The sequence below is a fragment of the Pinus tabuliformis genome, chromosome 6 (genome assembly GCF_031772625.1).
Source record: "Pinus tabuliformis cultivar Carrire ecotype Pingquan chromosome 6, CPIR1, whole genome shotgun sequence".
NCBI lineage: Eukaryota > Viridiplantae > Streptophyta > Pinopsida > Pinales > Pinaceae > Pinus > Pinus tabuliformis.
In genome coordinates, this window is record NC_142292.1 from 832,184,012 (window position 1) to 832,256,100 (window position 72,089).

A 72,089-nucleotide genomic window follows, 5' to 3' on the forward strand; every position below is an offset into this window, starting at 1 on the left:
TCTAGTCTTCACTTCCTCCTAGAATTTCTCCCTATTCTAGTTCACAAATGTACTCTTCCATTTCCAACTCAACTTCCTTGAGTTTTTCCCTCAGCCACTTTACTTGCTTTTGCTGTAGCCTTCTCTGCATCTCATGCCACTCCACTGGCTTCTTCCTTAATACCCAACCTTGTCTCTGGTTTTCTTCTAGCCGCATTGTTAACACATCAAGTTCTTTTCTCATCTCAACCAACTCCTTGTCAATCTCCTCTTGACTTAGTCTCTTGCCATCTACTTCTCATATCCTCTGCTGTGGCTTCTCTCTGAACCTCTGCTATGACTACTAGTAGTCATCTTCTTCTCCTCTTTCTTCATGAGCTCCTCACTCATCTGCAACAAGCCTCTGCAACAACTAGTCCTCCTTGCTGCAATCTTACCTCACTAAGCTCTCCTCACTCAATCTTTTGGTAAGCACGGGTCCTCTGTCTGGAACCTCCTCTTGAGCAACACCTTTACTCCTTCTAGGCTTTTGCAATCTTTCACTCTTTCTTGAGAACACTTCAACTGTCCTCTCTCTCAGTCCAACTTCTTGTTGGATTCTTCAGGTTCACTGCCACTTCTCCTTCAGAGTGTTTTCCTTACTCTGCCTTCAAGAACACATCTGGTTCTCCTCTCACATCTTCTCTTGTTGTCCTTTGCTGAGATGCTTCATTTGCAACTACAATCTTCAATTTCAATTTGAAAAAAAACACACTATCTTACCTCCAAGATCTATGTATGATCTTGTTCTCCCATTCTTCTACACTTTGAATGGATTGTCCTCTATTTGGTCTCCAAGTCCTCTTTCCTTTAGAACTTGTACTAAGCAATCCTGCTCTCACTTTTCTTCAAGGAATCCTCTGTTCCTGTTTACTCCAAGCCTCTGCTGGAACTGCTACAATCTCCCAGGAACTTCAAAAGTTCCCTTACAATCTTCTTTTGTAGTCTCTATCATTCATCAATTAACTTATGCACATTGCCTTGTTCTGTGTGCAAACTCCTTTTCATAGGAAATCTTTCCCCGCTTTGATTACAATTTGCTATGATACCACTATTAATGTAGGGTTATCCCAGATTACACCCACAATATGCATGTAAAATGCATCCACACACCTGTCCCGGGTATTTAACTCTCAAAGGAGTAAAATCTTGAACCATAAATGGTTAAGGCCCCCTTTTAGTCTCATGCGGAATGATTCATAAACTTAACAAAGTTTAAACATATACCACCGGTTTCTTTCTATCGGAACTCAATCACCCTGCTTAAACCCTCATTAACCTTTATTTCCGACTTTTCATTCAAGTCTTTCTTATCGAGACTTTAAAACCCCTTCATAACCTTCGTTAACCCTTAAGGCCGCATATATATAACCTTTTCCCTCTTTAAACCTTGGTTACATATGTGTTTAACACATAAATCTTCTATCAACACTCTTCTCCTTTATAAACCAGTTACAAAGGAAACTCCCGCATTTCATACCTTTCCGCCTTGGTACAGCTTCTGGACAGCCCGAGATACACCTTTATCGCAATCGGGTATCGGCCTTCCGCGGTTCTTTAACACATACATGCCTCATCACCCTCCGATTCTGATATGTGACTATCAGAAGCGTTTAAATAATGCTTAAGCCTTTAACCCCTCAGGCACAACACTTTAACACAATACAAGAAATACACGGGGAAACCCCACTACAACCCCTTGGCTGGATCTCAAATATTATACACTCGCTGTTATAACTCCATCGGGTCCGCACCTTTAGTCGCTCCACAACACTACTTCTCTGAACTCCGATAAGCCCGATCTCCGATCACCAAAGCCTTCGATCAAATCTTGACTGTCCTTTGTATCCTCCGATCCAACTGTTAACATTACTCCCAACCGTTTAAACTTGCGCGCCTATTCTTCACCGTCGATCTGCACCCAACAAATCCGACGACTGTCTTTGATATCGGTTAGATAACAAGCGCAAGGATTAACCACTCGATAAAGTGGTTTCCTCTCTCTTCTCGCTGCCACGCATCTTTTGATGAGTGGAGTTGGCGCTTGTTCTTCAATACCGCTTACGGTTTTGAGGCCGCCCGAAATCCACTTTCACTGTTACAAAACCGCCGATGCGATATTTCGCCTTGCTCCTCGGCGACATCATCTGGACCATTGATCTTTCAGATCAAACGACTGTTATACACTGATACTTTACTCCTTCGCTCTTCCGATTCACTTAAGTTTTACGCCATTTCTTCAGTCCTTTTGTAGTTCTGTATTCTTTAAGGTTTCGCCCTTTCTGCTGTTTTACTGCACGATTCCTCCTAAACTTTGGCTTTGATCCCTCTAATGGATTCAACAATCCATTATGATCCTCTGAATCGCTCTTTTCCTCTGTGCAGTCCTTCAGAACTCTGCCTTCTGCTTCCGCTGCTCAGCTACCTCTTAGCTTTACTCTTCTGTGAAATCTCGCTTCGCTATTTCACCCCAGAGCTTCCCTCTATTTCCTCAATTGGATTCAAGGATCCATTCATGATTCCTCTGAATGATTCTGTTCCTCTGTGTCCTTCAGAATTCTGCTTGCAATCTGTTACAGAACCTACAAATTCACAAGTAATTCATTCATGAAATACTCTTCAACACACTGATACAGTCAGGAATAAACATCTATATATATAAATATAAACAGTCGATTACATATCCGAGACTCTGTGTCTCGCACAGGCTTGTTCTTCAATATCGTGGCCTCCCCATGAGCTCTGCCTGTAGGCTTACATTTATACCAGAAAGGTTCGTTGAACTAATCCTGGTTCGACTCCTAAATCCTCTATCCTCTACGCCCACTTCTAATCTCCATTTAATTCCTAAGAGCTCTCCTTAGTTCCTCGAATCATGGAACTACTTAAAGAGTCCTAATTGAATTTAGACTCTTTTGTCATTATTGCCCACTCATGTTCTCATTTATTCGAGAGCATTTAAAAACATCTCACATTATCTAATTAAATCACTTAAAAGCCTAAATATTACATTAACTTGAGACTTAGGAAACTAACTTCCTAAAACTACATGACGCCCTATGTCTACTTAATTACAATGATTTTCTCTTGGGTTAAATGCTCCTGCATCACCTTCTCAATTCTATAAGAGAAAGGCTAGCATATGGATCTGTAAATTCGGTTTTCAGTACAATAGTTAGCAGTTTGTCGTTTGCCTTGTAGCGGATTTTTCTTTGCAGAGGTAGCAGTAACAGGTTTTGACAGTCAATTTACTATGTTTCTGTCATATATTTTCTACAGTGCGTGTTTATAGATTCTAGCATTAATTACCGAGTTTTGTTTTGAGTGGCTTTAAGTTTTCTTCTCTTTAGTTTCCTGTAGAAATTATTGTAGAGTGTAGAATCTGTTTACCATGGTTAAGAAAAATTAACTGAAATTCATGGGGACAATGTTTTGTGAAATGCTTAATGTTTTGACTGCATTTTGCTAAAAGTATGTTTATGGATGCCTGATGTTTATCCTGAATTCAGAATATAGATCTTCAACTTAATCTAAAATCCTGGACGATCCAATGGAGTCTGAGATCTTATTTGGATCATTGATTTCAGACTGGAAAGCTTATGACAAAGCCATTGAAGTTTAAGTATAATATTGGAAAATTTCAGAGCCATAAATAAGCAAATATATCCAGACCTTACAGGGAATGGGAATGCCCATAAAGTCCTCTTATTTGTATCCCAGAAAAAGTACCAGTGGGAAGGTATTACCATGATTAGGGAAATTTTTTGAGCATATACTTTGGATAGCCTTCAAGAGCATTGTGCACACTTCTGGCTGATTTGGGTGCCTTTCTGTTGTGGCAGAATCTTACATGCAACAAATTCAAACAAGTTATAATGTTAAATTTTGGAATTTTTTTTTTTTTTTTTCAATATTATTAGGATTTTTTTTTTGACTATTTCATTGGACCATAACTTGAAAGTCTTATTGCAGACTTTGCACAATACAATGCTCGGTGGATAACCTCCTCACAAATTTTCTACTATAATTTCTAGATACAGTGGCAATATTCATATAATAATTTTTAGATATTAACACAATGATTTCTCATTCAAAACTATTACATTTTATTCTGGAGAGGATGAAAAACCATCCACCAACCAATCAGGTGCCAATCAGTGCGCAATGGGTAAATAAAATGACCATGGGGAATGGGTGGTTCCCCAATGAAGCCCAACACTCCATGCCAGAATCACAATATTGTCCAGGCATTACAGAGAAAGTTGTGGAGTATCTATATACAGAGATCCAACATAATCATCTAGGGAAAGGCACCGTGATTAACAAGGCCGTGAGGTAGTGGGTGCAGAAATTGGAGGGTGGCACAATGATGACACAGAGCACATAATTAGGAAGAACCAGGTAGGCCTTGGTACTATCAAGTGGAACCTCTTTTCCCAAAGGGCGAGTACAACCGTGGCACTTACGTTTAGAACATCAAATCTATTTTGACAGACAGTCAAAAGGTATGTCACTGCCATGATTACAATCATCCTTATGTGTTAGGCCATTTTTGGCAAACCCTTAAATTAGATTAATTTTAAAATTGATTCATAAATCTGTGTTAAAGATTTTTTCCAATTTTATGACTAACCTTGCATAGAAATTATTGTGATTGGATCCTTTTTAAGTATCTACTGATATCCTTTCAAGTAATTCCTATTTTGCTTTATAATATATATTTTGTAAACTGTTTAAACATATTCTAATTTATCAACAAGTAGGAAAATAATATTCTTGTTAAATTCAAATAATTTTCCATATGAATTTTTGAAACATGTTTATTGTTGTAAAATCTAAGACGATAACTTCCTTCTTGGACGTGATTTTTAGGTTCCTGAGCAACTTGGCTTTATGTGGTCAACGACTGGAGACACTTGCAAGAATTCATTGGGATTCCGTGCTATAATATCCAACTCAAATTGTGATGTAGATCCAGGGAATATATCCAAGACTTCATATTGGTGTCTTATATGCTCATTTTCCCTTTCCCTACCAAGAGTTTTGAACTTGAATCTACCCTTGTGCCAATGTTGTTGCGTAGTGTCTTGGACAATTTGGAACTTGTCTTGATATATTTTGACTTTGATTTACTGAATTCTTTGGATGTTATCAGCATCAACTAAGCCATCGGAGCGAGTTTCAAACAGAGTCCTCATCAGAGCAATGATGACAATGGGCATGGCTCTTGCTGTCTTGTTCTTCTTATGGTACTATTTTTTGTACAAGAATGATGGGGTCAAGCAACCTTACGCTAAAATGGAGCAGTAACTCCTGCAAAAAACATATATCCAACAAGTATATTTGCTAATCTCTTTCAACCTATTTTCAACTTATCAGGTGGAAATTGATAAAAATCCCTCTCAAATGTGCTATATCACAGATGCTAAGTTGGTCATGTTCCATGGAGATTAGCCACATACATCTCAGGATATAATAAAGAGAATTGAAACACTTGATGATATTGATATATTTTGGTTTGGAGGCTTTGGTACCATGTAGAAATTGGTGATGGATGACAATAGTGCGTTTGCAGTGAAGAAAATTATGAACAATGGGGTAAAGATAAGATTGCCTCTTTGAAAGAGAACTTGATATTTTGGAAAACATCAAACATAAAAAACCTTGTGAATTTGTGAGGTTATTGCAATTGTCCATCGGCCAAACTTCTTATCTATGACTACTTGCCTCTGGGAAGCTTGGATGAGTTACTACATGGTTAGTATACTGGCAATGCTAAATTTGTGAAATTCATGGAAACCCTTCAAGATGACTTTCGTTCTGATTTTAAGGTAGCTTATAATATTTTCAATATTGTTTGGCGTCTAGAGTTTTGGTGTTTGGAATCAATTTGCAAGTATTCCTATCAATGTTGTCCAAACCATAGAAAAACAGAATCAACTCTGGAATGGAGTGCTCGATTGAAAATAACATTTGGAGCAGATCGAAATCTGGCTTATCTGCACCATGATTTCTATCCTCGCATTGTACATCGTGATGTAAAGCCCAACAATATATTGCTGGTTGAGAATTTGGAGTCACATGTATCAGACTTCAGTCTTCCAAATTCTTGGAAGACGATGAGACACATGTGGCCACCATTATAGCTGGCACATTTGGCTGCTTGGCACCAAGTACTGATTTCCTTTAGTTCTACCCCTTTTTAGGATTTAGAGATTCTGTATCACCAAAGGTAGTCATATATTTTTATCCAATGATAGTCAATTGAGAGAGTATCTGCAAAGTGGGTGAGCAAAAGAGGAATCTGATGTATACAACTTTGGAGTTGTTTTGTTAGAGTTGCTCAGTGGAAAATGACCAACATGCCAATAATTTGTAATCAAAGGTTTGAATGTTGTTGGATGGGTAATTTATGTTGTATTTTATCATTTTATAATTAAAATGATAATTTAATTTTAAAGTCATAGATACCATGATAATTTATTTTAAAGTCATAGTAATCTAAGAACTTGTTGTGATTTAAAATGCCCAGTATGCAATTTTTGACTACTAGCTTCACCATCATGATTAGACAATTGCATTTCTAATTGAGTATAGAATGGAATACACACTATGACATTGATATCCCCATTCCAAATGTAGGTTAACACACTATTTGAGGAACAATACACTGGAAGAAATTGTTGATACGCGTTGTGATTGTGGTTGTAAAGGCGTTTCTACTAATCATTGTGAGGTGCATAACTTCCAATCCTAAAGAACGTCCAACAATAAACCAAGTAGTTCAGATCCTAGAAGAAGATACAGTGTCTCCATACCTTAATGACTTTTATGTATCTAATTCAGAGTGACCAGATAAATTCAATCCCAGGCCTTCCATACCCATTTTGGCAACTGTTTTTTTCCCTCTTGGTCATAAACTCTTCACGACTTCAGTTGTGTTGTTCTGGTCTCCTTGTATATATTTGTGAGCCAGTGGCTCTCCGCAAATATATCACGTTGTGTTCTCCAGACTAACAATGGTGCAAAGCATTCAATATAATTCATTGCTATAATAGAAACCCTGCCCATCACTTAAACGAGGGTAGCCAACTATTTTTGTTTGAGTAAGTATTTGTCAGAACCAAAAATGAGTTTTGTTAGAATATGACAACAATCATTAAAAGAAAATGTAAATGTAAAGCTAATTGTAAATATTGTTAGGTAGTTTACGAACCAAACGATGGTTATCAAAACTATTGTAACAATGCCTACTTCATACGGTGATTGCAAGAGATGAGGGGGCAGAGTGAGTGATTTCCTCCAATAAGATCCTAGTGCGTATTTCATATGTTGATTCCGAGAGAGATGAGGGGCAGAGTGAGTTTGTTCCCACAATAAAATCCTATTTGCCTTGCCTGTGGATGTTTTGTTCACAAAACGTTAGGTTTTTACCAAGTAAATGTTGTGTATTGGTGTATATTTGTGTGTCATTTTTCTTGTGAATAAATTGATATACAGTCTAAGAAAGGTGATATTAGAACCCGAGGAACCAAGATCTATTTGAGTCTGAATAAGTCTGGATAAGAGAACTTTGAGGAAGAGTGAGGGCCAGAGTAACGGCCTCGGATACCAGAGGAACCTAACGATCAAGTGGAGGAGAACATGGAGGAAGAGTGAGGGTCGCAGATTCCAACGAAACTCAGCCGTTATGTGGAGGAGAAGTTTAGGAAGAGTGAGGGCCGCAGATACCAATGGAATACAACCATTCGTGGTGGAGGCTCCGACCTTGACCCAAGTGATGACGAAACCCAGGATCCGCACAACAAAACCCAAGACCCGTTATTATCAAAATTCAGATAAATTCCCACTCTTATCACATCCAATATTTGGTTGAGTATCATAGTCTAAAGAAATCTGATTAATCAACATTATTTGTTCACATATTTATGATTGAAGCAGACATTTTTCTAGATATGATCACTTGAATATTCTCATTAATTTTCACTATGAAATAGGGATTTTTAGGGTGGGTACGAATGTGGAAGGCTAAAGAAGCATTGCAAATTTATTAGAAGATTCTAGAGAGGATGCATATCAATTTTTTGATAGAATGTTTCAGAGATTGCTAGCATTTGTTATCTATAATTTTCACAACAAAATGTCTGAGCGTTTAGGTTGTCTGTAAATTTCAGATATCAGCCAGAAGAAGCAAGAATTGAAGCTTGGATAAATCTTCTGACTTCCAAAGCTGAAGCTGAAACCAAAAAGCTTGAGATATAGGGAGAGCGCCTATAAATATTTGTACACATTTACGAATATTTCTAGAATTTTGGTTATTTACAACATTTAGAAAAATTGAATAGATATGTTGATATTTAGGTCATTGACAGAATGCACACAGTAAATGTTATTGTGCAGGTAGGTCTGCATATATTTGTAAGCATGATAAAATGCATCACTTGAAAAGGACACATCAATGCATCTTAACATTTTTCTGTTAAAATATTCAATGATGTTTAATTATTTTTAAAGGAAAGAAATTGAAGTATTTTTTAAGCTTTATCTTTTGAACAAAATGTAACTTGTAGGCTCCACATTCTATGTTGTATCATATTTATAGTCTCTGCAATCATCTTAGAAGACTGGTTTATGTTTTTAATAATTTGCATAGAGTTAGTTGGCAGTGGAGTTTGTGTTTTTTTTCTTAATTTAAATTTAATTTTATAAGTAATATATTGATTGTTTTATAAATATATGTCTTTGACTAGTTAAATGACTTTTTATAAATATATTTTTATAATTTTTCACATTTATTAAATGGTTAATTTAAAATCCATGTTTATATTTCTCAACTTTTACTAAGTCATAAATAAAAGGCCCCGATGAAGTTGAATAGTTGGACAATTGAAGGACAAACAAGTCCGACTCTTCAGATCACTAGTTTTAAGAAGTAGGAGAGTTTACAAAATTAAAGGTGTGCAATTAATATTGTTAATTAAATATTTTGGATATTATTATTATTTTTAAAAAATTTAATTATATAATTTATTTTTTATATTTTTTATTATGATATTATTTTAATAATAGAAGAAAAATAATAATAATATTGGATAATAACAATAGAATATTATACAATATAGTTGATACAATTATAGGATTTTTTATATTTTAAATTAATATTATTTTTTATTTTTATATTTTATTATTTGAGTAAAAAAGATTTTTTTTAATAATATTGGATAATCACATTATGGATACAAGATTATATAATATAGTTGACATTAATTTTACATCCAACCTAGATTTATTAAATAAATTATATAAATTGAAAGAATAATTTTAATTTATATAATTTATTATGGATACAAGATTATATAATATAGTTGACATTAATTTTACATCAAACCTAGATTTATTAAAATAAATTATATAAATTAAAAGAACAATTTTAATTTATATAATTTATTATGGATACAAGATTATATGATATAGTCGACATTAATTTTACATCCAACCTAGATTTATTAAAATAAATTCTATAAATTAAAAGAATAATTTTAATTTATATAATTTATTATGGATACAAGATTATATAATATAGTCGACATTAATTTTACACCCAATCTAGATTTATTAAAATAATTTGTATAAATAAAAAGAATAATTTTAATTTATATAATTTATTATGGATACAAGATTATATAATATAGTCGACATTAATTTTACACCCAACCTAGATTTATTAAAATAATTTGTATAAATGAAAGCAAACATAGAAGTGGATCAGAATACCAATCTCATTGTAGCAGGAGATTTTAATCTAGTGCTGCATACTAATGAAAAAAGAGGAGGTAATTTCACACCAGATCCCTCCAGAAGCCGTTTGGAGACCATTATACAGGATCATGATCTAGTTGATGTCAGGCCCAAAAATCGTAGGTATACCTGGAGTAATAGAAGAATCGGTGCCAGCAACATAATGGAACGGCTTGATAGATTCCTTATCAGCATAGCATACCTTTCCACCTTCTCAATAGGCTATTCAAATATCCTCAATATGTCGGCTTCTGATCACTATCCGATAACTTTAAATCTCCAAAGTCACTGCCCTCTAGGGCCCATACCCTTCAAATATAGCGCCATATGGAACCAGATACCAGCTGCAAAAGAAGTGGTGCAAACGACATGGATCCAACATGTAGAGGGGTCCCCAAGTTATATCTGGGAAACAAAACTCAAAAGGGTAAGGCAGGCCTTAAAGAACTGGGCAAGGAACAACTATCAAGAGCCCGAAATGAACAAAAAGAAAATCAAGCAAGATCTAGAGGATGTGCAACAGAGGATCGAAGGGCAAGGGCTATCTTAGCAGAATAAAGAACAAGATGGTAGATTATATGCACAGTTGAACCAAATCCTTAGGGATGAAGAAATAAAATGGAGATTAAAATCTAGGCAACTTTGGTTGCAGGAAGGAGATAAAAACACAGCTTATTTCCACAAACAAGCCACTGTTCGAAAGCTCAGAAACACAGTAAGCACAATAATGGATAATGAAGGGAATCGATATAGCTCTCAGGAATCTATAAAGGAAGCAGCCACCAGGCATTTTTGTAAACTTCTGACTGAAGACAAAGGCGCAGAAGATTACTCAAACATGCTCCAGTATCTGCCTAAAGGGATCACACAAGAAATGAACAACAATCTTAGGAAAGAAGTAGAAGAAGAGGAAATCAAAGCAGCTATTTGGAGTTTGCATCCTAACAAAGCACCAGGACCGGATGGATTCCCCATTTGCTTCTATCGGGAATACTGGTCAATGATAAAAAAAGATCTATTAAAGATGATTTGTTGGGTGATGAAAAAAGGTAAAATGGGGGGATTCACCAATTCCACTTATCTTGCTTTGATACCAAAAGAAAATCGCCCTTCCTCCTTCTCGAGATTCCAGCCAATCTCATTATGCAACTCAGCCTACAAAATTATTTCAAAAATATTGGCAGCCAGGCTTAAACCCCTCCTTCCCTCCTTGATCTCTGAAAATCAAGGGGGATTTCTCCCTAACATGCACATTACTGATTCTATTCTCCTTGTACAAGAGACAATCCACTTGAGTTTAACCAGGAAAGAAAAAGGATTTGTTCTAAAGCTGGATCTTGAAAATGCTTTCGATAGAGTAAGGCACTCCTATCTGTATGCTGTCCTTCATAAAATGGGGTTTGATCCTTCCTTCATCACTATGATTGCAGCCTGTATAACTGGACCTTGGATCTCCCCCTTGATCAATGGGAGACCATGTGCAGCCTTCCAATCATCCCGTGGTCTCAGACAAGGTTGCCCCCTTTCTCCTTATTTGTTCATCCTCATGGCTGAATCATTCAGTCAAGCCCTGGACTATAACCGGAGAGTAGGATTAATCACTGGGATCAAGATCGAACATGGAACAAAGAACATCAATCATTCACAGTTTGCAGATGATACTCTGCTGATAGGAGGAGCATCCACTACAATAGCAAGGCGATTCAAGAAGCTCTTGGACCAATTCATGGATTACTCAGGAGGGAAAGTCAACCAGATAAAAAGCTGTATTTATGGATGGAACACAGCAAATCATACCATTCACAGTATTGCAAGCATATTTGGAGTTTCCTGCAGTCTAATCTGGAACCACTTCTCCTACTTAGGAATGCCAGTATGTTTGGGACCCTTGAGAGCTGATACCTGGAATGAGATCCTCGACAAAATAAAGAGGAAAGTGCAGCAATGGGGCACAATGTGGTTGAACCCAGCAGGAAGGCTAATTCTCCTAAAATCAGGTATTGCATCTCTTCCCATATACCGTTTTTCTTTATATCAAGCTCCAGCTGTTTTCCATCAGAAAATGGAAAGAGTACTCAGACACTTTCTTTGGCAAGGAGGGAAAACGGATAAAAACAAATTCAATCTAGTAAGCTGGAAGAATATAATCCAATCTCAGGAAAAAGGAGGACTGGGCATCAGATCCCCAAAGCTTCTCAACTTGGCCCTTGGAGCAAAAATTGTATGGAGATTGATCACAGGGCCTACAGTGTGGTGGAAGAAGGTTTTGGAGGTAAAATACTTAAACTGTACAAGGCAGCAGCTTTTGGAGTCTAATATTCCTAATAGAGACTGTACAAAAATTTGGCAACTTTGCAAGAAGGCTATACCATTTATGTAGCAAAATATCTCTAAGGTCCTATGCGGGGGAAACAATATCAATTTCTCTATAGACAAAATCCTAGGGCAGCAACCTATGGGATCAAAAGGAGAGGCAATCCCTGTCATAAACTGGCTTAATGATAAAGGACTCTTCCTCTTGTCCCAAATATCAAAATGGGGCTCCCACACTCATGCCTAGATAGGCTGGAAATTCCCGGATCCCCCCAATGTGTTAGAAACTAGCCTCAACGCCCTAAAGAAGCTCCTCCACAGCAAAGCTCCGGTTCAAGAAGGTACACTGGATGGGTATAGATGGGATCCAACTGGAACACAATACACAGTAAAAGCTGGACATCAATACCTCTGTGCCAGCACCTATCAACTGGAACCCTGGAACCACTGGAAAATAGTATGGAGAGCAGAGGCACCCCCCAAGGTTAAGTTCTTCATTTGGCTTCTTCTGAAAGGGAAAACATTAACATCGGAAAATCTAAGAAAGAGAGGCATAATGGGCCCATCTGAGTGCCCAAACTGTTGCAGATCAGAGGAAACAATGCAACATTTATTTATAGAATGTCCGGTGGCCGGTGAATGCTGGAAGAAAATGGCCTCAATGGGAGAAACACCCTGGGAGCCCCAGACCACCATCGCAGAAACGATTTATAAATGGAGGAAGAACTGTCCTTGGAAAGAGAAAAGAAGCAAACTGGATCAAAGAGTATGGAACACCATACCACTCACACTTCTATGGCGCATCTGGTTAGCACGAAATGGCAAGGTTTTTCAGGAGAAAGGCTTCAGCACCAGGAAAATTTGCCACAAAGCCAAAATGTTGGCTCTAGAATCAATTACAAACCACACCAGCGGCAAAATTGACGCAACAAATTACAGTATAGAGGAGAGAAATCTTCTCAGCTACGTTCTGGAGAACATATCCAGTGCTCAGGAAACCAGCAGGAGGGGGACAAAGGCAAAAGAAGCAAAAAGCGCATGGAAACTGAGATTAAAAGAAGAGGAATTCTCTAACTGGCTGAGTAACTACAATAGATTCTGCTTATTCTTTGATGGTGCATCTAAGTCGAATCCGGGTCTGGCCGGTGCAGAGGGCCTTATTTGTAATGCAAACGGAGACTGCATCCTTCATTATGAATGGGGACTAGGGGAGAACTCCAACAACAGAGTTGAAGGACTAGCCCTGTTCCAGGGTCTCACCCAATTAATCAAACTTGGGATAAAGAAGACAGTGGTGTTCGGGGATTCCTCAATAATCATTCGGCTTATGGCACACCGACAGAGTACACCAAATATTCTCCTCCAACAGATAAATCAACGAAATCAAATCCTTCACGCGACAATGGAAGAGGTTAGTTATTATCACATCCTCCGCAGTTTGAACAAGGAAGCGGATAAACATGCCAGCAGAGCATGCGAAAGGCCCATTGGCAGTCTGAGCTGTAATTCCAGCATGACATTCCAACCGTTACCATGATCCTTACATATCTAGTCAACAACAGGCGATCTCTAGCTGACAGAATCAGTGAGATAGATCAAATAATCCGTGCCGACGATAGAATAGGACATGTGGGTAGGATTTTGCCCAGATTTGCAATCAGGAATTCGCCTAAACGCATGAGAAACCACAAGCCTTCAGGTGAGAATTGTCCTTTCAGATCGACCCTTCATGTTATGTGAGATTTGCATCTGATCACTCTGCGGATATGCAATAGTCCCATGATGCTCAGTTTGACATCTTCCCGCCCCCGAAGCGCGCAGTTTAATTCTATTTATACATCAGAGAATAGATTTCTTCAATGTGTTAAGCAAAGTTGTTCGGGTAAGCATCGACACCTCAATGTTCCCATCCTCCTCATTTTAACCCGCTGTAATCGGTTTAGTGCTCAAAAGAATCGGCCATCCATTAAGCTTACTCGAGTTACAGTAGCTGAGACTTCAACCTGCTGTAATCGACTTAGTGCTCAAAAGACTCGAGTTTCAGTAGCTGAGACTTCAAACAGGAAATCGCCTAAGACAAATATGGACCGATCAGAAGACTGCCTACATTGTGCAGACCTTCAAGCAGAATTTGAGGAGGTAAGGGCGCAGCAGTGCATCTTGGAGGACCAGGTCAAGAGTTTGGAGGCAAGAATGGAAGAACAGTATATGATACTTAATGAGAAATACAGGGCATAAATTAATCTTTTTTTGCACAGAGTGTCCTCTCTCCATGAGCAGTTCAGAAACTTGGCGAATCGCTGTAGTCATGCAGAAGAGTCGATTGCAATCCTACAGTACATGATGGACAAAAAGATTAAGGATGCCCCCAGCTCCTCCAGTGCAAAACAGATGGATCCAGACCCAAATCCGGAAGAGTCCACGGCTAGGCAGATCAGTGATATTGAAATAGATTAAATATGTTGTGTAGCTGTAAATTTTGGTCTTTGCAATATGTTAGGATTTACAGTAGTCTAGGAAGTTTCAGAGGCAGAACTATTAGAACAAGGATCAAGGAAGGGACCCATTTTGTAATTCCTCTGATCCGAGACATCCAGAAAGTATTGTATGCATGGAGATCTGACTCCTTTTTTCAGCTCATAATATAGCAACCGAAATTTGTCTAAAAAAAAAATAATTTGTATAAATTAAAAGAATAAATTTAATTTATATAATTTATTATAGATACAAGATTATATAATATAGTCGACATTAATTTTACACCCAACCTAGATTTATTAAAATAAATTGTATAAATTAAAAGAATAATTTTAATTTATATAATTTATTATGGATACAAGTTGACAGTAATTTTACACCCAACGTAGATTTATTAAAATAAATTGTATAAATTAAAAGAATAATTTTAATTTATATAAATTTATTATGGATACAAGATTATATAATATAGTCGACATTAATTTTACACCCAACTTAGATTTATTAAAATAAATTGTATAAATTAAAAGAATAATTTTAATTTATATAATTTATTATGGATACAAGATTATATAATATAGTCGACATTAATTTTACACCCAACCTAGATTTATTAAAATAAATTGTAAAAATTAAAAGAATAATTTTAATTTATATAATTTATTATGGATACAGGATGATGATGATGATGATGGTGGTGGTGGTGGTTAACATCCGCTAAGACCAAACATTGGTCTATCGGACCTAAAGAAACAAATTATTTATTTTGATTTAAGATTTTATTTCTATGCTCAAAAAGCTTGGAGAGAAGCCTCTCAAGCTCACTATAATTTTGACATTGTAAAAGGCTAGGAAGGTCAGTGTTGTAACAAAGATTGTGACACTGAGATCTAATGTGGTTGTACGCGGGGCACTCTAAGAGGAAGTGGTTTTCATCCTCGATGTTCCTATTCTCACATATATGGCAGATCCTTTCCATCCATGGCGTTTTAGGAACTGCCCAACGACCTGTTTCACTATGGAGCTCATGAGAATTCGTTCTAATCTTTGCTATATTAATTTTCTTCTTTGAGCTAGTTAAAATAGAGAGATACTTTTGATCTTCTAGGGTGGCACTAATGACCTTCTTATAATAACTTAATTTTCTTTTAGCCGCAAAATCTTTCTCACACCACATTTTTTCTTTGAACTTAGAAGTAACAATATCTTTAATGTTATTTATGTTTTGCAATGCATCATTCTTGTTGATCTCCCAATAGTTTAACCAGGTCCTTGTGTCTTTATGCCACCACCGATTGAGCCTTAGGTGGTTTTGGCTGGAATTTAAAGCTAGCTTAGGAAGTCTATGATCATCTATGTTATTGAGTTTGTGCTTGTACAACAGAAACCTAATCATAGCTAGGCTCTCAATAGGGGAAATACCTGCTTCCATAAGGAGAATATGATAGGGTGTATTACTTTTAATTTTCAGGTTATAAGTTATAAAACGCTTCTGGATTTGCTCAATCTTTCTCCATGATTCTCTGGAGATGCTGCAACCCCAAACCTCACAGCCATATAAGATAACAGGAGTGACTAAAGTTTCAAAGAGGAACTTCTTTTTATCCCACATTACAAGGTTTGCTGTTTTACAATTATTTTCAAGACCAAAATAAGCTTTCCACCCCCCATTAATCCTTTTCTCAATGCTATGGTTCTAGTTGAGCTTGTGACGAATATCAATTCCTAGGTACTTGTAAGAATACACTTCCTCCAAGTTATTATTGTCATACATAAAATTAGTGTAAGTGTCCTTCTTGGATTTGATAATCATAACTTTTGTTTTGTCAGTGTTAACAGTCATACCCATGGTAGAGAAAAAATCCTTAAGAAGCCTGAGTTGCTTATCAAGATCAGATGGGCACCTTGCCAAAAGAACAATATCGTCAGCATAGAGAAGAAGGATGACGACTATCCCAGCTAAGATCGTGCCATCGCATGCTGCTTCCTCTAAATAGCTTCGAGCTTATCGATGTAAATGCCAAATAGGGTAGGGGAGAGGGGGCAACCTTAATATAGTCGACGTTAATTTTACACCCAACCTAGATTTATTAAAATAAATTGTATATATTAAAAGAATAATTTTAATTTATATAATTTATTATGGATACAGGATTATATAATATAGTGGACATAAATCCTACACCCAACCTAGATTTATTAAAATAAATTGTATAAATTAAAAGAATAATTTTAAATATATATAATTTATTATGGATACAGGATTATATAATATAGTCGACATTAATTTTACACCCAACTTAGATTTATTAAAATAAATGGTATAAATCAAAAGAATAATTTTAATTTATATAATTTATGATAATGATGATGATGGTTAACTTCCGCTAAGACCAAACATTGGTCTATTATGGATACATGATTATATAATATAGTGGACATTAATTTTACACCCAACCTAGATTTATTAAAATAAATTGTATAAATGAAAAGAATAATTTTAATTTATATAATTTATTATGGATACAGGATTATATAATATAGTGGACATTAATTTTACACCCAACCTAGATTTATTAAAATAAATTATATAAATTAAAAGAATAATTTTAATTTATAATTTATTATGGATACACGATTATATAAGACAGACCATTGACTGGCAGCTACGCGACAACCAGTTCACGGGGTTCTTGGCACCTGGGTTTACTCTGCGGTCCCCTTCGGTCATCCCAGCGCACAGGCTCTCCAACTTTCCGTCGGGCGGTCCCCTGGTCGGTTTCTCTGGGGCATCTCTGTATTGACAGGCAGCATGGGTGAAGAAGACCTCGTAGACTACGAGGCGGACCCCACGCCTCACCAAGACATCTGGGCACATACTAAACGACCTTCTATGAAACCCCGGAGTATCGAGCTTGCTTCTGAGACAGCTGCCTCATCCCTACACCCGCATCTGCCGCACTCAGGGAAGAAGAAACCCTCGGACTGTAACTTGGCCGACTTTCCGGCCCTCGAATGCCCGCCCCTTTCACCAGCAACGCTCCATCTTTTGGGTTCCTGCTTACAGACCTCGCCTTCTTTTGATTCTCCGCTACAGAACCCTCCTCGACCTGCCTTACCGAATCCCCCACCGCCTCCATCGACCTCACATTCACCCTCCGTCTCATTGATGCCGCAGAACCCACTGGATTCATTGCGCCCCCCCCCCCGGTTCTCTACTACCGGGCACTAGCAGTATTGGTCCTCGCTCCCCCATCCGCTCGGGCTGTTTTAACACTCCTTTGCTTCCAGTTCGATCTGCGGGATCCGCACAGCACAGCTCATCTGATCCGTGCCGCAGACTACTAAAGGACCTCCCCTTTGGTAAGCGCTCAAAGAAACTAAAAAAAGGCAAGTGCCTACGCGCTATAGATTCTGATTTCAACATCACCTTTGGCAAAGAAGCACAGATGCCGGATGTTTTGGAAACTGCCCGGAGAGTCCTGGCCGGTAGGGTAAGGGGTCGTACCTACTCAGTGGAAAGACTCAAGCTATGGGCGGAGGAGATTTGGGGCACTCTTCTTAAAGAACTACCGGAAATCAGGGTCCTCGCGAGGGGCTAGTTTGCATTGCACTTTCACAGGCCTGAATACACCCAATGGATTCTCTCCCAATACTGGCATATTGAGCTGGCACCAGTCCTGCTAAAGCGCTGGGATCCTCTTTTCGACCCGGAGCGTGAACAATTAGGGGCTGGACCCATCTGGGTTCGTCTTCCTGGACTGCCCATGCAATTTTGGACCCCGTATGTCTTCAAGAGAATAGGCGACACTCTAGGCACTTACCTGGAGCATGACAAATCCTATGAGAAAACTGGTATCATGACAATGGCTCGCATTCTCGTTCATCTTGACACTAGGCCGGGACTGGAGGAGAAAATCACCCTGCATCACAGACATTTCTCGCACAAGCAGCTGCTGGACTACGAAGGTGTACCATTTCGATGTCGAAGATGCCATAAAATTGGTCACCTCTACAAGGACTGCCCACTAAATTCGGGGGTGACATCCGAGGATACCAAAGGCCCCAGACAGCAGCCTACAGTGGACCAAAACATAGGAGTTAATATTCCTATGGAAGGGGAGCAGACTCAACATGAGACTCCAACAAAGCTGGCTACTGAAGGCGCCAAGAAGAACACCAGAAGAAAGGCTTCATCTACACCTGCCCCGCCGCGCACCCGCTCCAAGACCGCGGAGACTGTTTCATCTCACCCGGGTAATGTTTCTGCTCCCATCAGTTCTCATAATTTTTCTGATGTTTTGCATTCTGTTATGCACTCCTCTTTGCGGTCCCCTCAATTTGATCAAGTACCCTTTCCCTCCATCCCCTGCACCATTGCTCCCCCTCCACCCACCTTCTCCACCACACCCTCCTCTCACAAATTGGAGCTGGGCCTCCCCAAACCCTCTTCCTCCCCGGTCGGCTCCAGATCACACCCCTACCATCTCAGACCCCGGGCTCGATCCAGATTGCTTGGTCTGGGATCATCCCCTGGACGATACCGCAAGCCTAAAAGGGGTAGACCATCTAAAATCAACTCGGCCATACAAAACACTGTTGCTGATGTCGCCCAGGGGCGACAGTATACCATTGAACGGGCACTTAGAGCAATTGAGCCCTTGACTTGTGGTTCCCCATGATCTGGCTCTCCTACAATTGTAGGGGACTAGCCAACCCCAAAAAACGTTTGGCTCTGAAAAGACTTATGCATGAATCAAGATGTGATATAATATTCCTTCAGGAAACCTTATGCACATCTGAGATGGCGGTGCGAAGCCTACAAGCTCTTCACCCAGGCTGGACATTCCATGGATTGGATGCTAGTGGCCGTTCAGGTGGTCTTGCCATTGGCATAAATCCAAGAAAAAGCAAGCTCCTCTCCACTTGGGGGGGCAGAGGCTTCCTCGGCATGGACATCTTCATGGGCAAATTGGGGTTCCCTATCAAGATTATTAATATATATGGCCCCAACCAGAATAGGCTATCATTCTGGCAAGACTTTCTGAATGGCAATCATATTACACAGAATACAGTGCTGGGGGGCGATTTCAATTTCTCCCTGGGGGTTGGAGAATCCTGGGGACATCATGCCCAGATTGATCCTATCGCGGATCAAATGAATATGTTAATTGATGCGCATATACTTGTGGATATCCCTATGAATAAGAAGCTCCCAACTTGGCACAATCAGCGTACTGGTGAGGCAGCTCTGGGGCGACATCTAGATAGATTTATGATGCATGAGGATCTGATCCCTTTGTTCCCCCTATATAGACAATGGGTCAGCACAGGTGGTCTTTCTGATCATCATCTGATTCTTCTACAGGTCAGCGATAAAAAAATAAAGCCCCGATCCCCTTTCAAATTCTTTGCTGGATTCCTAAAAGAGCCGGACTACATTAATATGGTCTCGGATTTCTGGGCATCACAACCCCCCTGAGAGAGCAGCGGAAAGCGGTGGATTTCTGTGATAGACTAAATAAGCTAAAGAAACTGACTGAGACCTGGGCGAGGAGAAAGCGTCACAGCGATGAACAGATGCTAAATGATACTGAAGCACAGATAGCTCTATTGACAGACGAAAAAGGTACTGGCTACCTAACTGATGCCTCGAAATCATTACTGAACCAGCTGCTTGGACAAAAAACAAAGATTCTACAAGAAAAGGAGGAGCTGTGGAGGCTTAAAAGCAGAGCCATTTGGCTCAAAGCTGGAGACAGTAACACCAAATACTTCCATAACCTTGCAAATGGCAGAAAGGCATCAAACACTATTTGGAAATTGCCAAGTGAACCAGATGGTTGGGCTTCCACGCATCAGCAACTTGCCAAATTGGGGGTCTTACATTTTAAGCATCAATTCACTGCTCCGAATGACATCAATCTACCTGACATCATCAATCTTGCAGGTCATTTTCCTAGCTTTGTGGGTCAGGAGGATATTGAAGATCTCATTCAACCGGTTACCAAACAGGAGTTGGAAAGCACCCTCAAATGGTTCAAGAAAGATAAGAGTCCGGGGCCGGACGGATGGCCAGTGGAGTTCTATCTTGCTTTCTATGATCTGCTGGGCGAGGACTTATTGGAGGTCATTGAGGAGAGCCGGACCACAGGGCACATCCATCCCCCTATGAACTACACCTTCATTGCCCTGATACCCAAAACTGATGACCCTACATCCTTCAATGACTTCCGTCCCATTTCATTATGTAATTGCCTCTACAAAATTATTGCTAAAATCATTGCAAACCGCATAAAACCTATTCTGTCCTCACATATCTCTGCTGAACAGTTTGCCTTCCTCCAAAATCACCACATCCAAGAGGCCATTGGCACTGCCCAGGAAGCTTTACATTCCATAAAGCATAAGAACCTCAAAGGCATATCTCTAAAGATCGACCTTGCAAAGGCTTTTGACAAGGTTAATTGGCTCTATTTGAAGATGATTCTCACACATTTGGGCTTCCCCCACATTCTCATTAACTGGATAATGGGTTGCATATCTTCTGTCTCCTTTGCTATCCTCATCAATGGCTCGGCCTCTGCTCGCTTCAACATCAACAGGGGAATAAGACAAGGATGCCCTCTTTCCCCACTCCTCTTTCTTATTGTTATGGAAGGGCTTAGTAGGCTCATAGCAACAGCAAAAAGGAATGGAGACTTCAGTGGACTCAAAATCACTGAGCAGTACTATCTCACTCATCTACTGTTTGTTGATGACATCCTAATCTTCTTGAATGGAAGTATTCGGGACTCCATTGCACTAAATGATATTCTTCAACTCTTTTGTAAGGCTACGGGAATGGTGATCAATAGGGAGAAATCTACCAGGTCCATGGCGGGGTGCACATATCAGGAATCTCAGCTGGCGACACAACATTTCCCCTTCTTGGAAATCAATTTGCTGGATGGAATCAAATATCTTGGATTTAGACTAAGGCCGGATGGGTACAAAATAGAGCACTGGTCTTGGCTCATCAACAAAATAGAAAAAAGGATAAATTGTTGGCATCATCGTCTTCTATCTAAAGCAGGTAGACTCCTGCTGATCAAATCTGTTCTTGAGGCTACCCCAGTATACTGGATGTCCCTCACATGGATCCCAAAGGGCATCCTCCAAAAAATTCAACAAATATGCAACAGATTCCTTTGGAATGGGAACAAAAAAGGGAAGATTTTTGCCTGGACGAGATGGTCATTAGTCACTACACCAAAGAGATGGGGAGGGTGGGGACTAAAAGCTCTTTCGGAATTTGCACAAGCATTGACAGCCAAGCAGGGCTGGTCACTACTCAAACAGAACAGTCTTTGGGCTGAAGTTATCCACCAGAAGTATATTTGGCCCTCAAACATCATCGATTGGATCCGTAGACCCCATTGGAACCGACAAGGCATATCTGCGATCTGGAAGGCCACTCTAAATGCTATGCCTCTCATCAGAGACAATCTTTTATGGCGTATTGGTAATGGCTCTCAAGTCCGCATAGGCTTAGATCCTTGGCCTGGCTCTGGGAACGCGCACATACTGTCGGAAGGGCTAGTCCGATATCTAAACAACAGGGGCATTAAATACCTTGCGCAGATTGGAGATCAGCAACATACTTCCATCTTCTCACAGGCATGGATAACAGACCGACAGTGGCAACTGACAGATGAATGGAACTCAAACTGGAAATATTACATACAGGCGCTAACTGAATCGCACATCAGACTAAAAGAGGAAGGGGATGAGCTAATTTGGGCGGCTGCCAAATCTGGTAATTATGCGCCGAAGATCGGCTACTACAAGCTGATTGAGGCAAAGAACCCCGACTTGCATAAAAGCTGGTGGTCAGCTCTCTGGCACCTTCAAGCTCAACCAAGAACTCGACTTCTCATGTGGAACATTCTTGCAGATAAAGTACCTACCGGATCCAACCTCAGGAAAAGAGCATTTGCTGGACCAACATGGTGTGTCCTTTGCAGGAAAGAGGAAGAAACATCTCTACATCTATTTCTTACCTGCGAGGTCACAAAGGATATATGGAACCAGGTCACTCAGGCTCTCAATATAAATACAGCTTGGCAGGGGGAAGATATACCTTCGGCCTGGGATCAGTGGTGGAACGCAGTGGCTTCAGAAAAGTCCAGGAACTTACCGCTTTTGGTGTCCTGGTACATCTGGAATAGGCGGAATGCAATCATCTTTGAGGACTGCATCGCAAATTGGAACCTTCTCCCACCTTCCATATGCGCGGCATATACGGAGATCCCCTTTGAAAATAAACAGAACACCCCTAAGAACATTATGCCAGAAATCATCAACAAGGATATGCCGTGGGCATATTTTGATGGGGCAGCTCCGAGACAAGGCTGTGGGGGGGGCATACTATTTCATCTATCAGACTCACATTTTTTTCACCTGAGAATGGGACTTGGTCCTGGCACAAACAACCATGCTGAACTAATTACACTGAGACATCTTCTCTATTTTGCTTTGTCCAAAAACTGTCGGCAACTACAAATTTTTGGGGACTCAAAGATTGTGATTGATTGGGTTAACAACAAATCCATCTGTCATGCATATTCATTGAAACATATCTTGGAAGAAATTGTTTTTTTCAAAACACATTTTGACCAGATCACTGTTTCTCACATTTACAGGGAAAGAAATTCAACTGCTGACCGGCTCTCGAAAGAAGCGGCGGATCGTCCTCTAGGAGATTGGCTGATCGAGGAACACAAACCAGATGGGATGCACAGATTTTTCCATCGTCCATATATTGATGGCCTCCCACAGGGTGGCAATGCCCCCATCTAATTTTTGGCTCTGCTATGATATTTATTGTATATAACAGATACAACACAGATGTTTTCTTTTTGCACCTGTATAGCGGATATACTTTTACAGAACTGCTTTATTTTGTTTTGAGACATTGCACTTTTTCTGAGGGATACAGAACCACCGTATCTCTGTGGGTACTTTGATGTAATTTTGTTTCTGAACAGTGGTGAAAACCACACTACAGGATATGCCAATGGCATCAACAACATGTAATTTCTTTTAATAGAAATTATGAATTCTCTTTCTTCCGAAAAAAAGGATTATATAATATATATAATATAGTGGACATTAATTTTACACCCAACCTAGATTTATTAAAATAAATTGTAAGATTAAAAGAATGATTTTAATTTATATAATTTATTATGGATACAGGATTATATAATATAGTTGACATTAATTTACACCCAACCTAGATTTATTAAAATAAATGGTATAAATTAAAAGAATAATTTTAATTTATATAATTTATGATGATGATGATGATGGTTAACGTCCGCTAAGACCAAACATTGGTCTATTATGGATACATGATTATATAATATAGTGGACATTAATTTTACACCCAACCTAGATTTATTAAAATAAATTGTATAAATTAAAAGAATAATTTTAATTTATATAATTTATTATGGATACAAGATTATATAATATAGTGGACATTAATTTTACACCCAACCTAGATTTATTAAAATAAATTGTATAAATTAAAAGAATAATTTTAATTTATATAATTTATTATGGATACAAGATTATATAATATAGTGGACATTAATTTTACACCCAACCCAGATTTATTAAAATAAATTGCATAAATTAAAAGAATAATTTTAATCTATATAATTTATTATGGATACACGATTATATAAAATAGTGGACATTAATTTTACACCCAACCTAGATTCATTAAAATAAATTGCATAAATTAAAAGAATAATTTTATTTTATATAATTTATTATGGATACAAGATTATATAATATAGTGGGCATTAATTTTACATCCAACCTAGATTTATTAAAATAAATTGCATAAATTAAAAGAATAATTTTATTTTATATAATTTATTATGGATACAAGATTATATAATATAGTGGGCATTAATTTTACACCCAACCTAGATTTATTAAAATAAATTGTATAAATTAAAAGAATAATTTTAATTTATATAATTTATTATGGATACATGATTATATAATATAGTGGACATTAATTTTACACCCAACCTAGATTTATTAAAATAAATTGTATAATTAAAAGAATAATTTTAATTTATATAATTTATTATGGATAGAGGATTATATAATATAGTTGACATTACTTTTACACCCAACCTAGATTTATTAAAATAAATTGTATAGATTAAAAGAATAATTGTAATTTATATAATTTATCATGGATACAGGATTATATAATATAGTTGACATGAAATTTACACCCAACCTAAATTTATTAAAATAAATTGTATAGATTAAAATAATAATTTTAATTTATATAATTTATTATGGATACAGGATTATATAATATAGTTGACATGAAATTTACACCCAACCTAGATTTATTAAAATAAATTGTATAGATTAAAAGAATAATTTTAATTTATATAATTTATTATGGATACAGGATTATATAATATAGTTGACATGAAATTTACACCCAACCTAGATTTATTGAAATAAATTGTATAAATTAAAAGAATAATTTTAATTTATATAATTTATTATGGATACAAGATTATATAATATAGTTGACATGAAATTTACACCCAACCTAGATTTATTACTTCTAATTTATACAATTTATTATGGATACAGGATTATATAATATAGTTGACATGAAATTTACACCCAACCTAGATTTATTGAAATAAATTGTATAAATTAAAAGAATAATTTTAATTTATATAATTTATTATGGATACAGGATTATATAATATAGTTTTTATAGGATGACATGAAATTTACACCCAACCTAGATTTATTAAAATAAATTGTATAAATTAAAAGAATAATTAATTTATATAATTATTATGGATACAAGATTATATAATATAGTTGACATCAATTTTACACCCAACCTAGATTTATTAAAATAAATTGTATAAATTAAAAGAATAATTTTAATTTATATAATTTATTAGGGATACAAGATTATCTAATATAGTTGACATTAATTTTACATCCAACCTACATCTATTAAAATAAATTACATAAATTAAAAAAAATAATTTTAATTTATATAATTTATTAATGAAGAATTATAAATTCTAATGAAGAATAATAATTTATATAGAATTAGTTGGTGGAGGAAGAGGTAATTGCACTCCTTAGTGTTTTTCTTTTAGATTTATTTTTTATAACTAATATACTGATATTTTTTTAAAATATATTTTGTTGACTAGATAAATGACTTTTTATAAATATATTTTTATAATTGTTCACATTTATTAAATGGTTAATTTAAAATCCATGCTTATATTTCTCAACCTTTACTAAGTCATAAATAAAAGGGACTCGTGAAGGAAAAACAAGTGTGACTTTCCATATCATTAGATTTAAATAGTAAGAGACATTCAATACAAAATTAAAGTGTTTTCAATTAACATTATTAACTAAATATTTCTTATATTTACCTTAAATTAATATTATTGTTTTCAAAATTTAACTATATGGTTTTTTTGTTTTTGTATATTATCATATTATTTTAATAATAAAATATTTTTTCTAATAATATGGGATAATAAAAATGGAAGATTACAAAATATAGTTGATACCATTTTTGGATTTTTTAGATTTTAAATTAATATTAATTTTTAAAAATTTAATTATATATATATATATATATTTTATTATTTGAATAATAAAAGAAAATTTATAATAATATTGGATAATCACATTATGAAAAAATTGAGTGTTGTCATCTTTCTTCAACTAGTGTTATCCTCTATTTTGATAGAATCTGCCCTTGTCTGTGAACTTTGCCAAGGTCCTCAGAGTCAAGCCTTTGAGAAGGTCCTTTGACAATCCTTAGCCTGCATGTCTTTTTTCAATTCATCCGTATTTTTTCCTATGGCTTCTTTATTCTTAAAAATGCAACGAGAAGCTTCTCAATTTCAATGACTCATTTTGTCCTTCAAAAGTTTAAGTCTTTGGGCCATAACAAACATTCTTTTATCCAAACTGAATATGTTTATTCTACCATTCCTCTACTCTGTTTTTGAAGTTAGGATGAGATATCTAAATGTTTACAAGTATTAACGGCAAAAATTTGCAAGCTAGATGTACCCAAATTTCCTAATACCAATCTATGTTTAGATTTGGGATTCTTGGGGATTAGGATTCAAAACAAAAGTTACCTAGAAACCACTGGGAATTTGCAAGAAATCTCTCAGTCCCTTCTGCATTGTGATTCCTCTCCACCTTTCAATTAGTCCAAGTGAAGCGATCCCTCGTAGGAGTTGGATGCCAAAGACAACTAGTTGAAACGAAGTCCACAAACTCTAGGTTGGCCGAATTGAATCCTAAGCCTATGTTTTTCTCTGAATGTATAAGAGTTGCATTGAAATCTCTGTCAACAACCATTTTTCTTCCTCCAAACGGATTGAAACGCTTCTAGCAATTCCCAACATCTCTTCTTCAGAATCGGATCAGGAGCGTTGTAGACATCTTGTACAAAGAAAATATACACTGGCCACATAACTATGGACTCTATAATGAATCCAAAATTGAGAACTAAAAATGTGATAAATATTAATCTTTGAAGCATCCCACAAAATAGCAAATACCGAACCCAACTCTACCTACTTCTTTAGACTTGGTTGTTGTTTTAGCTTTTCAGCACTTCATTACATTTTTCGATCCAAGTCAATTTTTATATCACTACTGCCTCTTCTTTATTTCCCAATTTAACTTGAATTATTTCATTCCTCAAATTTTGACTTTTTTTTATGCTATTAATCCCTTTGCTAACAAGATGCATATTCAGCGTGCATAGAATGCCATTTGTCATTTGTCATTTTCACTTCGTCTTGTCTTCAAGGCATTTGGAATGCCATCATCATGAAAAAAATGTCCATGTCAATGGATATAAAGTATAATTTGAGGATGACCTATTTAAGCTTGTGTTAGACAAATTTTTCTAAACCCAATATACCATTATATCGCTCATATTCTATATTATTCTATATTTTAATTGTAAATATGTTTTTCATTTATAAATTAATATTTACACCATATACAGTAAAGGAAACGCGGCACATAAGAAATAATAGCATAAAAAAAAGTCAAAATTTGAGGAATGAAATAATTCAAGTTAAATTGGGAAATAAAGAAGAGGCAGTAGTGACATAAAAATTGACTTGGATCGAAAAATGTAATGAAGTGCTGAAAAGCTAAAACAACAACCAAGTCTAAAGAAGTAGGTAGAGTTAGGTTCGGTATTTGCTATTTTGTGGGATGCTGCAAAGATGAATATTTATCACATTTTTAGTTCTCAATTTTGGATTCATTATAGAGTCCATAGTTATGTGGCCAGTGTATATTTTCTCTGTACAAGATGTCTACAACGCTCCTGATCCGATTTTGAAGAAGAGATGTTGGGAATTGCTAGAAGCGTTTCAATCCGTTTGGAGGAAGAAAAATGGTTGTTGATAGAGATTTCAATGCAACTCTTATACATTCAGAGAAAAACATAGGCTTAGGATTCAATTCGGCCAACCTAGAGTTTGTGGACTTCGCTTCAACTAGTTAGGTCGATAGGCCTTCCCTTTGAAAGAGACTTTCGTCGTCCCTTTCATTCTGAGGATGACACCTGGTATTTAGGTCGATAGCAGCATTTTTCGTTTTCGTCTACCTTTTGCCTGTATCTTGACACCTGTCACTTCATATGGTCGTCCGATGAGACAAATCTACAGCATGCAAAGGTTTTGAACTTTGTTCCACTTGTGTTATGTCATGGTTTTCAGTTGCGGGCGAAATTACCTCTGTTCCACTTGTGTTGCGTCATGGTTTTCAGTTACACAGTTACACGCAGAATGGTAGGCATTTCAGTTACCGAGCTGAACTCGGACTTGAGGAAGCTTGCACTGAACATGATTGTCTTCATTTTTTCATGATGGGTTTCACTCCCTAGCCTCTCGAGGTTGCTGACTGTTCCAGAGCTCACGCAGCAGATGCAGGACTCTAAGAACATGACTTGAGGAAGCTTGCACTGAACATGATTGTCTTCATTTTTTCATGATGGGTTTCACTCCCTAGCCTCTCCAGGTTGCTGACTGTTCCAGAGCTCACGCAGCAGATGCGGGACTCTAAGAACATGATATGCAAGGAAACCATGCCATGAGCTTTGTTCGTCGAGTGCAGTAGAAAGGAGAAGAGCGTAAGGTGATTGAGGTATGTGTTTTGTCTTGCCTGAGGTAGGATGGAATTTGAGAGGGAAAAATAAGGTCCTAGGAGGGGCCTATACCTCCAGGCTATTCTGGTTCGGAAAGGGACGTCACTTTTAGTTCATTTTATTTCCACCTATACAGTCGGGCAAGCAGGCGTGGGTATAGCCAGCAAGACCCTATATTCTTCAGCCGGGCGAGTAGAGACTGGATTATATATTTCAACAAGCTAGCTGGACTTGGATTGTATAGAGCAAGTTAGGTGAGATCAGGTAGGTTATTCACTTTCATCAACATGTACTACCACCTACACCGATCATTCATTAAGATTTAAAACATATGGGAGCGTTGACATACCGGCGGGATTTGGAAGAATTCGGGACCGGGCTGATGAAGGAAACGGAAACTTTAAAGGATCTGGCGACCCGGGCAGTAAAGTCTTTGCAGAAAGAAGAAACCGTCCGTACAGAGGAAGGCGGGTCGAAGGTTTCAAAATTTTCCGGTGTGAAAAATGCAGAGCAACCTAGGGTTAGGAAGGGTTCTCCATTACATATAGGAGAATCCAGTGTTAAGGTTTCGAATTGTTCCAAGTCTGATAGAGTGAAAAATGATGCTGAAGATGAGGACGCGTGGGGCGATGCCGCTGAAGATTCGAGTGGTATTGATCCTGTAAAAAAACAGAGTGCAGCAACAAATTCTCAGGTCCAGGGTTCGAGGGTTGTTGATATTCGGAAGATTATGAGCGCTGCTGCAGAAGATGATGAGGATCTGAGTTGGGATTTAGATGAAGATGCGGATGATGCTAAATCCTCTGAAAATCATTAGAGTTCACCATGTTATGCTTACAGGTTTTTCTGTTGTGTTTTAGGTTTTTGATGTTGGATCATTTCTAACTTTGTAGCAATTTCTATTTGCTATAGCTCTGTGGATTATGTATATATTGAATGCTGCAGGAAACTCCCGTTTTCTACCCAAAGTCCATTGAATATTGCCATAAATAGCTGCCTACATATGGCCTGTAAATTTATTAGAAGCAGTCGACCCATTGCATTATATTCCCAAAATATGAAAACAAATAATATTGTTATTGCTGCTGTTCGTTTCAATAAGGCTGATGGTGGATGTGTTGATTTCAGGCCCTTTATTGGTTTAATCCTGGCCATTTACGTGGGATATCATCTATGTTATTGACTTTTTTGAGAAAAGTGTGAAATTGATTGCCATAATTCTTGAAAATATGCTGCATTGGAACATAGGAAGATTTCTCTGTCGATTTGCTTTTACCAGGGCAATCGGCTTACCGATGGGCAACAACAAATTGACCCGCTTCAGCAACGATCAAAGAGGGTGATCACTTTGCAACAATCAAAGAGGGGGGAAATTTAGTAAAACATATTTCCATAAAGGCTCTCGCAATGCGCAAGATACTGAAAACGTATGGCAAGGTCGATCTATATGGACATTAATAACAAGAATTGGTTAATTTTTTTCTGTATAATTTTCAATACTGATGATTAATCTCAAGGCAAAATACTCTGATACAGGAGTTCATGTTCTCCTTCCTCCATCTCTACTTTATACTTTATCGTACAGGGTTAGCTTTTTTGTTTTGTTATTTGTAGTTTTACTAGATGAGATTTTTATTTTATGTATTTTTTTTTCATTTTGAGAGATGCTTCAGGTATCTCCTAGGTATGAGGTTAAACTTCAACTGGGATTATGTCTGGACTCAAGTAGGGGCTACATGACTAGGTCTACATGCTACTCGTAAGCACATGATTCCACTGTAATAATTTAGGTGATGATATACAAAGGATATTGGTTTATGTGCAGATACTATCTATGTTGAAACTGCCTTTTTGAACTACCTTTTTGGTCCTTTTGTAAGGCCGTAAATTGTTTTTGATCGGAAAAAAACGAATGCAGTGCCCAGCTGTACTAAGTCTGTGCAAAACCAAACACCTTTGGTAAATGAAGCTCCACGAAAGCCAAAGGCAGTTTCTTCTAAATCCAGAAAATGGAAGTGAGGAAAATACACAGTATTCATGAGCCACATTACCTCTGAAATTCAAGAGAACTGACACTTCCTCCAAAACCTTCTTTTGTGGCTGCAGTATAGAGTCTGAAAATTTGGTGGTTAAAGCTTGTAACCTTTCTCAGTTGGATCAAGTCATTAGCATGGCTCCCTACTCCATATTAGATACTTTTGAAATGTCGTTGAAACTATGTTGGCCAACCCCAGATTGTCTAACCTTATTGAATGCCATAACTCTTGCAGAATCCAAACCATGATCCTCAACCAAATATTGATGTTTCTGCAAACTAGGTTTGTCACATCAATATGTCTGAGCACAGTAATGGGGAAAACAAGGATTAAAAACGTTTTTCCTAAATTTGTATGCCTATACTTGTGAAATCCGTGATCTACTAATAGCTAGGTAGCATTTGCAAGCAAATTGAGAGATACACCTATATCATTATTCTCCTGGCTTGCAGTGTTTCGAATTCCTGAACCAAGATTGGATCTACTTAAATTTGATCGACTTCTACTTTTGTTATCATATATATATGAATACTTCTATCATAAAACTGAGTGTTTGCAAGAGGTTGCATAGATTTCAGGGAGCCCATCTATTAAAATAAGAGTAGAATGGGTACGCAGTAAAGAGATAATTTTGATAAACAACATTTCACACATTGAAGGTCGAGATAGAAAGAGAGATTAGCGTTTACCTCAAAGGAATGTAAAGATATAATGAATTCATTTCTGCCCTTGAATTATTTGTAGGGAACAAGTGTTACAGGCCGCCTAAATTGGCCTGTAAAAGATTTGGGACCTTGGTTGAAGAATCGATTTGTGGAGAAGAATGAGCATTACTGACTTATAATCAAGTTGGGGAAACATCCATTTTTGAAATTTGATAAACTAGAATACTACTTAGTCCATTTCCTTACTTGAAGTCTAATGTGGGTGTCAAGCATATTTGGAAATGAAGCATAGTTCTTGCTGTCTATACCTTATGACATCCCTAGAGGCCTTGATATCGTCTTATCGAACTCACAAATTTCTGTAAATGATGAATTGGGCTGCAAGCAAAGTATTCATGTCTAGAAACTTGTCTAGAAACGCCAGAATTGGGCTGATCTTCGGACTGGCCGAAATGTCAAGTTCAGGTAACCATTATTGTTATAGAAGTTGTAGACTTAGAACAGGAATGACATGTGGAAAAGTAGGAATATGAAAAGAAACAAGAAGGCCCCTCATGTCTACCTATGCAAGGTCTCAAACACCATGCCCATCTTTGTAAGTATTTCTTTGACTTTAAATTCGTGTTGTAGCTAAGGAAGTTTAATCTATGCTTGTGCTTTCAATAGTCCTAGAAAATAAAGGGAGAAGTGGGCTTCCACCTTTAAAATAATTATTTTTAAAGAAACAATGCCCTCATGTTGTGGATCTATGAACTTTGCTAAAAATGGATAAGGACTGGGCATGGAAGTTATATGTTCCAGGGTACATGTAGGACTTAGCATGGTTGTTACATCTGCCAGGGTATTGTTCTTGTAGCCAAATGAATTGTGAGCACTATGTGGTATTGTTCTTGTAGCCAAATGAATTGTGAGCACTATGTGTAATAGATTGTGAGCACTATGTGGTATTGTTCTTGTAGGCAAATGAATTGTGAGCACTATGTGTAATAGATTGAATTCCAATAGGCTGATATGTATGGTGTGAAGAACGAAGATGTGCTATATATATTTCATTGATGGAAGACTTTAAGTGTTGTTTCTGTCCTTTTGAAATTTCCAGGAAATATATTAAAAGAAAAACAAAAAAATAATACAATGTACACATTTTACTATGCCTTTTCATTTCTTTATTTATAAATTTTTCCTAACATACTCGTGGGAATTCTATTTAAAGTATTACTCGTGGGAATTCTATTTAAAGTATTTCACAATGATGGGAAACAATTAATTTATTAAACAGAATTCTAAGAAAGGGTTGAGATGGAATATACTGGATGACGCTTGCAAAGTTTTCAAACAAATGCCAGAACGAGATGTTTGTTCTTGGACTACCATGATTGCAACTTATGCAAGGCATGGACTTGCTGAGGAGGCATTGAGATTGTTTCAATTAGTGAAATACAAAATACAACTACCTACACTTTAAGCAGCGGTTGTGAACTCAAATGCCCAAATAACTGCTTTGTAAATGTCCAAAATTGAACAGTGATCACAAATTACAATTATCAGTTTCTTAAGTAGCCATGGTCTTAAATACCCAAATAGCTGCTCTTAATTGTTCAAAAGTGCAGAGTGTTTGCAGTGTCGCTATCAATGAAGGAACAAGGTGATGAGATATTTATCCCCAAAGCATGTAACCAAGCTCTTCGAATCTTCCATACGTCTAAGAGGGAAAATTAGGTGTTTTCATCACCATTACGGGATGTATTGTGGAGTGGGGATAGATTCCCATCTTTTGCTACTGTTACCAACTATGTGTTGAAATTTCAGTATGTATTTCATGTGGTTTTCTAGATTTAAGCAATATTTGAAATGTCCGTTAAATTTGCCTCTTCTGGTTGATTTTTAATGGAAGATTGAACGTTTATGTAACTCCTCTGGTTGATTTTTAATGGAAGATTGAATGTTTATGAAACTCTAATTTTCTTGTTGCTTAGGACCTCCACCTGCAAATTGAAAACGCTGTTGGTCACATGAGTACAGCGATGAGTAATTGTTTTCTTTCCAACTGATTCTACAAATTAGTGTTCAGAGTCCAACAAGTTGAGCACATTTAAATCAGAGTCTAATGAGCACATTAAATCATGAATGGTTTCAAGGTTACCAGATTCTTACTCCACAGTTGCAAGCTTTCTCCCACTTAAGGACCTTTACAGTCTCCCAAGTGAAATCAGGATCATCCCAACCCAAATGGCCATATGCAGCTATTTTTTGGAACCTCATATTGCCTCCCCGTTTTAGGTCAAGATTGATAGAAATCATGCTAGGGCAGAAGTCAAAATTTTCCTTGATCAACTGCAGGATTTCAGTATATAGAATCTTTCCAGTTCCATATGTGTCAACAAACACAGAGAGTGGCTCAGGCACACCAATGGAATATGAAACCTGCACAAGGCAGCAGCGTTCTAGCCCGGCAGCAACAACACTCTTGGCAACTTGTCTAACAATGTAGCCACCACTACAATCCACCTTGGTGGGACCCCTTCCAGAAAAGGCTCCTCCATCATGAGCACCCCAACCACCATATGTATCAATAATAATTTTCCTCCCAGTGAGTCCAACATCCCCATGGAGTCCTCCAATTACAAAACGCCTAGATGGGTTGAAATGGAATATTGTATTTTCATCTAGATATTGAGAAAGAACAATCGGCTTAATGACATACTCCTTGAGATCAACTACAATCTGATCATTGATAACAGTTCCATCATGTTGAGTAGAGATGTGAACAGTGTGAACTCTTAACAGGACCATTTCCCCTCCCTCATTTTTATACTCAACAATAACTTGGGTCTTTCCATCTGGTATCAACCAGGGGCAGGTTCCATTATTTCTTACTTCAGTCAACTGTGCTCCCAGCTTTGTTGCCAGCACATGATTGACAAGCATCAACACCGGGGTCTCAAATTGTAGCATACCCAAACATGTGGCCCTTATCTCCTGCACAAATCTCTTTAGGATTCTTAGTAAGATGGCCATGGACACCCTGTGCAATGTCGGGGCTTTTTTGTTCAATGTTCACCAGGACCTTGCAATTATCTGCACGCAAGCCAACATCCATTGACATGAATTGAATTCCTCTATAGGTGTTCCCCTCACTATCTTCTTATAGTCTATATTAGCTTTAGTTGTGATTTCTCCAAATATCATAACCATATTTGTCTTTGTGCAAATCTCACATGCAACCTTGCCTTCAGGATCTTGCTCCAAGCAAGAATCCAAGATGGCTTCAGAAACCTGATCACAAAGCTTGTTAGGGTGTCCCTCATTGACAGAATCTGATGTGAAGAGAAAGGTGTCCATCTAAAAAATACAGGCACATAAAAAGATCAGTAGGCAAGAGAAAATATGACCAAACACTTGACTTAACATGCAAGAATCACCATTTAATATAAACTGTTAAACAACACATAGTTAGCCAGAAAACTAAAAATTGACTGTGGAGTGAGAACAACTAGTATTACATAAGTGCAGAAGTGTATATGAAAAATATTTTATGCAATATGTTGATTGCATGGATATCTTTCTTATCACTAGAAAATATTACTAGAGACAAACATTCCTATGGAGAAGTTGTTGCAGACCAAATGGTTGGAGGATACTGTGATTTACTACAATTCTAAATGAAACTTATTGAAAAACATGTTGATTCTTTGGGTAAATTTTTGGCCAAAGCCCAACCAGTCCAGCACCATTTCAATGCATTTTGATTCTTCAGATATTGTCTTTGATAAGGATGCAAGAACAAAAGATGCGCTAATAAAAGGGGTTTTGAATTGGATCCATTTCCTAGGAGATATGAAACTAGGTTTAAACAGGGTTGTAAAGGAATTAAAGGGCTTCAAGAACTTGTACATAGCAGGCAAGGTGAAAGTAGTCAATTGGCATAGATATATGCTGCTAAGCATGTCAGTACCCCTCAAAAGTGTTTATAGTAGAGTCATCTAGCTTATAAGATGCTTCCTTTGCAAAAAGGAGGCAAAGGAGGATGGATATAAAGGACCCCTCGGCATAAGTAAGGAAAGTATGTCAGCAATGTTTTTTCCAAATGTGAGAATACAAATACAGAGTATTTTATTTTATTTACAGAAATCACCCCATTTCTGGTCCAGCAAGTTGTATACTCCAGAGACATGTTGGTTCAGGGATTCTCAAAGTCCATACAACAATGCGCTGAGAATGTATTTGTGGTAAACTCCGACATATTTACAGATTTAGATCTAATTAATGTAGAAAAAATAAGATCCAGCGTGCTAACCTTTCGAATAAATAGAAACAACCAAGGAAACCTAAAGAAAAACCTACCCTCAACAGAAGCAGCTTGAGGGATTTAAAAAAAGACAATCAGGGAAAAGTGCAAAAAAATAATTATTTGTGATGTATTGGACAGAGAAGAATTTGTTTCAGCAGGTTGGCAACGGTTGAAACTTCATATAAACATGATGTCCCTAAAAACCTTCCCCAAAATGAGCTCAAATGTTCAAAAATATTAAGTATTCATCTGATTAGTTCGTGTCCCGAAAAGGGAAAAAAAAACAAACAAACAAAAGGTTCATTAAAAAGAGATCTTCGCTGAAATGGTACCTTAGCTTAAGACGTAGATGAATGGTATCCCCTCTTTTCTCCTCCTATGCATAAGGGCCAACAGATGAACAAGAGAGTGCACTGATAGAAGTAGAGGATCACTTTCTGCTTTTATCGTCATCACTTGTAGCATGAGTTCAATGAATCTGGATGGAATTTGTTGCTACGGGAAACAAGGAAAGGGTCCCTCTGGTAGCAGAGTGGGTTTTCCTCCAATATTGCCACTCCTCCAACCATTCTTTGCACCTCATTCAGAATCGAACTCGCTCCACTCCTCCAACCATTCTTTGCACCTCATTCAGAATCAAACTCACTCTAGGGATTTTAGGGATTTTAGGCATACACATAGAAGAGAAATAATACACAGAAGAAAAAATAACTGAATGGGAAACTGAAACAAATACAGAACAAGAACACAACAATAGTGTTGAATGCTAGAGTGTTTTACATATTCAGTCTTGACAGAGAAAAATCTAAAAACAAAATTACACAACAATAGGACTTGAATTCTGTCGGAGATCGACAGAAAATTTCTGCCTCAATTTCCATGCTTAAACAACTTTAGAGATCAACCCTAATTTCTCTGCATAAAAGTGCCATAAATCACTTTGAATCTCTTGCAACATTATGTTGTTAATAACAACAATCTGCACTTGAAAGAGGCCAGAATTGGCAAATAGCTATTTTTTTTTTCACGGAAGAGGTCTGCCACATTTTTTCTCACACATGGAAAGATTTATAAGACATATAGTTGGGTACCTGGTTGTCTTGGAGAACTATAAAATGTCTTTAAAGTTTTTTGATAACAGAGAAACCATTTGGATGCTTACGAGGTTCATTGTACGATCCCCTTAAAAGTCATTCAAAAATAAAGTTAGTCAAGCTTGATGGCTTAAAACTTAAACGCTGACAGCATTTAGAAATTTCACTTTTCATTAAGAACTACAACACCTGGATTACTGGTTAAAGATTGGCTCAATCACACTTGTTTTACATCAAGTAAAACAAGAGAATTCATCTGAACTATTGTTGTAAACTTCTTCTATGGCAGTGAGTCATTAAGAGAATTCATTGAGTATTGGTAAGGAACACAGGCTTATTTTTGACATCTGAATTCTCTTAGCAATGAATATAAAACATTATTTTGTTCTTTCTTGTGGCAGATTTTATACAAACTTGTCTAAAGATGACTTCATCATTGTGTATTTTTACATGAACATTTAATGGTATGCTAAGACAAGATTTTGGAATTTTTTGATAGAGATATGAAAAAGGAAATTTTTTCGAAATTGTTTACTGAGGAAATGGGAAAGGGAATTTTTTTCCAATTTAACAATCTTATCGGCCTCTCTTTGCACCTTTTGGGGCAATTGCTAGTTTATATTTCACGCATATAAACTAATAACCACGAAGTATATCGAGAGTTGGAGAACCCAATAAGTATAACGACGGGGCATCTTTGTAAATATTCAAATACGCATATTTATAATGTATATATATATATATATATATATATATATATATATATATATATGTGTGTGTGTGTTATATTCAAGGGTACGTTGGTTTGGGCATATTGATGTGGATTGTAGATTTTGAGAATGAGAATTTGATAGTGAGAAGAGTTGGTTGCGGTATTAAGATGGAAATAAACAATAATTGCAGGGTTAGAGTTGAATTTATATTCAAAAGTGATTTTATTTTATTTTTTTTGGTTCAGTTTAGTATATTTTTCTAAAGTTTTAATTTTTTATATATTTTATTTTAGTTTATAATGATGAATCACACAAGTTGGTTTGAAAGGTGTTGATCAAAATTTTCCAATGTAATTTCTAAAGAAAATATTTTAAACATTCAAAATTTGAATCTTCTTATTTATTTATTTTTATTTTTAATAATATATCTATATATATATATATATATATATATACATAAACGAGTAGTGGATATATTAGAAACTTGGCTTTAATGCCAAAGAGCAGATTACAAAAGGCGAGTCTAAATCCAGAAGTGCCATACGGCCTTGCAAGACCGTGACATTTATGTTTAGCTCACATCTCTTTTTAGTTGCTACTATGCGGTCAATTTCAGAGATTTTCCCAAGATTGTGGATACATACAAACTGATTTAACAGTAGGCAATAAAACATGACAACTTTCTAAATTAAGGAATTGGTTCCCATATTTCCTGTCCGCCTCTGAGCAGGGCTCTAGCTGTAAGAACGGCTGCTTTGTTAGCTTCAGTGTCCGCCTCCTTATTATTGGCTCTCAACACGTGATAGAAATTCAAATTCTGGAAAGAGTCTCCAAGGTCTGTAATTCTGTGAATCAGCCTTGCTAGCCTTAGGTCCATTGGCTTAGAATGAGTTACCATAGTGTTAATGATAACCTGAGAGTCTCCAATAACATTAGCCTCCCTGATGTTCAACACTTTCAAAATCTTGAGTCCTTGGAAAAGAGCCAAAGCCTCAGCTTGAATGCTAGAAGCGATGCCCAAACCCCAAGCGAAACTGTGAAGCCTAAAACCAACTGGATTCAATATGACTCCTCCAGCACCAACTCTTCCAGGATTGCCCTTTGCAGCCCCATCAAAAAATAGAAAGTGTCTTTGATGGTTTGCAATCCATCCCTGGAACTCTTTTGCTGTAGCCCTTATTTGCCATACTTTTGGGAGGGAGCTACTCTTTGCAATTTTTTGGAACTGAAGATCGAGAGAAGAACCCCAATTTATATCTTGCTGGCTGAGACTTAAATCATCTTTGTGGTCTCTCAGGCATTCTTTTAACAGGCATTTAATTTTAACTACCACTAGCTCGGCATCCTGTTTGTAGTTTCTGAAAATCCTTTTGTTTCGCTCAAGCCAAACCTGCCAACAGATAATTTTAGGGAGAATAAACCAAGCAGCTATGATAATTTTGTTTTTTGGAGGAGGACTAGGATACCTTTGCAACCATTTATCAAAAAAATCAGGTATGAAGGAAGGCAAAGCGAAGCTGGAACTCAAAGTTTCCAGCAACTCGGTCTAGATCTGCAATGTGAAGGTACATTCGAGCATCAGATGAGACACGTTTTCCTGGTTTACCTTGCAAAGTCTGCACCTTGAAGGGCCGTGGAAGCCTCGCTTCTGAAGATTATCGTCTGTCAAGATTTTGGAATGGCATAACAGCTAGTTGAAGAAGTCAATTTTTGGCAAGGAGGGATAATGCCATATCCCTTTCCACGGCTCTGGATTCGTGGCCACATGGGGGCACTCACACAGCTTGGCGTATCCTTGAGCAATGGAATAACCACCAGCCTGCACACCCAAACCTCTTGAGTCCCTACTTCACATCCGCGTTGGAGCCAAACCGTGGAGCTTGGAGAGCAGAACCTCGTGTTCCATAGACAAATCTGGGGGCGTTTCAAGATTCCAGCCAACCCAGCGTGAATCCTGCCAGACTGAAATGTCCCACAGGGAACGCAATCCAGCATCATTCATCCATCTGTGCATCGCTTGAAGAGAGCGACAGTCTCCCAGTGGCTCATTGTTCATAATTCTGTCTATCCAAAGGTTGATCCTTTTTCCATTGCCGGGAACCCCGTAGGCATGGGCATTAATAATAGGACAGGCTTTGATATAAAGCTTCAAAAAGGGCGAATTCGGGAGCGGCAGAGGGTGATCTAGACAGCGGGAGCGCTGGCCTTTGAAGTATTTTTTCCAAAGAGCTAATTGTGCCCAGCCAGGGTTAGGTGCAATAATTCTCCAGATGAGCTTAGCTCCCATAGCGATATTATGATATCCAAGATTTTTGAAGTTCAAGCCTCCTTCCAAGAGCGGTTTGGAGATGGATTCCTAGTCTACTAACGAAATCTTTTTCTCATTTTGCTTGCCCCCCTTCCAATTTTTTTTTTCGAATGATCTCCTCCATTTTTCTGAGAATGCCAATGGGAGCGAGAAGGACATAAAACTGAAATAAGGGAAGACTGTTAAGGACTGATTTTATGAGAACAGACTTACCAGCAATGTTGAGCCAGGAAAAGCCCCAGCAAGCAACTTGTTCTTGAATTTCTCCAATTGAGGGAGCCAATCTTTGCTGAAGGCTCTTTTAAGAAAAACAGGTAGGCCTAAGTACTTGAAGGAAGTCCAATTTGAGGAGGCTGCAAAACCAAAGGTTTTGGAAATGGAATTGAGCAAGTTGGAAGTGGTGTTCGAGCAATAAATATGGCATTTGCCCTTGTTTAGATTGCTTCCCGAAACCATACAAAACTCGTCTAGAATTCCTTTAAATCTTGAGGCTATAAGCACAAAGGCAGCTCCCAATAACAAGGTGTCATCCACAAAGAGGGCATGATTTATGTTTTTAACACCTCTTGCTATACAAAGCCCAACAATTTCCTGATCCATCATTTTTTTGTCTAAATAGAAATTGAGGACAAAGGCTTGAAGAACGAATAGAGGGGGTGAGAGAGGGCACCCCTGCCTGAGCCCTCTCGTGGCTTTGAAAAAGTCAGCGGCTCTGCCATTTACTAATGGAGCAATCCAAGGCTCTGAAATGCAGGCCCGAATCCAATTTATATATTTCTCACCAAATCCAAGCTTATGTAAGACTTTCAGCAGAAACCTATGCTTAACTCTATCAAAAGCATTTGCTAAATCAAGTTTGACAACCATACCTTTTTCATTACGACTCAGGCTTGAGTGGATTACCTCTTGGACCAGAATGAAATTGTCCACTATCTGTCTACGTTGAATGAATCCTCCTTGGCCTTCCGTAATGACTTTGGGGAGGATGAGCTTAAGTCTATTAGCGATGACTTTGGTAATCAGTTTGTAACCAATATTACATAGCGAAATCGGGCGAAACCTGTTGAAGGTGTTGGCTCCTTTCTCTTTGGGGATGAGAGCAAGAAAAGCAGAGTTCGTGCTGCCTCCGATTTTCTGGCAAGCTTGGGACTTAATAACCATTTTGTACAGATCTTTTTCCACAATCGGCCAGCAAGATTGGAGGAATCTGGCTGTAAATCCATCCGGCCCAGGGGCTTTGTCTGGGTCCATGGCAAAGAGGGCATCCTTGACTTCGTTCTTGGTGACTTTAGCTTCAAGAAGGTGATTCATTTCAACAGTAATCAAGGAGGGGACCACGTCCATCATATCAGAGTTTTGATCCAGATTTATATCTTCACTATACAGGCTTTTAAAGTGAAGGGAGGCAACTTTTTTTATGCTTGCATTGTCTTTGTGAATGATAGTGCCATCTTTGATTTCGGAAATGGAGTTGGTACATTTCCTTGCCTGAGCTTGTTTGTGGAAGAAGGAAGAGTTCCTGTCCCCTGCTTTAAGCCAAAGGCTGTGTGACTTAAGTCTCCAGTACTCTTCCTCAGCTAGACAAGCCTTGTGATAGTTTTGCTGGAGCTGGGCTTCTTTGTCTAGAATCTCTTTTGTTATGTCAGCTGTTTCAACTTGGAGATGATGATTTTCCAGAGTGCATTGGAGTTTTTTCCTTTCATTGGCTGGATTGGGCAGAGATTTGGCCCAACTTTTCAAAGCCCTTTTCACTCTTTTGAGCTTCTCCTCCCAGACGAAAAAGGGGGAGCCTTTGACTAGCTACATCCAGATGCCCTTAACTAATTGCATGAAGTCTGATTCCTTAGCCCAGAGCGGGCTAAATCTGAAGGGAATTGGTTCGAGGTCAAGCTGAAACACTAGTTCCAGCTTAATGGGTTTATGATCAGAAGTGCTGCATGGGAGAATATGAACTCTAGCCTCTAATCCAAGCAGAAGAAAATAGCTTTGAAGTAAGAATCTATCCAATTTGGCAACAATGTGGCTAGGACCAATTCTTTTATTAGTCCAAGTGTACTTACCAGAGATTGGATTGATGTCCAGCAAGTCCCAGTCCTGCATAAGGTCCTCTGCCCATTCCCTTGTCGGATCTCGAACAATGCTGCCTCCTCTCTTATCTGCTGATAAGAGAGTGAGGTTTAGATCTCCTGCAATGATGGTATTCTCAAGATTAATGAGGTCTGCTTGGTTTCTTATGGATTCCCAGCAGGCCTTTTTCCCCAACATTCACAGGGATGTACACATTGAAGAGACTAATAATCTCTTTTGAGTCTAAGTGCTGCAATTTTAAGAACAACCAGTGAGTGTTGAGGGTCTCAGAAACGACTGAGAATTTGCTAGCGTTCCAAAGAGTGCCCAACCCACTGGAAGCCCCTCGGGCTGAAATTGCTTTCGCCTCACATTTGTTCCAGAGTTTCTTACTTGCCTGAAGGAAGACAGAGTCTTCCAGTTTGGTCTCCTGGATGAGGAGTATGTCAGGAGCTTTTGTTCTTATTAAACTTCTGATGGCTTCTTCTTTGATTCTGCTCCCCATACCTCTACAGTTCCAGGAGACTATCTTCATCATTTGTATTTCTAGTTGGCTCCCTTGGAGCCTTGGGGCTGGTTTCTCGCCATCTTTGTTTTTGATGCTAATAGCTTCTCAAGGGTTGGCTGGCTGCCTTGGAGCTTATCTTTGAAAGTTTCCTGCTCTCTTTTTTCCCGATCTGATTTGCAGCCTCTTGTGGATCTCCTTATCGAAGCTTGGGATTCTCCTATTTCCCCTTCTTCCTCCGAGCAATCCGATTCATGCTCATCTTCCTCTACTTCGACAATATTTCCTTTGGAACTCTCAGCAAGGCTTGCCCCCTTGGGAGAAGAGGGGGTACCTTTAGAGGGTGGGGTTGATTTTTGATTGTCTGGATCCTGTGTTTCCTCTATTTGCAAGCTTAGAGGGGCAAATTTATTTTCTTGATCCATTCTGGAAGGGGGTTGCTGAGGAGGGGCCTGATGGGGACCTCTTCCGTTTGGACCAACCTGCTTTTGGATTTTCCTGGCACGTTCGACCTGGTTCCAGCCTTCTTCTTTACCCTTATCTGGTTCCACATTGGTTGGGCATCCTCTGGTGAAATGTTCGTAGACATGGCACTTTCGGCATTTGAAAGGCAATTGCTCGTAATCTAGCTTTTGCAAATGAGTCCATTTTCCTACTTTGATTTTGATGGCTTCCGGGAGACCCACCTCTAGGTCTACTTCTATGCAGATACGGGCACAATCATATTGACCTTTGCTGTTTGCCCTATCTATGAATTTCCCAAGGGAATTTCTGATGTGCTTCAACGAGTCCTAGTTCCAACAATGCACTGGGAGATTAGGGAGTTTGACCCACACAGGGACAATTGTAGGAACATCGACTGTAGGGTCGAAATCAGGCAGCCATCTATTGAGATACAGTCCTTGGGGGCCCATGAAATAGGGGCCATTCTGAAAGATCAGGTCCTTGTCGTCCTTTGAGGTGAATTCGAAGAGGAAGAACCCTCGTCCTAAGAAGTAAGAGGTGACACTGCTCTTGATCAGAGGAGCCCAGTTCTTGTTAACCCAGGTCTCAGTGGTCTTAGCAGAAGGCCATAGACTGGTGAACTGGCCAACGAGGGCCTGCTCAGCCAAGGAGAGGGTGACTTGAATTGGAGTCTCTGGCGGCAGGGATATTTCAGGAATGTCTTCCATCCTCTTGACAAACTTGGCTGCTTCACTCTTTTTCTTCTGCGGCAAGCCGGCCAAGAGCCGAGAGAAGGCTTCGACAAATGAAAGCGGAGGTGGGGGCCTACTTGGGGCGAGCCCGGGACCTCTATGGGGGCGAACCAGGCTTACTAGCCCCTCCCAGCAGCAGACGAGCTTACAGAAATGCAGGAACTCAAAAGGGGAACACAGGAACGACACAGAAGGGCAGAGGGCCCAAAGCCATGGGCCCAGGGCAAAGGGATCAAAGGCGGAGAGGCGCCGAAGCACAGGCTAGGGCTTCATGGCAGCGCTCCAGGTCTCTTGGTGCACCCTCAAGTCTAGCTCCAATTTTGACATCTTATTCTCAATCTTTTTTTTCTTTTACATTTGTTGGTTTAATTTTCCTCACACTTCATATTAAGTATACATATTAATCAACTATTAGTTATTAATATATATACGGTTCCTAGAAACAACCTATGGAATAGATTAGAAGAGCTAAAGATTCCTTTTGAGTTGAGCGCTGCCACTATAAGGTTATATGAGAATGTAATTGCCAAGTTAAAGAGCAAGGAGGGGTGGTCGAAAGATATTAAGTGTAATATTGGAGTTAAACAAGGTTGTCCCCTCTCCCCTACCCTGTTTGGCATTTACATCGACAAGCTAGAAGGTTGTTTATAGGAAGCAGGATGTGTTGGCACAATCTTAGCTGGGATAGTCATCATCCTTCTTCTCTACGCTGACGATATCATTCTTCTTGCAAGGTACTCATCTGATCTTGATAAGCAACTTAGACTTCTTAAGGATTTCTGCTCTACCATGGGTATGATTGTTAATACTCACAAAACAAAAGTTATGATTATCAAATCCAAGAAGGACACTTACGCTAATTTTATGTATGACAATAGTAACTTGGAGGAAGTGTTTTCCTACAAGTACTTAGGAATTGATATTCATCACAAGCTCAATTGGAACTATAGCATTGAGAAAAGGATTAATGGGGGGTGGAAAGCTTATTTTGGTCTTGAAAATAATTGTAAAACGACAAACCTCATAATGTGGGATAGAAAGAAGTTCCTCTTTGAAATTTTAGTCACTCTGGTTATCTTATATGGATGTGAGGTTTGGGGTTGTAGCATCTCTAGAGAATCTTGGAGGAAGATTGAGCAAATCCAGAAGCGTTTTATAACGTATAACCTTAAAATTAAAAGCAACACACCCTATCCTATTCTCCTTATAGGAGTGGGTCTTTACCCTATCGAGAGCCTAGCTATGACTAGGCTTTTGTTGTACAAGCACAAACTCAATAACGTAGGAGATCATAGACTTCCTAAACTTGCTTTAAATTCCAACCAAAACCACCTAAGGCTTAAGCGAGGCTGGTATAAAGACACCAGGGCCTGGTTAAACCATTGGGAGATTGACGAGAATGTTGCATTGCAAAACATTAATAACATTAAAAATATTGTTACTTCTAAGTTCAAAGAAAAATGTGGTGTGAAAAAAGATTTAGCAGCTAAAAGAAAATTAAGACATTACAAGGAGGTCATCAACCCCACCCTAGAAGATCAAAGGTATCTCTCTGTTTTAACTAGCTCAAAGAAGAAAATTAATATAGCCAAGATTAGAACGAACTCTCATGAGCTCCATAGTGAAACGGGTCGTTGAACAGTTCCTAAAACACCATGGATGGAAAGGTTCTGCCATCTCTATGAGAATATGAACATCAAGGATGAAAATCACTTCCTCTTAAAGTGCCCCGCGTACAACCACATTAGACCTCAGTTCAAAATCTCTGTTGCAACACTGACCTTCCTAGCCTTTTACGATGTCAAAATTACAGTGAGCTCGGAAGGCTTCTCTCCAAGCTTTTTGAGCATAGGAATAAAATCTTAAATCAAACTAAATAATTCGTTGCTTTAGGTCCGATAGACCAAAGTTTGGTCTCATTGGACGTTAACCATCATCATCATCATCATCAATATTAAAATGATTTTTTATCTTAATTTATTGAGAAATAGATATTTGATTCTTATTTAATCAAAGTGAGATAAATTTTTTTAATATATAGAATAGTATAAATAAATAAATAAAATAAATTTCTAATTAACTAATTAAATGTTTACTTGGTCAATAAATTGCTTATTTTAATTTTTTAATTTGATCCCTTAACGTTTCATTTTATTTTATATTATTTTTCTTTTTGATTGTTAAAAGTTAACGTTGCATTTCTCATATAAAATTGGTGATTTGATGATCTTGCTCTCCAACTTTGTCTTGATTTGATTTGATTTTATATTATTTTTCTTTTTGACGGTTTAAAAGTTACCGTTGCATCTCTGATATAAAATTGGTGATCTGATTATCTTGCTCTCCAACTTTGTCGTAATGATGAACCTCCATCACAAATCAACTCTATGAATTCTTTGTGATTTCTCCAGAAAATCTTTACTAAAAACCATGAATCACAAAAACATTCAATATGAAATGATATGTAGATAATAAAAATAAACCCTAAAAATGTTCCCGCAACAAATTATCCCTAAAATGAGCCTTGAATTGAAAATAAAAAGTCCACAGATATAACAACACCATCCACGGACAAATGATACCGTCTAAACTGCCCAACAACAAACTCACCATGGCAAAGATGGGCCTTGAAATCACCAAAAATATTAACAACAATCCTGAATGGCTAAGAAATGCTTTAGAAAAGTTACAGCAGGAATGGTGCAGAAGATGACCCTGACTTATCAGGGAAAGTTAAAACAACAAACACATGCTGTTAAAAGTTAAATCAAACTTTCAACGGAAAGTATGAAAACTATCACAAACGGCAAAATGATGGTAAAACGAACAATAAATTGACCAGAAAATGTTGAAGCCGCCTACACTTTAAAGACAAATTGTGAAAAGCAAAAACTAAATATTAATGATATAAACTAACCAGTACAAGTAAGTTATAGCTTGTTATCGTCTTTAATATTTTTAAGGTTTAATATTAAATTTTAAATATTTCATTTTAATATTTTAATTACGTTATAGGTGTTTCTTTTTGAAATAAACTCTTTTATATGTCACCGTGTATTATATTACATCGTTGATTTGATATGTTAGACCATTGGAAAGATTCCCACCATCAAATCATCATATGCAGTTATATAATAAGTTGGTTACCCTAACCAGCCTTGTGAATATTGAGAGACTGTAAAATGCCGACTGCTCCTGGGTGTGTTGTTGGGGTTATAACATAATATCTTATTTGGAAGGTACTCGACTTGAATCTATTAAAGAGGTTGCGATTTTTAATTGTGCATATCGCTCTTTGCTGGGGCGATGCTTGGAAGAAACCAACAAAAGGCAGGTTGTAGGCTGTGTGATAATTAACCTAATATATTTAGAATTTATTTATTTATATTTTTTAAAAGTAATAACCCAATGAGTTGGTTATAATGTGAATGGGAAATAAAATTGGTTTGTTAACAAATTCTAAGATGGGTATTTCATTTAGGTTTCTGTGATTCATATCAAATTTATAGAGAAGATTTTTGGCAAAAATCACATCGTAATAACCAACCAATGTCAACTAGTGTGGTTCATCGTCAGGGCAAGTTGAAGAACCAGATCATGGCTCCAAGTTAAATAGAGAACACGGTATATTTGATCAGGAGAACCAGATTATGGCTAAAAGTTAAATAGAGAAAGCAGATCATTCAACTGCTATATTTGACCACGAGAAAGTAGATCATAACTACAAGTTAAATAGAAAAAACAATTCATTCAACTATTGGGGGTAGGAAAACAATTAGTTAAATAATTAATAAGTTATGTTAGTTACTTTTATTTCCATTTGTAACTGTGTGTATAAATCAGTAGACCTTTATTTTTATTATTATTAAAATCAAATAAACTATATATTAATATTAATATAAGTTTTATTAAGTGGATAACCTAGTTAGTTAGATAAATATTTAAGTAACCCAAATGGAAAATAAATTAAAGTCAATTCACTTAATAATTTAATCTATTTATATTTGTATTTTTAAAATTAATAATGAGATAATAAATATATACCAAATTACATGTAATAAAAACTTGTATTATTATTTTATTAAAAAATAATAACAAAAACTATCAAAGTCCATTAAATTGATAAACTAAATAGATATAAAAATATTAAATTAAAAATCTTTTTTTAGAGACCAAACCTATTACATATTTATCTGGAAAGTAATTCGAGAGATTAAATTTGTTTCAAATCAGTCTGTTCTTCCTTTCTTAATTTTCATTATTTAAATTTAAAAGAGTACCGCAATAATTATTTATTTATACATTGTGTTACAGGCCTAAAATCTTCTCTATAAATCAATATTGTTTATTTATACATTATGTTACAGGCCTAAAATCTTCTCTATAAATCAATATTGTTTACATTTGACACAAACTACTGTTTCGTTCCATTGTGAATTCCTCTGGAATAAAACAATTCTGCTTGGTTTCTCAGTAGTTTTTTTTTTCAGAAGAAAAAGCTTTCATAGATTATATTGAGTCAATATAAAAACCGAGATAGGATACAAAAAAGATAGCTTGAGCAGCCATGTACCAAGACATCTTTTGAGGATAAACAGATAAACAGATATCCATGATAGCGTCTAGAACAGAAAGACAAATAGCTCAGCACAACAAAAAAAAGACTGTGGAAAACAGGATCTACCAATAATCCAAAACATCTAGAACGGGTTCTAGATCATGGCAAAAAAGCACTCAAAAATACACATGCTGAACATCATATCCACCAAAAAAACCATAGACAAGAGGTCATAGTCATGTTAGGGGCCCGAACTTTTGGGCTGCTTTTTTGGAACTGAATCAAAAATTGAAATGATGCGCTGCAAAATGGAATTATAGGGGGCCTTTGAGTCTCTGAAAATTTTATAATTCCTCCAGTTCCATGCACACCAAATCATAATAACGATGAGATAACGCCTTGGCTCCCTTTGTCTGCACCACCATTGGAAGGCTGCATGAACAGAAACAAAAACCATATGAGGAAAACCAAAAAGGATGGCCAGATCATACCAGATTTCCTGTGAGGATTTGCATTGGAAGAACATGTGGAGATTCGACTCCTCATCTGATTCACACATCGAACACCTGCTTGGGCCGTGCCAACTTCTTTTCCTCAAGTTGTCCCATGACAGGTTCTTATTATTATACACCAACCATGCGAAAAGAATCATTCTAGGTGGGCATCCCGATTTCCACAGAACCTTCGGAAATTTAGAGCTTGAGAGCGGAACCTTTGAGGAGATAATATCAGAGTAAATATCTTTTACTCGGGCTGGCATAAGAGTATTTGACATGGACCAAGTTAGGTGGTCATTTGGCCCTCCACGATGAATCCCGCATGCATCTAGAGCATCTTTGACAGCTTTCCAAGTTGAAGACAGTTCGCCAGGCAAACCAATGTCAGAGGCATCCTTCCATAAGGGAACAAGGCCAAACCAATCGGAAATGAGTTTATCCCATGTAAAAAAACCTATTCTGTGAAGGAAAAATAATAGGTTGTCTGGAATGGAGAAGCTTCCCCGACTGCATGCAATAGGATCAAAACCTATTAAGACACTGTTTCCAGAGTGAATCCTCCACCTCAGATTCATCAAGAAGTATTTCTCAACCTTTCTAAAACTAAGCCAAATGGCAGACCCTTTTTTGGTTCCAATTGCTCCTGTTCTGTACCAATATTCTAGGTTTTTGCCTTTCATATATTTTTGTTTTATAGTAACACTCCATGGCCCATCCCCAAATATCCCTCTCCAGAGTGATTTACACAATAGAACCTTGCCAAAAACCCTCAAGTCCATTAAACCCCATCCACCCAGATGCTTTGGCACTGAAATACTGTCCATTTTGGAGAGGTGAAACTTTCTCTGTTCAGAACTTCCACCCCAAATAAAGTTAGCCGTGACCTTGGTCATCTTTTGAATAATGGTTGCCGGAAGGAAGAATAAATGTGCCCAATAAACCGCCATCTGCAGTAAGATAGTTTGAGAGAGGATAACTCTACTTGCCAAGGATAGGCTCCTATGTTCCCATGCAGATATCTTTTTATAAAATCTTTCTGTCAGCCATAGCCAGTGGTTCTTGGAGTAACCTTTTGCTTTGAGATGAAAGCCCAAGTATTTGAGACCTTCCTTGAGTGATCTTGACTCTATATCGAAAAGCTCAGAAATCCAATTCACCATCTCCATGTTGACATCATTGTGATAGAGTAAGGATTTCGCTTTGTTGATAAAAAGCCCAGAGGCTCTTTGGAATCTTTCAAGAATATCTTTTAAGCACATCCACGATGTTCTGCATAGCATTGCAAATAAGAGGACATCATCAACAAAAAGGTTGTGCGAAATGAAGTTGTGCCTACAAATCTTAATAGGCCTGCATCTATTTTCAGCGACTGCTTTGTTGATGTGGATGCTTAGAGAGTTCATGGCCAGAATGAACAAAAGAGGCGAGAGGGGGCATCCCTGTCGCAGGCCTCTCTCGGCTTGGAAAAAATGAGAGGGAATACCGTTGATAATGACCGCATAGTTCACATTCTCTACGCATGCCATAATCCATCGAATGTTATTGGATCTCAGACCGATCTTAGCTAAAAGACATTTGATAAACCCCTAGTCTAAGCAGTCGTATGCTTTCTGTAGGTCTATTTTCATGATGGCCGCTGCTGTATTTTGAGAAGACATAGAGAAGAGGCACTCCTGTGTATTAGCAACAACATCCAGAATGTTGCGGCCTTTCAGAAAAGCATGTTGATCCTTAGATAAAAAGGAGGCGAGAGTTCCTTTAATTCTTTCAGCAATAACCTTGGTGATGATTTTGAAGGAGATATTGCATAGAGATATCGGTCTGTAATCATAAAAAGATTCTGGCTCCCCCTTTTTCGGAATTAGAGCAATCAAAGTGGAAGTAGTAATATGGTGAATATTGCCAGTCATCCTAGACGCTTCCACCATCCTCAGTAAATCATGCTTAATGAGGTCGAAAAAGTGGGTGAAAAATTCAATTGTCCAACCATCCGGTCCAGGGCTCTTATCTTTCTTGAAGGACTTCAAAATTCCAAGAAGCTCATCTTCTGTAATTGGCTGAAACAGGGCCTCATTTTTTTCTTCGTCAAACATCTGAGGAGCCAGTTCAATACCCCATAGAATGTACCGAAAAGAAACATCTTTCCTTCTGCTGAATTGATTCTTGAAATAATTTACGGCCTCCTTTGTGATGTCATGTTGAGTTACAAATGAGCCACCATTTCCGTTCCTTATCTTCCATATGGAATTTTTGTCACGTCTGGCACTTGCATAATTATGAAAAAATTTCGTGTTCTTGTCCCCTTCTTGAAGCCATAAAGCCCTGCTTTTAAGCCTCCAAAAGGATTCCTCTTGCTTCAACAGTTTAATTTTTTTCCTTTCAAGCTCTCGTATGCTACATTTCATGCTGAAAGAGCATGAGTTAGCATCTGACTCTTTCAAAATACTATCCAGTTCCTGTTGAACAGTCAGAAGATCCTTCCTATCTTTTTCCTTTTTTTCAATTTGCCATTTTTTCACCAGCTTTCTCATAGCGGCCATCTTTTCTCTGAATGTAAGAAACGGGGGGAGCATAGCTTTAGCTGACAGCTCTTTCCATGCATTTGAGATAAGTTCATTGAAGGCTGGGTCTTGTAGTAGAGTTCTATTGAATTTGAATGGATACCCCTTTTTGAAACCTTTAACCGGCCAGGATAGCAGAATTGGTCTGTGATAGGATACAAGAACATTCTCCAGTGACGAATGAGGCATGCCCATCTTATCAATAATACTTACATGCACTAAGAAATGGTCAATCCTTTTTGCAATATAGGCCTTATCAGTTCTACCATTCACCCATGTCGGCTTCTTTTTCGAGGGAACGATATCCACCAAATTTTTATTTAAAAGCTCAAGCTTAATACTATCTGCAAGCGAGTCCTTTTTCTTACAACATCCCCAGCATTCATCCAAGCTCAGTGTTATATTTAAGTCGCCTGCTATTATCAAATGTTCAATATCAAACATGTCTGATGTGAACAGTTTTTCCCAGAAAGGAGCTCTGTTTTTATAAGGCGCATAAATGTTTAAAATGTTTATAGGAAGATCTTTGCCCCTGATGGAGGCTGAGATGATGATCCCTGCAAAACACTTATATGCTTTAGCTCTGATCCGCATAGGATCCCATAGAGTTGCTAAACCCCCTGACAGTCCTCTTGCCTCTGTGGCCACCATATACCATGATGGGAACATCTTCCTAAAGTAAGAAATGGAGGCCTCACAACTGTGCATTGTTTCTTGGATTAGAATTATTCCCGGCCTGGAAGAGTAGAAGAAATTTTTCAGCGTTAGGAATTTAGGGTCAACGCCGAGACCTCTGATATTCATAGAGATAATAAAAGTCATTTGGAGGATTCACCAGCCGCGCTTGCTCTAAGAGGCTGTGGATCTGGCATGCCATAAATAGGTACATCAATCAAAGAAAGGTTCCTGACCCCACTATCCGTAACAGTAGTTCTTCCTCTAAAATGCCTGCTGCCTCCTCGAGTCTTTTTCCTTACAGTTATATTTTTAGCAGAGTCCGGGCTTATGAAAGGCGAGGCCTGGTTCCTAGGTTTGTGGATAGTTAATGGCTCCAGTTCGAGAGACTTTCTGCTGAGAAGAAAATCCAGATCACTGTCATATGGATTAATTGGGGGTGAAGCAGGGGAATTTACAGGGGTGACAGACACACATGGGTCTTTTCCTTTTATTTGGGATAAGAGGTTTTTATCAGGAGTTGGAGAGGAAGACGATATAGGAATGGGAATTGATCCCAAGGAGAAATCCTTTACCAGCTTGGGAGCAGGGGAAGGAATAGCTTTATCATCTCTTGGTTTCAGAATGGGAGAGCAGTGGAAAACTGTAGGACTATTTATCGGATGACCATCGTTATTAACAGGGCTGCCAGGTCTGGATCCTGGAAACAGAGGGGGGTCCTGTGACAAAACCTGCGGAGGAGTTGATGATCTGGGATGTTGATCTTCCAGCACCTCTGTGGAAGATAGACTGGCCGACGAGAACTGTCTTCTCACCTTTTGTCGAAGAAACCTGTTTTTGAGAACCTTATGCTGAGGACAATTTTTAATCAGATGGCCGGTTTTATGGCAGGCTGCGCATCTGAACGGGATGCCCCAGAAGTCCAGTCGTTGCTTGATTATCTGATCTCTCCAGGCAATCTCGATGTGATCTGGATATCCCCCCCTATAGGATTTTTCTATGAGGATCCACGCTATTCTCTTGTCCTTTTCACCCAAACACCAGGGGTCTACATAGACAAATCTGCCGATAGAATTGCCTATCTCCTCAAGGGTTTCCTTAGACCACAGCTCTAAAGGAAGGTTAGGAAGTTTAACCCAGATGAGGTTATTAGAGGGCGTGTTTTTCAGCAGATCATACCCAATATACCACCTGTAAAGAGTGAGGAAACTTCTTCTAAACACCCACGGACCTTTAAGAATAGCATCAGCATCTGCAGCAGCAAGAAAGTGAAAGCAGTACCACTCTTTCATAAGGTTTGATATAATAGGGGTATATCCTATCACAGGTTTCCAATGGATTGCAATCCATTTCCTCATATCAGCATCATTCATTTTGAAGGAAATGCCATCTACTTATAAGGGTGAGGTTTTGTAAGCTTTCAATCCTTTCGGTCAGATGGACACTATCAAGCTTGATTGCAGAGGGCAGAGCAATTATTTTGACAGGGTTTTGTGACTTGTTATAGCGATCGCGCGGGGCCTGTTTCTTTTGTTCCGCGCTACCTCCTCTACAGGATAAATGACGTGTTCTTTCAGCACCTTGGAGGGATGGTTTAACAGCCACATCATCCAGGGTGGTTTGCCATCCACCGGATAGCGAGGCATTCTCCCATGCCCTCTCAGCCTCCATGGTGGCCCATATGAGAGCCTCCACGGCAGGAGCATCGGACCCACACTCCATACGCCTCCAAAAAAACTTTCCTTGGGTTCAACAGGATTTTAGTCAGATCACCAGACCAGATGAGTACAGAAACATAAAAGCCCTCTGGCTTGCATCATATGGGTGAGCCCTGATAGAATAAATACCTGGAGAGGATAAGTGTGGGAAAGGGGTTGTTCTGACACCAAAGTAGGATTATAGAAAAATCGAGAGGATATAAAGGACAAAGAAAGTACACCACCAGAAATAAATGCATGCACTAGCTCAGGGAAAACCACCAGAAGGGTTCAGAATCTTAACTTAAAGATGACAGCAGCTGGCCGTCATTTAGACCACAAAAGGGATGTTCCTAGGAATTAGCAGATTTTTCAGGTACATGATAGGGCATTAAAGGACAAACTTTCCAATCCCAATGCCATTTTGAATTTTCATGAAAAAACCGGCCACCGAAAAAGAAGATTTTCCGGCACAGGAAGGAGGAACTGTTCCACACCAGTAGAGCTGGGAGAATTCGAAGCCGAGACTTTTGTGGGATAACTTAGAATGGTGGAGAATCGTTACATGCAAAACAACAGCAGTAAACCTCCCAAATACACCAGCATTCCCCTATTCTGAACCTTATGTCTTTACACGGCTTGTAGACTACTATGAGCTTCCTGAATTTTTGTATAATATCCTTTAACATCTTGAGAAGAATGTTCAGAGGATAAAGCAGTCCAGAATAAACATTTATGAATTGTAGGTGCCTAAACTCAATTGTTCAGATAGAAAGGATCTACGTTCTAGATGTGAACATTCATGAAGTAAATCATATAAGTCACAGGTGCTATGAAATGAGGCATTAAACGAGTTTGGAAGCAGAAACTTACAGAAAAAGAAAACAGGGTACTAACCTTAACAACGAGCCACCACCACGAGCGAGAGCGCCAGAGACCGCATGCGACTGTGCATCATCAATCCATCAACGAGCGGGGGGAATTTTGATATTAACATTTTGCAGAGGGACGATAATTCAGACTAAGGCATAAGGACAACCGAGCGTGAACCTCCCCAGTCCAGACGAGGGGAAGACGAAAGGCCGAAAGGCCAAAACCGCGCGTATGAAGCTTTGTTGCAATGACTTCGGTAAAATAGTTTTTCAATAATAAATAAATTATGTTTACAAACTATATTTTTAGAGGTTACATTGATTTTATTTATTTATTTTAATGAGATATTGTAGCTTATGTTTGTCCAGATTTCCTTAAAATTACACAATTCCAATCTGCCTTTATTTTATTTATATAACCAAAAGTGACGAAGAAAATATTGTCAGCTATAACTGTGTATTCGGAATATTCAGAAAGGATGTGCAGACAATGATTTATTTGTCAGTTTGATTAATAACAATGCTAGGCATTTATTTCTCCCAAAGCAGAGTCCTTAAAAAATTTGAGTATGTTGGATTGCATGTGTATTCATATTTACATTTTCTGGTTTCAATTGAACATTCCTAAATCAAGCTCTTTTTTGTTTCAAACAAGAGTCAAGAGTTTGCAGGTGAAAAATATAATTTTATTTCCTGGTTGAGGCAGGCAGATGCCCTTTGAATTTCCTATCTTATCTTCTAGTATGTTGGATTGCATGTATATTCATATTTTCTGGGTTTTAAACCTTAATTGAACATTCCTAAATCAAGCTCTCTTAAGTTTTAAACAAGAGTCAAAGAGTTTATAAATAAAACTTTCTCTGAGCCTTAGATCCACTCCTTTAACTGTAAACTGAACCTGGTTAATATTTATTATAACCCATAAACATATTACGGATACTTCGCCGCACCAAAAAAATAAACATACAATCAGTCTCTCCACCAAGAAACTGAAATACCAAGGAATAACATACTCTCTCCGCCAAGGAACTGAAATACCAAGGACTAGCATACTTTCCTGTCCAAGTTCCCAGCCCGCGGGACAAGAGGACAACCGTCCATGTTCGTTAACAAAAAGTTAGGCTATAGATATATATAATCTTTCTATATTCTCGATTCTTGACTACTGCCATCTGAGACTGGCAAACAAAATTTTGGCCAGTTTACCTAAAGTTGGTAGATTATGTTGCAATATTTATATAACATTCCCATTTACATTGGAAATATAGAATGCATAAACTATAGATCAAAATGAGAAAAAGGATGGCAGGTCGTGCCTTTCTGGGTAGCGGGGTGTCTAAAAAGGTAGCTTGGTTCCTTATGTAGTGACTTGCTTCACCATACTATTTCACATTTCAACATTTTAGAAGACAGATCAGAATTTCCATAAGGAGTTTCAACATTCAATAATAATGCATTGTTGTCCTCCATTCTACCCTCCTTTTGTAATCTCCAACTGCTTCCTCTGAAACAATTTTTCTCTTAATTATCTTAATTCTACTTCTTGTTATATCACCCTTATTTTGAGATGGTGGAATTGGTTTTTCACGTTTTTTTTAATAAACTAAATATAGATATAATTGGGAATAATTTTTTTTAAGAGTAAACATATTATAAAAGTAATTATATTAAAAATATAAAAAGAAATAAAAATTTATATATATGAAAATATTATATATTTGATATTTATATGTAAATATTATAATATGTAAATATAGATATTCAATAATAATTAAAAGTTTTACAAAATTGAGTGAGATTACAATTAACATAACTCTATTTTGAATTATAAAGAAAATGTACACTTTAAGAGATTTGATCTCTCTATACTTAATAAATTTATATTTAATATGGATTTATATTAGGAATTTCATGTTCCCTAAGTGAACTCAATTAGCTAAATACAAAAGACATTGTAACATTGTCTCCTTTGTATAGTTTATTTGCATCAAAAAAATATTTTACAAGTAAGTAAATAAATAAAGAATATTACCAATTGTCTTTGATAAATTAAATAATAATTTGAGACATCTTAAGATAGTGGTTGAATATGTGGCAATATCTATGGAGATTATATTAATGGTTTGGTGACATGTGCATACATAAGTGGATCAATGTCTACCTAAGAATTGCATTTAGAGGGTTTCATTTTGCACGTCCACACACACATCAACATGGATATATCTTAACCTACGATGAATCTAATATATCAAGTGTAATCATTTCCTCAAGTTTTTGCATTTATAAAAAACCTACATGCTAAAAGTATTTGATTGGGCTCTTTTTTTTTTTTGATAAAGCAAGAGTAGGACCTTCTATTTCATTAAAGATATACATAAATTACAACAATCCACAAGGAGTTGTGGATCAAGGGAGGGCCCTGAACACCCAACCGAAAACGGGCAGAACACCCAACTTCTAAATTCAAAAAAGCTGTACAAGCTGAGCAAAAATGAAATTGGAAGTGGAATCAAAACTAAGAACTAAGCCGAAGTCAAAAGTGAGAGTCCCATCAATTCGCGGGAATGTTGAGCTGGCTTTGACTTAAGGACATCCACCCACTTTTCCAATCTGCCAAAAATAGAGGACAAGCGCATTTCCCGCCAACCAAGCAACCTGATCCTTTGATCTTCACCGTTGATCCAGCATACCCAATCCAATAGCAAAGGACTATTTCGCAACGGTAAGAAGCGCGACCCTTACCCAACCCGACCACCAACTAGCTCGATCATTCCCAGTCGTCGATCCACTGCAGATGATCCAACGACTGACGATCATATCGCACCGACCAATGTCACCGAACATTAGCGTGCGATGAGGGTAGTTTTCAAACCGACCCCACTGCCACGTGTTGCAATCTGTATGTGATCGCTTCAAAATTAGAAAAACCGTTTTCCGCCCGCGAGGCCCGCGATCACCAGAAAACCGTCCCCCACTCGATATTCTGACCCCGGACAGAAAGCTCATGGTATTGCAGCCGCCGAGATTGCTTTCCGATGTGTTTTTTCTTCCGAAGCTGAGGGAAGAAGAGACTCCCCCCAAACTACCCAACTTCTCAGAATCATAGCCATCCGACTGGCTACAAAACGGATTGTCTAAATCACCTGGGATCCGTATCCAGGGCTCTCCTTCGAAACACGACTCTATCTTCTTCTGCTTGCTCATGACAAATCGTTTTTATCCTGCTCAGGGGCAGCTCTTGCCAGTTCAACACAATCCTGTTCTATGTGCTGATAACACCTTGATTGGCTAGAAGATCCGCCATTTTATTTGCCGACCTTCGAACATGTTTAAAACTAACTGTACGAAGGCTCTGGAGGTGAATCTGAATCCATTGAAAGCCCTGGATCAGCCTCCAATTCTTTGAAACTTTTTCTGGCTTGGTTCCCCAGCTGATCCTTTTGACTGAGTTCATGATAAGCTCAGAATCAGCCTCAACTATCACATTTTGTCGGTTTTCCTGTTTCAGGAGATCCAAACATTGTTCCATAGCCATCAATCCCGCCATGTTATTGGTGGCTTTTCCTAAATGACTGTGGAAGATGCAAAAAACACTTCCTTTCTCATCTCTTAACACACCTCCATAACTAGCGGTGCCCGGGTTGCCTTTTGAAGCCCCATCAATGTTGAATTTCAAGAAGCCCTTGGGGGGAGGATGCCAGAAATTTTTCTCAGACACCATGGCGATTACTTTCCTTTCCAATCCCTGAGGAGTAAGATCCTGCATACCTAAATCATAGAGAATTCTCAAATCAACAGCAAAAGGAGGGTTCTTAGGAAGATTTCTCACAATGGTGCCAACAGTTTCTTTGATTTGTTTTAAGATCAGCTTAAAAATGTGTTGGGACGACCTCTTTTCATTCTTGAAGATTTTGTTGTTCCTTTCTTTCCAAACATTCCAGATGATGAAACTTGGGAAGATGGCCCATGCTGAGCCAAGAACTTCATTCTCTGAAAAGTTTCTTCTCCAATTGTTTAGGGTGTTGATGATATTCCTTTTGTCTCTATCAGTCTGACGAAAAATGGTGGCAAAAGAATCCCACAGACTGGAGGTGAAAATGCAATTGTTGAGAAGGTGCTCCATAGTTTCCTCTTGAGCTTCACAGAGCTGACATTTGGAAGGCCCCAACATACCCCTCTTCCTAATGTTATCCCAGGTTAGAATTTTCCTATGCTGAACTAGCCACATGAATAGTTGGATTTTCATCCAGCCTTGGTGTCTCCATAGTTCAAGCCAAATCTTGTCCGAAGCTTATGTGTTCAGGTCAAGGAGAATGAGTTTTGCTTCCTTGAGATTAAAGGCTCCCTCATTCTTGTAGCCCCATCTTAGCTAATCTTGCCCCTCTGACTTTAGAATCTTCCTTTGGTCTAAAATTTTTTGTAGAGTCTCTGCTTTTGCTTTTAGGGGGCTGTCCTCCCTAAAATCCAAGTTTCCCCAAGTTATCCATTTTCCATTACTGTTGGCTTGATCCCAAAAGTCTTTTACTTTAGATAACCCTTTGGTTTCTGTTTCATCCTTGAGATCCCTCCAGTCATCTTTGAACAATATGGGTTCTTGTTGCCATCTATCCTCCTAGAATAGGGCCAGATTTCCATCTCTGATTTCCCAGAAGCTGTTTCCTTGGACTAAGTCCCTATTATCCCAGGCCTTATTCCAAAGGTATGAGCCCCTTCTATGTCCTGACATTCTTATGAGATCATTGTTTAGCCAAGTGCTGGCATATTTTTCTTTCCAGATCATTGCCCACTGAGCCTCTGGGTCTTTAACCCATCGCCACCATAATTTAGCTCCTAAAACCCTGCTTAGAATCTCAAGATCATCCAATCCAAGCCCACCATAGATTTTAGGTTTGCAGATTTTTTCCCATGCTACCAAGGCCCATTTCTTTCATTCTTCCCCCTTGCCCCAAAGAAAATCTCTTTGAATGGTTCTGAGTTGCTGCAGGACTCCTTTTGGTGCTGGAAGAGCAGATAGCATGAAGACTGGGATTGATTGTAGGACCGCCTTGGTTAACACTAGCCTACCAGCCAAATTTAAAGATCTGGTAGTCCATTTCCTGATTTTATCTTGCAGTTTGTTAATCACTGGCTCCCAGATGCTCTTGTGTAAAGGCTTGGCTGTTAGAGGAACTCCCAAATATTTTGAAGGGAGGGACTCCCTTTGAAAGCCCAAAATTCTGGAAATATTTCTCTGAATAGCAATGTGAGTATTAAAGAAAAAAATCTTAGATTTGGAGAGATTAACTTCCATACCTGAAGCCATAGCAAAGTCTCTCAGGATTTGCCTATAAGCTAGAGCTTCTTTGACCATGGGGATACCCTGCAGCATGGTATCATCAACAAATTGCTGATGAGTTAAGGCCTAGCCATCTTCAGAAAGTTGGATACCCTTGACCTTACCAACTAATTTAACTTGCTTGATCGCTAGACCCAGTCCTTCCATCATGAGTATGAAGAGAAAGGGAGAGAGTGGATCTCCCTACCTGAGGCCTCTTGAAGGAGTAAAAGTCTCTGAGGGAGAACCATTGACAAGGATAGAAAAACTGGGAGAAGTAACTAGGGCCATTACCCATCTGATCCAGTTATGATCAAACCCAAAAGCTGTTAGAACTTTTCTAATATAGTTCCAATTCAGCTTATCATAATATTTTGCTATATCCAATTGCATGATCTTTCCCGCTTTCATATTGATTGTCAATGAGTGCACCACCTCATGAGCTTGAATGATGTTATCGAGGATTTGTCTTCCTTCCACATATCCAGACTGTTCAACCGACACCAGGGTGGGAAGAAGAGGTTTGAGTCTATTGGCCACAACTTTGGATATTATCTTGTAGACCACATTGCATAAGGCAATGGGTCTGAACCTGTCAGGGGTTTGAGCCACATCCTGTTTAGGGATGAGGGATATAAAGGTGGTATTAAGAGCCTTCAATATAGTTTTGTCCCTCTTGGAGTCTTCCACTATGTCCAGAATGTCTTGCTTCACTGTGTTCCAGTAAGTTTTAAAGAAATGCACATTAAATCCATCCAGGCCTGGTGCCTGTTATGAAACTAGCTCACAAAAAGATAGAAAAGAGAGATCCACGCCTTAGAATTCAGCCTCTTTGAGGGGGCAACCTCCTTTACATTACATAAATGAACAATTCTTGGATGATACAAATGACAAAACATCCTTTCTATATATAGGAGTCTAAGGAGTCACAATATAATCCAGCCGACCTAACAATAATAATATAAAGCCACAAAAATAACAATAGAGGGATTCTATGGGGCACAAAAATAACAATATGGGGGTAATAGGGGCACAACAATATAAATAAGGGGTATAACTACAATAGTAATGGGGTAATCACTAGTATTATAGGGACCCAACATGCCCCTCTCCTTCAAAAAAGTGTTGTCCTCAACGCTTGAGTAGTTCTGGATACTTCTGCATAAAATTCTCATCCTCCCATGTGGAATCTTTAGCGGATAAGTTCTTCCACTTGATAAGATACTCTGAAATTGATCGATTTCGTAGCTGTCGAGTTCTTGTTTCTGTGACTGCTTCCGGTTCCAATATAATTTTTCCTTCCTCGTCAAGTTCTGGCAATATTGTTTGAATTGGGAGCTTGTCACCTATAACCTTCTTTAAACATGAAACATGGAAAACTGGGTGCAATTGAGAAGCTGCAGGAAGCTCCAATTTGTATGCCATAGTACCAATCTTTTGCAACACCTTGTACGGACCATAATACTTTGGTGATAATTTATTATCCTTCTTAGCTTGCTTTAGGGACATTTGCTTATATGGTTGTAGCCGTAGGAATACTCAATCACCTACATCAAAACTTCTTTCACTGCGATGTTGATCTGCCTGTTGTTTCATTCTATTTTGTGCCAACACGAGGTTATCCTTTAAGAGTTGGAGGACTTGTTGTTGATGTTCGATGTGATGTTCCACTGCCTAAACCTTAGAATTTTCTCTTAAATATGATGTGATGGATGGTGGTTGATACCCATAAAGTGCCATAAATGGGGTCATTTTTGTTGCTGTATGGAAGGAAGTGTTATACCACCATTCAGCCAGAGGCAACCATTTGACCCATTGTGTCTGTTTATCAGATACAAAGCAACGAAGATATCCTTCCAAACATTTGTTTACTATCTCAGTTTGCCCATCAGATTGAGGATGATAAGATGAGCTATGAGCTAACTGAGTACCAAGACAAGAAAATAATTCTGTCCAAAAATTTCCAGTGAAAATGGGATCTCTGTCACTTACAATAATCTTTGGGTTTCCATGTAGCTTTTGAACTGTTTCCATAAATGCAGTAGAAACTGTACTGGCTTTAAATGGATGTGATAGTGCACAAAAGTGTGCATACTTGGTAAGTCTGTCAACTACCACCATGATGACACTCTTTCCCTCAGACTTGGGTAAACCTGTGATAAAATCCATTGAAACCTCCTCCCAACGTTGGCTTGGAATGGATAAAGGTTGTAATAGACCCGGTGTCTTAATTGTTTCAACTTTATTTTGCTGGCAAACCAAACATTCCGCCACAAACTTTTGAATATCTGATTTAAGGCCATCCCAAAAAAATTCCTTCTTAACCCTGTGGTAAGTTTTTAAAAATCCTGAGTGCCCTCCTAAGGGAGAAGTGTGCAATTCCATAAGAATCTTTTGTTTTAGCTGGAAATTCTTACAGAGGTATAAGCGATCTTTGTACCATAACGAATCATTTTGCCAGCTAAATGTATCAGAAATACTGAAATCTTGTTGTAGCTTTCGAATAAGTGCCCACACTTCTTCGTCATTCTTCCATTCCTCCCTTGCTTCGTTTATCCAATCTCGTTGGATAATAGAAATGGCACACAACAATGCTTCCACATCCTCATCCTTTCTTGAGAGTGCATCTGCCACCACATTTTGCTTCCCTTTTTTGTAGATGATTTCAAAGTCATAACCCAACATCTTTGTGACCCACTTTTGTTGCTCTTCAGAGGATAATCTTTGTTCTAAAAAGTATTTAAGGCTATCATGATCCGTTTTTACCTTGAAGTGTCTTCCCATTAGGTAGGGTCGCCATTTCTTAAGTGCATGGAGTATTGCCAACATTTCCTTCTCATAAATAGCTTTGCTTAAAAACTTTCCCTTGATTGGACGACTTTCAAAAGCAATGGGTCTTTCATCTTGCATTAGAACAGCACCAATTCCATTTCCTGAAGCATCACATTCCACAATAAAGGTTTTTGTGAAGTCCGGTGTAGCTAAGACCGGTGCTTGGCACATTGCCTCTTTAAGATGTTCAAAGGCCTTTGTTGCTTCCGGAGTCCATGAAAATGAATCTTTCTTCAATAATATTGTTAGAGGTGCTGCTATTCTCCCATAATTCTTAACAAACTTGCGATAATACCCTGTCAACCCAAGAAATCCTCGCAGATGCTTTATGGATGTGGGGATTTTCCATTCCTTAATGGCTTTAATTTTGCTAGGGTCTACCTTAACTCCTTCATGAGATACAATATGACCCAAATATTCCACCTCCTGGACTCCAAAGAAACATTTGGATCTTTTTGCATATAATTGTTTCTCCTCCAAAAGTTGTAGCACCCTGTCAACATGTTCAACATGATCCTTCCAAGACTTGCTGTAGATTAGTATATCATCAAAAAATACTAACACAAATTTTCTAAGGAATGGTTTGAAAATTGAATTCATCAAACCTTGAAATGTTGAAGGTGCATTGGTAAGGCCAAAAGGCATGACCAAAAATTCATAATGACCCTCATGAGTTCTAAATGCCGTTTTCGGAATGTCTTCAATCTTCATTCTGATTTGATGATATCCCAAACGAAGATCCAACTTGGTGAAGTAAATTGATCCATGCAATTCATCCAGTAATTCATCAATAACAGGAATGGGGAACTTATCTTTAATAGTGAGCTTGTTGAGCTCCCTATAATCCAGACACATGTGCCATGATCCATCCTTCTTGTGCACCAATACTACTGGAGCTGAGAAAGAACTTTGACTTGGTTGAATTATACCCGCCTCTAGCATTTCTGCAACCATATGTTCAATTTCACTCTTTTGGGCATAGGGATATCTGTACGGCCTGATGTTTGGAGGAACACTTCCTGGAATCAGATGAATAGCATGATCATGATCACGCATAGGTGGGAGACCTTTTGGAGTCTCAAATACCTTGGAATGATTGTCCAGGACTTTTTGGAGATCTGGAGAAATAGATGATTCCAATGTGGAAACATCTAGCGAACATAATTGTGCAATTACACCTCTTTGCTCCTTTTTTAGAAGCTTTGTCATGCCATTGGAGCTGATTATCTTTCCTGGTTTCCCTGCAATACCCCTTAATTCAACTTCCTTTCCTTCCGTAGAAAATTTGATGAAAAGTTCTTGAAAATTAAAAGCTATTGTACCCAAGGATTGTAGCCATTGGACTCCTAGTACAACATCAGCGCCTCCCATTGGAATGGAAAGCATTGGGCTAGTCAATACATATTCTCCCATGGATAGCTTGATATTATGGCACTTTCCAGAGCAATTTATTGTTCCTCCATTTGCAATCATCACTTGACACTCTGGTGTTGGATATAGGAAGCAATTCAATTCTTTTGCTACCGTACAATGAATAAAATTGTGGGTGCTTCCTGAATCAATCAACACTATTACCTTTTTCTTCTTGATTTGTCCTTCTATCTTGATGGTTTGAGGAGTGGTAATTCCCGCCAATGCATTACAAGATATGGTCGGATTTATTTGTTCTTCATCTAGGCTTTGTTCCTGGAGTATATCTTCTTCTTTTGACCTTTCTTGCTCCTTTTCTTCTTCCTCTTCACAATCTATGTAGAATAATTTCTTCTCAGCACACTTATGACCTTTAGTGTATTTGCTATCACAACTGTAACAAAGCCCTTTTGCTCTTTTTTCTTCCAATTGTTGTGGTGTCAACCTTATAGGTTGTGGAAGACTAGGGGCAACAACACTTCCGTCTTTATAGTTGTGAGTGGTATGCTTCCTGGTTGCCATAATTTTGCTTTCCATTTTTCTTGCTAACCTAAATGCCTTCTCTAATGAATCAGGTTCCCAAAGGCGAACGTCATGTTGGATACTATCCTTTAAAGACCCTATGAACACATCAATCCTATGCTCCTCTGGAATATCTTTTACCCTTATGTTCAATTTTTGGAACTCCTCAATGTGCTCCATTACTGAACCCTTTTGTTTGAGACTTATCAATTGGCTAAAAAAAGTGTTGCTTTTTGTATCTTCATAATGTGCTATCAATTCTTCCGTAAAAATTGCTCAAGTGATAAATTGTTTACGAGAGCAAAGCCATTGATACCATACAAATTGATTTGGTTCCAAATATACAGTTGCCATACGTACCTTTTGTGCGTTTTGCACATTATTGAGATCGAAGAATTGCTCCATCTGTAATATCCATGTGGCGGGATCCTTGCCATCAAACTTCCTCATATCGATTTTTTGAATATGGTGATTCTTCGATCCAACATTAGCATCTATGGAATCATGATTAACATTTCTTTTGTTCTCATCATGCGTTTCCTTTACTACCTTTTCACCATTAGTGACCCTTTCTTGTAGCAACTTCTTCAATTCTTCCATGTCTGTCTTCAAATCTATCTTCAAATCATCCATCTTAGCTTCCATGCCCTTTACCTTAGATTCCACGCCATTTATCTTAGATTCCACGCCACTTATCTTAGCCTCTGTTAGCTTTTGTGAGCGTGACATTTGTTGCACTTGTTCTTGTAATTTTGATATATCATGTAGCATTTCTTCCTCTTTGTTAGTGTCGGTCATGATGCCCTCCATCAGTGATCAAAAAACTCTTTGCATATGCATAAGTAGGTGTCTCATCAATGTCAGTTTTGCATCCCATTAGGCATGCCATAAAACTGATGGAGGAGCTGGTCCTTGTTCCCTTCTTGGCTTTGCTGGATCAGGTCATATCAGTTAATGAGCTTGTGTCACACTTGTTTTGTTTTGTCTTGAAGTCCAAAGTCTTAGGTCTAGGGTTTCAGTCAAATGTCATTGCAAGATCATGAGTCAGAGGTCCATGAGTCCCCAGCAAGCCAGAAGGAGGTATGTAAATATGTTTCATTGATATTTTTCATCATGTACAGCTTATTTATACCTTGGATTTAAAAACCCTGTTTTTAAACCCAAGGTCATGTCAATTCTGTAAAACAATAAGGAAATTTCAAAAATTCTTCAAAATGCCAGCAATAACCCTGGTCTCCTCGCCAGAGTCCATCAGATGGTCTACCTGCAAAAAGAACGGAGCTAAAGCACCCAAAAAGTCAAATTCAGAACAAAAGAAAACTCAAAACAGTGTTAAAAGAAAGTGTCAAGGCAAAACATTAGAAAGTGGGTTTGGTAAGTAAATTTTTTCAAATTGAGCTTATAAAGAGTCAAATTCCCTCTCAATACCCTCATTGTGCATCCAAAGAGCTTGCAAGAAGAAGTGATAGGGCGAAGAGGCGAAAGAGGCAAAGTGCAGAGAAATTGAACCAGTTTCAAGTGCGCGACCTGTCAGAGGTTGTGCGCGACCTGTTGGGCGGTGCGCGACCCGTCAGGCGCCTCCCAGCAGCGTTAATTTGTAACGGGCGCGACCCGTCGGGTTGTGCGCGACCCGTTGGGTGCCCTGCGCGACCCGTCAAGCTGTTGACACCAAAACCGCCCCAAATTTTGTCCAATCGCCCTCTAAGTTGCAAAATCGACCGAGCATACAACTCAGCATTTTTGCAGGCAAGGGTAGCAGTTTACTTTGTCTATTTTCTCCACTTTGCTCAAAAGCACCATGTCAACCACCGAGACCTATGAGCAAGGTGATGACCAGTCTTCTTCTACAGAGGTTGAGGTACAGCGGAGGCCTCGTAGGGGGGGCAAAGGTGGTCATCATAAGAGAGAGGAGCCCACCTCATTGGCAGAATTGCAGGCCTGTCCTTTGGCAGTGAATTGCTTTCGGTATATGTCATGTTTTCAGTTTTGCGAGAGGCTTGCTCAGATCCAGCACCACAGGGAGTTGGCCCGCTTATTTGTTTTGCACCTTCATGATGGGCAGGTCACTCTGGCAGAAGTGAACTTTGTGTTGTCTCCGGAAGTGATTTCAGAGGCTACCGGGATACCAAATGTGGGTGAGGTGTGGCCCAAGCGCAAAGTGTTGGATTTTGTTCATTTTGAGCCATATGTCATGCCAGCCTTCATGAGACACTTGTCGGGGGTCTTTCCTTTCAGATTTCTCCGGAGGGAGTATGCTCCGATCTTGAAACTCATCATGCATTACTTTACATGTGAGGGCAGGTTTTCACAGGTGTACTCTTATCACATCCGCCTGTTGATGCACTTTACTCGAGTGAGGATGATGAACATCCCGGTTTTCTTCTTCAAGAATATTCAGAGGATGGTGCCTATGTTACAGAGGAAGACCCCAGCCCAGCAGTTTAGGAGTTTATGTCACTATGGTCTCATCCAGCTCATTGTTTCCCATTAGTTGAGTCAGCAGGGCATTCCATGGGAAGAGTTCATTTCCCATGAGTTCTTCACAGCGCCACCACAGCCACAGCCGGAGCCAGAGGTCATTTATGAGGAGGGAGGTCCATCTCACCAGCCCGAGATCACTGTTCCGAAACATGTTGCTTCCTCACCTCAGGTCACCTACCAGAGAGGCCACAGGGCCTTGTTTGCAGTAGCTCGACGAGTACTTTCTCCACAGCAGGTGGAAGGGGTCTCGTCATCATCTTCAGGGCAGCGAGTGTTATCTCCACACTAGGTGGAAGGGGCCTCACATTCTTCATCAGCAGAGGCAGTGCGGGAGGGCAAGCAGCCCATGGTTGAGGATGAGAGAGCCGGTGATACACATGATGATTTCATTAACCTTGATGCCCGCTCTCCTTCTTCAGATTTTTATGAGATTATCAGACAGAGAGAGGAGGAGAACCTCGTGTTGCAGCAAAAGATCCAAATGGCTCAATGGACCATCACTTATATGGAGCAGCGCAACAAACAATTAGAAGAGGAAAAAGAACTTGATGAGCTATGGAGGATCCGCAGTGATCGAACTTTGAACCGTAGGAGGCCCGGTGACCCATTGCCTGCTGACCGGGAGTCTTTGCTCATTCAGGAGAATGCTCGCTTGGAGAGGCTGTTGGAGAAGGCCAACCAAGACAAGAGGCTGCTAAGGAACATGAAGAATCATTATTGGGCGAGGATGCATGTTTGCAAGGCAAAGAAGAAAATGTTCCAAAGAAGGTTGTCCGAGGCCCGCAAGAGGAAGAAGAAGACCAACCCACTCCGTATCTTGGCCTAGGCTTCTCTCACTCACCATGATACTCATTAGCCTCTTCCTAGCAGCTAGCACAAGAAATTTTGAAAGTTTTGAGTCATTTTTGGCATTTTTGGGACATTGACAGGTTTTGGCCTTTTAACGGGTCTCACCCCGCGCGCGACCCTACATGGGGGCAACTTAGAACGGGGAAAACTCAACATTTTTGGAATTTTCATGCAAAGTTACACCTACCTGTGGATGGACTTCAGTTTTTATGGAGATTTGGGCCTCCAAAAGGTCAAAACACATGCAAATTTTGACTTTCTGCCCCTATTTTAAGTTGCAGAAAGCTGTCTTGGGAGAATTGAGTTTTGAGGGGTCAAATCAACTCCAAATTCAAAAATTCCGGTGGGGTTGGAAAGTAGACTCGTAGACCTTTCCAATAAACTATCTTGCACCTGATTTGGACACCGGGAAGGCCCCCAAACCGGCCTCTGAATGTGCGCGACCCGTCAGGAACATGTGCGTGACCCGTCAGGGAATTTTGCCTGTTTTGACCAGTTCGGCCAGAAAAACACTGTTTTCACTTGGTTTAATGTTTTGGGCATGTAAATGATGGATTTTTGTGTAATTTTCATGGCTCTATGATGCTTTTACTCTCCTTGATCACTTCTAGAAGATTCTTGAATGTAAATGGTAAAAATTCAATGCATGGATAGGTTTCCTAAGTTTTAGAGGCAAGTTGTTTTGACTGCCTATTATCTAGTGCTCAGTTTAGAATTAGTTGAAACAGCGCCTAGAAGGATGAGCTCGACCCCTAGAGGCAAGGGAAGAGGTTGGCTTGCCTATATTATGTATTTTCTTAATCATTTTCAGAGGTTGGAAGGTTGGACTCTTGAGGGAGAAGCTCCTATTTTATATTTCACTTGTATCTCTGCAATTTGAGGAAAAGGAAGACCAGGGTTTTGCAGACATCATTGGGATTCTTGTGGACTCTTGTGTTGATGGTGTGTTCTCTTATTGTAATTGTAAGTGTGTTTATGTGTTCCATCTCTTTCTTTACTGCAGCTTATTAAACAAATGAAGTGATAAAGTTTGAATTCATGCTTGCCATGCTCAACTTTCAAATTTGTTTAATGTTTATGTTTTCCACTGTCTAGAGAGGATTCAAAGTCATTGTTTGCCCTCTTTAGCTTCTCTTTATTCTTCCTTGATCATCCATCTCAGCTAAAGGCATCAGCAAAAACTCCTACCTTGCCCCAAAGACCCACCTGCAAAACCTGAGCTCAATCCCCGCACCTTGAATTGCACTCCCTCCAATTGCCACCAAAAACCCCAAAAACTTTAAATCAACCCTCCTTATCAGTTTACTAGCCTAATATCTGTGTTACCTTGATTGGTCATCTCTTCCCATTGAAAATTTACCGAGATTGACCGGAGAGAGCCTTCTCCTGCCCCGTAGGGCTAGCTACGAGGCTGAATGGTTTGATGTAGCTTTGAGATTTGCCTTTTCAGCCTGAGGTGAAATTTCAAACGCTAACACTCTTCTTCATGAGTCATGCTAGAGCTTTCAGGTTCCTTACTAGGTGTTTGCATTTTCTTTCCTCGGGGCATCAGTTACCGATAATAATGCTTTACTATGCCCTTTTAATTCCATTAAACCAAGCTTACACAAAAATTTAAAATAAAAACTACACACCTTTTTTCACTTTATAGAAACCTGATATTGAATCTGATGTATCTCTGTAATTTCGAATCATCCAGTTCTAAAATTGCTACCTGTAGTAGCCTTCTGTGTCCTCTTTACAATGCCACAAGTCTGAGCCAAATTAGATTCTCCAAGGAAGAGTTATGTGAAATCTCCCACAGTGATGACTTGCTTTTAGACTGGTTCAGTAGAGCGAACTTGTACGACGTACCACGCGTCATTGTTTCAACCTTTGAATCTGAAACACACACACAAGAAACTATAGTCCGTCCTCTTTCTGTACCTTCTTACGAAATTTCAATATGATCCCCGGAGAGAAAGTTATGACGATTTTCCCCAGGTCACCTGTTTTGAATGTAATTCAGGAGTTTGCAAAAAGACCAACTTCCTCAGATCATATCTCCGCAAATATCGCGTGAAAAGCTCTGAAATTTGGACCCAAGGTTCAGCGCGATTTCTTCTCAAATGGGTTTTTTTTGCGACTTCTGAAACGTCACAGAAAAAAAAGTTATAGCGAAAATGCCACGATGACCTGTTTGGAGCAGCGAAACCCTAGAATCCAAAGCTCTGATACCAAATGTTATGAAACCAGCTCACAAAAAGATAGAAAAGAGAGATCCACGCCTTAGAATTCAGCATCTTCGAGGGGGCAACCTCCTTTACATTACATAAATGAACAATTTTTGGATGATACAAATGACAAAACATCCTTTCTATATATAGGAGTCTAAGGAGTCACAATATAATCGAGCCGACCTAACAATAATAATATAAAGCCACAAAAATAACAATAAAGGGATTCTATGGGGCACAAAAATAACAATATGGGGGTAATAGGGGCACAACAATATAAATAAGGGGTATAACTACAATAGTAATGGGGTAATCACTAGTATTATAGGGACCCAACAGTGCCTTACCATTTTGCATTTCTTTTAGGACCTCACTAACCTCCTCTTCTGAGACTGGTCTATTGAGGTTGAAGTTGTCTTCTCTGGAAACTAGCTTAGGTATATGTCTTGAAATAATCCTGATGTATTGATCTTTGTCTGAGCCGGTTTCTTGAGCAATACCCCGAAAGTGCTGAACCAGTACTGCTTCTATTTCTTCATGAGAGTTGAGCAGGTTACCTCCCTCGTCCTTAATCGAAGAAATCCTGTTGTGAGCTCTGTTCGCCATAGTGGATCTGTGGAAGAATTTAGTATTACGTTCTCCTTCTTTTAGCCATTGAACTCTGGATTTTTGCCGCCAGAAAATTTCCTCTTGTTTACATAAGTTCTCCCATTCTTGATGATATAGAGTTTCTTGATCATTTCTATCTTTATCAAAACCCTCCATGATAAGGGTTTGGTTGAGCTCTTGCATTTTTCCCTCAACCGTTTTTTTTGCTTCAAAAATGTTGCCAAATTCCTTCTTGTTCCACTCCTTGAGCCGGAGTTTGATATGTTTGAGTCTTTTTTGAAGAAGGAACATTCTTGTGCCCTGAATATTTAGATTTTCTGCCCACCAGATGGAAATGTTGTTGCAGAAATCTGGGTGGGAGAGCCAAATGTTTTCAAATCTGAAAGGTCGATTCCTGGGAGTACCAATGCCCTGAATTTCCAGTTGCACCGGCCAGTGATCAGAGCCTCCAAAGGGGAGAACTCTTGCAACTATGTCCTTATCCTTGATCATAAGATCTTTTGAGATTATGAATCTGTCTAATTTGGATGCCACCTGAGACACTCCTCCTCTTTTATTGTTCCAAGTATAGGTACCATTGTTCATTACAATATCCACTAGCTTCATATTGTCTATGAAGGATTGAAATGCACAAGAGTCCTTGTTCAGAATTCTAGTACCCCCTTTTTTCTCCAACAACGATTTGATCATGTTGAAATCACCCCCTAAGATCCAAGGGATTCTTGCATGTCTTTCCCTAAGATCCTGCAGGGAGTCTAGAAGCTTGAGTTTACCATCCAATCTTTGGGGGCCGTACACATTCGTGACCAGGTAAATTTCTTTATCTCCCACTGGTTGAATAACCATTGATAGATAGTCTCTATATGCCTCTGCATCTACGATGTCAATTTTTTGGGGGTTCCAAAGCATGAGAATTCCTCCTGCTGTATTCTCTGCTTTGACTTCCAGAAACTCAAATTTATTGAGCCATTTGCTGTGAATCTCTTTTATTTTTTGCATGGAACATTTTGTTTCCTGGATGAAGATCACCTCCGGAGCTGCTTGTTTCATCCTATTACTAAGTAATCTTTGTTTTCTTTTACTGCCTAGACCTCTTATATTCCAAGAAGTGAACTTCATTATTAAAGATTTGTAAAGGAGTAACTGGATAGATCTTTCATCTTACCTGAGTCTATCATTAGCTTTCCACATTCCATCAACAATTCGTTTTGCTTTTTCCGGCCTTGTTTCTTTCCTGGGATTCTGGGTGCTAATCCTGGT

General features: G+C 38.5%; 2 pseudogenes; one reads left to right on the forward strand and one right to left on the reverse strand.

The window, feature by feature from the left end:
* Nucleotides 1-4,201: 4,201 nt before the first annotated feature.
* Nucleotides 4,202-6,869, forward strand: LOC149261414 (LRR receptor-like serine/threonine-protein kinase FEI 2; annotated as a pseudogene).
* A 26,408-nt stretch (nt 6,870-33,277) lies between these two features.
* Nucleotides 33,278-34,907, reverse strand: LOC149261415 (S-adenosylmethionine synthase 1-like; annotated as a pseudogene).
* Between the last annotated feature and the right edge of the window lie 37,182 nt (nt 34,908-72,089).